Source organism: Lepus europaeus, chromosome 5 (assembly GCF_033115175.1).
Source record: "Lepus europaeus isolate LE1 chromosome 5, mLepTim1.pri, whole genome shotgun sequence".
Lineage (NCBI taxonomy): Eukaryota > Metazoa > Chordata > Mammalia > Lagomorpha > Leporidae > Lepus > Lepus europaeus.
In genome coordinates this window covers 124,447,503-124,519,591 of record NC_084831.1, presented here as the reverse complement: position 1 = coordinate 124,519,591, position 72,089 = coordinate 124,447,503, and the positions used below count along the sequence as shown (strand labels likewise).

Sequence of the window (72,089 nt, the reverse complement as noted above, 5' to 3'; positions counted from 1 at the left end):
GGAATGACTTGATTTCCTCCTTTCCAATTTGTATTGCTTTGATTTCCTTTTCTTGCCTAATGGCTCTGGCTAAAACGTCCAGAACTGTATTTTCTTCAAATATTTAAAAGTGTAAATATGGACTCATAAGCCATAGTTGCTTACCCATGCTATGTATAAAAAATTATAAGGACAATTAAGATTCTAGGTTATATTATCTTCTTGTTGAGAAATTTTTGTTTTGTTTCCTGGTAGATGATGACAAGGTCCAAGACTACATTAATTTCATTGGGAGTTAAGTTAATTTAAAACCAATATCTGTCTTTGTAAAGGTTAATTTATTTCCACTGTACCCTTTCACATAAAGTATAGCTCTTAAGTACATGGAGATTGCCAAATGTTCTGCTAAAGTTGATAGTTCTTTTGATCATAGATTATATGAATCAAAAAAAAAATCACAGTTGCTCAAGAAAACTATAAAAATGAGTGTTAATGCTCAACTTTCTGGGTATCCCTTACAGAATCTTAGCTCCTCAACTATTAACTACTTTAGTAAGCAAATCCACACCATATAGTTATTACAGAATCATTCCAGGGATGTAGTAGAACTAATTCTATCCTTAAATTTTTTTAAGATTTATTTTATTTATTTGAAAGACAGAGTTATAGAGAGAGGTCAAGACAGAGAGGGAGGTCTTCTATCAGCTGGGTCACTCCCCAGATGGCCGCAATGGCCAGAGCTGTGCTGATCTGAAGCCAAGAGCCAGGAGCTTCTTCCAGGTCTCCCACATGGGTGCAGTGGCCCAAGGACTTGGGCCATCTTCCACTGCTTTCTCAGGCCACAGCAGAGAGCTGGATCGGAAGAGAAACAGCCAGGACTGGAACAGGTGCCCTTATGATATGCCAGCACTTCAGGCCAGGGCTTTAACCTGCTGTGCCACAGCACCGGCCCCTTATCCTTCAGTTTTATAAGGATATGAAGAGTAGCAGGGTACTGAGAATATTGGGAAGCAGTTACATACTCCAAGTTTCTTTCTTGGTCTCGGGGTCTTCATTTGTAAAATGAGGACAACAGTCTTTACAAATACATATATTTTAGGTTCTTATGAAATTACATTACATAACATGAAGAATATTGGGTAGGAGGTAACATCTGATATTTTTCATCATAATCATCATAGTCATCCTCCTCACCCTATTATTATCACATCATCACTCACAGAAGGCTAACCAAAGAACAGATGATTGTCAATCTAAATCTTCACAAAGTAGGTAGCAAATATGGAATTAAACATCAGTAAGCAAATCACTAGTCTATTGCTTTACTCACCATTACCAAGTTAACTTCTTAATAGCTGTCTCTTGCCGTACCATCATAGAACACAATTTTAAATTAAACTCAATCTAATCAGTATAAAAATCTTATTAGAATAAATTTCTTATATTTAAGTACTGGTTTCACATTTATCAACTTAGTGTACTAGTGAAAATAAACAACAATTATTTGGCCATTTTACCTCTTGAAAATATATAAGTATTTAATAATGCTATATGATAGGTTTAATGTTAGAATTAAATGAGTTAGGGGCTGGCGGCACACTAGGTTAATCCTCCACCTGAGGTGCCGGCATCCCATATGGGCACCTGTTCTAGTCCCAGCTGCCCCTCTTCCTGTCCAGCTCTGTGCTATGGCCTGGGAAAGCAGTGGAGGATGGCCCAAGTGCCTAGGCCCCTGCACCCTCATGGGAGACCAGGAAGAAGCACCTGGCTCCTGACTTCGGATCGGACGTTGAGGCCATTTGGGGAGTAAGCCAACAGAAGGAAGACCTTTCTCTCTGTCTCTCTCTTACTATCTGTAACACTACCTGTCAAATAAATAAATAAAAATCTTTAAAAAAAAAGATTAAATGAGTTAACATTAATATGTTTCTTAATTTTGTTCCAAAAATATAATAAAAATACTTAAGCATTGTCAGTTATTTTAAATGAAGCTATAGATACACTGAGACCAAAAGATGAAAGAGAAAGAATCTATCTTTATGAAGGTATTCACAATTGAATTTATAATATAGGATCAAGACAAAAAATGATAAAAGACTAAAAGATGTATGATAATATAGTTTTAACATGAAATTTATGACTACAGACACTGATTAACATAAATAAAAGCTTTAGATAATGAATGGATTCAATATATGGAAGAAGACCTTGCAAGGCTGAAGCCTTATGCTAAACTAAAGTAAAGACCCCAAAATGAGGGCCGGCGCCATGGCCCAACAGGCTAATCCTCCGCCCAGCGGCGCTGGCACACCAGGTTCTAGTCCCAGTCGGGGTGCCATATTCTATCCGGGTTACCCCTCTTCCAGGCCAGCTCTCTGCTATGGCCCAGGAGTGCAGTGGAGGATGGCCCAAGTGCTTGGGCCCTGCACCCCATGGGAGACCAGGAGAAGCACCTGGCTCCTGCCTTCGGATCAGTGCGGTGCACCGGCCGCAGCGGCCATTGGAGGGTGAACCAACGGCAAAAAGGAAGACCTTTCTCTCTCTCTCTCTCTCTCACTGTCCACTCTGCCTGTCAAAAAAAAAAAAAAAAAAGTATAAAAAAGACCCCAAAATGAATGTAGAGTATGTGGTGAGCAGATCACAGGTGAACAAGATCAGTTTAAAAGTCAAAACTTCATAAAACAGAATTGAAGATCAAGATAGATGAATCAATGCCAAGACTTTGGCTTCAAGTGTCAGAGGAACTGAAGGTTAGCCCTTTGTATGCCAGGCAGCAGGTTCCATGCTTAAATCCTACTTGACAATTGTTGCTTCTACCCTTTCACATATGAAGAATTATTGTATAAGGTCTCTAGCTCCCTGCCCTTGGCACCAGAGAAATGAGCAAAATACCAAACATGGATCTTAGCAAGACCATGGCCCACCCAACAAGGAATATAAGCCATTACCCCAGAGGTTGACTCTAATAGCCAAGACAGCTCTATTCTCCAAAGTGTGATGCTCAGGATTAGGAAACGAGCTGCCTCAGTAATGAGGTCTCTAGGCATTCTGCTGTTGGGATTGTGTGTTCTGTCATTGATCATTTGGGAGTAGTAAGTGCTGTTTTGAGCAGAGAGACCCAGCACTTAGGAGATACTTTGGTAACTTGTTAAAAGCCCCCAAGCCAGAGTTACTGTTTTGTGACCCGAAGATTAGATTTTTCCAGTGGGTGGGACTGTGTTAATCTAAAGGAAATTAAGTGTGACCTTTTTTGTCTTTCATTCTATTGACTAGACATTGAAAGACTGTGATAAACATTATTTCCTTCCTCTCTAAATAGTTTTACTTGGGTATGGCCTTCTGAGTGATGTCTAAAGATTCCTGGCAAAGGGGAAATTCTGTTAAATCATAGGTAAGTTCAGAATGACATTAGTTACGCTCTGATAAGAAACTCGGACTGGATAAAATTGCATAACTCTATAAAGTGACATAAAGTTAAATAACATGAGTTTTAAGTAATCTTAGTAGTTGAACTGACAGAAATCCAGGAAACATTTTATTGCTATTAGTAAAAATGCATAATCTATCTTTGCAGACAGTTGAATTTTCAAAGGAGTAGCACAAGCACAACTCTCTAGAAGACCCAAGAAGTATCCTACTCTGTAAGTTTTGTTTCTGTATATACTAGTATGCAAAATGTTTATCACAGCATGTACTAAAGTATCACACAGCCAAGGACAGCTTATAAAAGAGACTGGAAGGTGGTCTTTCAAGGAAATAATGTGAATTTAACATTTTAGAAATGTAGATTAATTGATGAAGGTAGAAAAGAGGAATGTAAACTACTTAAATAGTCTTTAAATAAGTCTGATATGAATGGCTGCTCATTATTTCATACTCCATTAAAGCAAAGACTATGTTGATTGCCTTTTTTTTGAATCCTAGCACTAGCATTCCTTACAATATGGGATTACTCAACATATTGGCTAGTGAATAAACAATTTTATCTGGTAAAATAAGAAAATACTTTAAGCCAAGCAAAATGCACATTAGATAATACAAAATCAAGAAACAAGAATATAAAGGAATTCCCTTTTTCTGGGGAAGAATATAAACTGTAGATCCATGTAGGATTGGGTCAGAGACAGATTTCTTTCAATTTTTGTCATTTATTTGAAGGAAAGAAAAGATGATAAAATTCCAAAATCAAAATCATTCTCTGCATTTTGAAGTTGTTGTGGGTTTTTTTTGTTTTTCTTTTTCTTTTTTTTTTTTTTTTTTGACAGGCAGAGTAGACAGGAGAGGAGAGAGAGACAGAGAGAAAGGTCTTCCTTTGCCTGGTTGTTCACCCTCCAATGGCCACTGCGGCCGGCACACTGCAGCCGGCGCACTGTGCTGATCTGATGGCAGGAGCCAAGTGCTTCTCCTGGTCTCCCATGGGGTGCAGGACCCAAACACTTGGGCCATCCTCCACTGCACTCCCTGGCCACAGCAGAGAGCTGGTCTGGAAGAGGGGCAACCGGGACAGAATCCGGCGCCCTGACCAGGACTAGAACCCAGTGTGCTGGCGCCGCTAGGTGGAGGATTAGCCTGTTGAGCCACGGCGCCAGCCAAAGAAAACTTCTTAATAAGTGATATCATGTGATAGATCAACTCTTCAAAATATTAGCCTATTTAATCCTTGAAGCAACTCTATTGAATATTGCTGTACTAGATTTATAAATGAATTAGGTTAGTATGCTTAAAATTTTGAGGAGTTATTGAAAGAATTTATGCAAGAGAGTTCTGTGAGCCAATTTTTAAAAAGAGAGTAATTGCACCAGTCAGAAGAAAGACAAGACTAAGGACTTCTAAAATGAGGGTGATCCTTTAGGAAATCACTGAATTCACTATTGGAAATGATGATATCATCAGAAGTTGGGTATAGTTAGAAAACATTGAGAGGAAAAAATTCATCTTATCTTCAGAGAGGAGAAGGAAAGTGAAATAATCTGAGTGATTTTCAGCTTTCTGAATAGAAGTAAGGTTGGAATGTTGTTTTATCAGAAATAGATATGAACTTAAGGGGTAAGCTTAAGTATGCCCAGAGTAGTCTTCCATGCTGAATTTGCTTAGGGTAAAACAAAAAGGCTGTGAGCTGGGGCATTTCTATTCCCAGCACAGCTTAGAATATGCAGAACTAAAGTAAAAAATAGGACCTCTGATCCCTCTCTAATGAAATGAATTTTGTCTTTGATCTCATACTGTAAAAACCATTTCCTACTTGAAGGGGGTTCCTGGCTTCCTTCTGTCCTCTTTCCTTCCTTGGCCAGAATTCAAGGAGATAAACTAAATGCTTGCAGTGTCCTGATAAATCATGTTTCATGATCTTAGCAGACATTTGTTGCAGGGTCCCTAGGAATAATAGCCAGGAGAAGTACACCTTTTTATAGAATCCCATGACCACAGAGGATGTCTGGTATAGTGCTTGGGATTCTAGGGAGAAGTCATTTTAGGAACTCTTACAAGGCATTTTGTATCAAATGTTACTGATAGTATTGAGAAGATGTTAATCTCAAAACTCTCTTATCTTCCACTAGATCACTGTTCCTTATTAGATCTTCTGACATTCATTTGAGAGTGTGTTGAGGAGGAGCTATAGAGCTAGGCATTCTTGCTGTATCATTGGCTTACTTCTCTACTAGACCCATCTCCTAGATAGCCAGGTAGTTGTTTCTTTCTTTCTGCATATATTATTGAAATATAAGGGATATACAATAAACTGCATATGTTTAAGGTATACCATTTGTTGAGTTTGGATATTTGCATACCCCCGTGAAACCAGTCCTACCTTCAAGGAAGTGGACATATCTGTTATCTTCGATGATTTCCTTTGGTACTATTGTTTTTTTTTTTTATTTTTGTTTGTTTCATGGTAAGCATTTTAAAAAGATAAATCCACTTAACAAAATTTTAAGTGCATAGTACAGAATTTTATGATAGCCACTATGCTGTATGTAGATCTCCAGAACTAATTCAATTTTCATAATTGAAACTCTTGAATCACTTAACAATTTCTCCTCATTTCCACTTCCTTGGCTTCTTGTAAGTACAATGCTATTCTCTTATTCTATGAATTTGACTGTATTACCTACCTCATGTATGTGGAATAAAGGAATATTTGACTTTCTGTAACTGGCTTATATCACTTAACATAATGTCCCTTAGGTCCTCCAATATTGCTGAAAATAGCAGGATTTTCTCCTTTTGAAAGCATGAATAACATTACCTTCTATGTATATTCCACATTCTCTTTACTCCTTCATCTTTCTGTGGACATTTGTGCTATTCATAGTTTAGCAGTGTGAATAGTGCTGGAGTGAACATGGGCTTACAAATATTATTTTGAAATCTTGATTTCAATTCATGTATATGAATAGACACTCAATAATCATTAGTGAATTACAAAACGAAATCACAATGTAATATCACTGCAGAACAGTTAGGATAGGTATTACAAAAATAATTATCCAAAGATAATAAATCTGAAAAAGATGTAGAGAATTTTAAAACCAAATACACATTTTGTGAGAAGGTAAATTGTTAAAGCCACTGTGGAAAAAAGTATACATGTCCCTCAAATTAAAACTTAATAAAATTACTATAGGACCCAGGGATCCTATTTCTGGGCACATAGAAACTGAGGGACAGACATTTGGTGCAGTGATTAGGATGCACTCCATATCAGAGTGACTGGCTTTGAGTCTAGATCCATTTCCAATTCCAGCCAATTGTTAATGCACCCCATGGGAGGCAGCAGTGGAGCCTCCCACCCATATGGGAGGCCCAGATTAGGATCTCGGATCCTGGCTTTGAACTGGCCAACCCACAGCTGTTTTGAGAATTTGTTGAGTGAACCAGATAATGAAAGATTTCTCTCGGTCTTCCTCTCTGTCTCTCCATCTCTCTGTCTCTGTCTCTGTCTCTGTGTGTGTGAGTGTGTCTGTCTTCCATTAAAGTGAATAAAATACATAAATAAGTAAAACTGATTAAGAAAGAAACTGAAAACAAGGAGCTGTTTCTACAAATCTCTTAATTTGTTCTTACTTTCCCAATCATCTCTATCTCTGTCTTAAATTTCAGGGTGCTAGAGCAATATTTTTAGAGTATGAAAGAAGAGGGAGAGCAAAGGTGGTGATTTTGAACATCTCCACAACGGCTGAATACTGATCACTCTTCAGAGATAGACATTGCTGGAGGGTGGACACACACTTGACTAAAGCCATGGTCCAACATATTCTGTTTCATGGTTGATTCATCACACAATTCTTTCCTTTGCCCAGCCTAAAAAAAAAAAAAAAAAAAAAAAAAAAAACTACATTTACATTAATGCCTAAGTCAAACTATACTGTGACTGAATTCCTCTTTGAAGGTTTTTCCAGCTTTGGCTGGCAGCACAGGCTTATCTTTTTTGCTGTCTTTCTAACTTTATACCTACTGACTCTCTCTGGCAATGTGATTATCGTGACATTATTCACCTGGATCGTCACCTGCACACTCCCATGTACTTCTTTCTGAGCATGCTCTCTGTCTCGGAGACCTGCTACACTGTGGCCATCATTCCCCGGATGCTTTCTGGACTCCTGAGTCCTCATCAGACTATTGATATCCAAAGCTGTGCGTCTCAGCTCTTCTTTCTCACCTTTGGCATCAACAACTGCTTCCTGCTCACAGCCATGGGTTATGATCGCTATGTAGCCATCTGCAATCCCCTGCGTTATTCAGTTATCATGGGTAAGAGGACCTGTACCCAACTGTTATGTGGTTCACTGGGAATCGGTCTGGGCATGGCCATTGTCCAGGTAACATCTGTGTTTGGTCTGCCCTTCTGTGATGCCTTTGTTATCTCCCATTTCTTCTGTGATATAAGACCCTTGCTGAAGCTAGCCTGCACAGATACCACTGTGAATGAGATTATCAACTTTATTGTCAGTGTGTGTGTCCTTGTCCTACCTATGGGCCTGGTCTTCATTTCCTATGTCCTCATTATCTCCACTATTCTTAAGATCACTTCAGCTGAGGGTCGGAAGAAGGCCTTTGCCACCTGTGCCTCTCACCTCACAGTGGTCATCATTCACTATGGCTGTGCTTCAATCATCTACCTCAAGCCTAAGTCCCAGAGTTCCCTGGGGCAGGACAGACTCATCTCTGTGACCTACACTGTCATCACTCCCCTGCTGAACCCTCTTGTATACAGCCTGAGGAACAAGGAGGTCAAAGATGCTCTCCGTAGGGCTATGGGGAAAAAGTCACACTCCACATAATGAAGAGCTATTGTGATGTATATACAGATACATAATGTGTTAATGCTGTTTCGATCACTCCCTTAGATATGCATTCAAGAAAACTAGATTAAATTGTGCTTGATGCTAAAGCCATGTGTTTTCTTTTATGGTTTGCTGAATCCCTCAGAGCAGGCAGAAAAGGACTTATCATACACTTAGAAATGCAAGAGACAGTGTTATGGGCCTGGGTTGCCCATATCCAGGAGGACTCACTCACACACATATTGAGATGATTTGTTATTTATACCAATCCATTAAGAGACTTAGTCCAGGAGATAGACATATTCACCCTCGTTTGCATATTACATGCTATATTAATATTATATGTATATATGTATGTACTGAAACATCACATGATCTCCCATAAAAGTGTACAAATTTTATGTGTCAGTTAAAAGAATCCTAGAAAGCTGATATTAAGTGATTTGGAAACAATTTCAGAAATATTTTGTTGTTAAGAGTGTCAGGAGAGTGTTCAGCCTTTTAAACAAGTAAGGCATACAATGTACCTAGATTTCTTCTGACATTGGAGACTTTCTTGTAATTGGTTTTTGCTGCTTGCTGATATCACAAAATAGCCTGAGAAATCTTCAAAAGTCTAGAAACCCACTTTCCAGGATGGAGCTGCCTATATGTGTTGTTTAAAGGTAGGAATTAAAAAAAAAGAGTCAGCTGCAGAGAACACTAAAGAGAGCGGCCCACATGCTTGAGATGTCCAGATGAGAAATCTCTTCAGAAAAGGAGAGCATGCTGAAAAGGTCAACATTTTGCATATGTTCAGCACAACAGTAAAGAGGAAGGAGGTTGAAGGAGCCAAGGAAGAGAATAGTTCATTTTGCAAGTATCTCTAAACTCCCTGAAATAGTGTTATCAACACAAGTACTTTAATTACAGATTCTGAAAATAGTAATGAACAGAAGAATAAGGTATGATATAAGTTTTTCCAGTAAGCTCCTAATTTTCAGTAGTTTCTTCTTGAATATTCCCAAATTAAAACCTGAGTTAAAGCAACATATCATGTCTGAGCATTGCAGAAGTGGAAGTATACGCTCTGGTGCAAGGGAGAATGCTCTCTCTAAGCCTTCTGCTCCATTCTAGACTACTAGACTGCAGACAGAAGCACATACTGAGTTTCAGACACCCCCCTTCCAGGAACGGGAATCTATGTCATCAAATGTGGTGACCTGTTGAGGAAAGATATCACTTGTGAGATGTCATGAAATCTGCTGGATGCTGAGAGTGGGCAGTTTAGGGGAAATGACAAGATCTATTAACACGTCTCATGTTGCAAAAAGCAATGATTGTGAAGCCTGATGGTGGATAAAGTGTATGTTTGTTTAGCATCCAGATTTCTAGAAACCATAGAGCTTGTTCATATCTGATATTGATCAAAAATAACTTAAAAGCGTTTTGCTTAGTAGTTACTTTTTTAAGATTTTATTTATTTATTTGAGAGGTAGAGTTACAGACAGTGAGAAGGAGAGAGAGAAAGGTCTTCCTTCTGTTGGTTCACTCCCCAAATGGCCGCAATGGCCAGAGCTGCACCTATCCAGAGCCAGGTGCTTCTTCCAGTTCTCCCACGTGGGTGCAGGGGCCCAAGGACTTGGACCATCTTGTACAGCTTTTCCAGGCTATAGCAGAGAGCTGGATCAGAAGAGGAGCAGCTGGGACTAGAACAGGTGCCCATATGGGATGCCGACACCGCAGGTGGAGGATTAACCTACGGTGCCATGGCGCTGGCCCCAGCAGTTAAATTTAATTAGGTAAAATCTGTTGGATAAAGGTCAGATGGACAATGTCACACTGTCTCCCACCTGAAGTTGAATTTGTTGACCAGAAGTGGAGCAGCCGGGTCTCGAATTGGCGCCCATATGGGATGCCGGCACTTCAGGCCAGAACGTTAACCCACTCTGCCACAGCACCGCCCCCTCCCCCACCATTTGCTTTCAAAAGCTGCCTTCAGCTCCCTCTGCTTCAGGATATTGTCTCAGTTTAAAACAATTCTGAGAGGCTCTCCCAGCTCCAGAGCTCTCATCTCTGAGGTTCTTGCCGTGAGTACATCACATTTCAACTCTGTTGGCAGTCCTTCTTCCTTCCCTTCCTCACGGATGTAGAGGCTGACAGCAAACCTAATAAACGTTTCACATTCAGATCTCTGCACCAGAGTCTGTTTCCTTAGGATCTCAATCTGCAACATTTTCAGATCCCATTTCCAGAATAGCAAGTAGCATAAGTGGAGAACTCAAATTTTCAAGCTTTTAATATTCTAGTGAGGCAGAACATCAGTGGTTCCTATATTTTAATTAAAATCTTCCTGGATGTGGTTAAGAAGATAAAAATCTGAATTTTTCTCAGAGTGCACAGAAGTTATTCTTTTGACTTCAAAGAGTAATTTCAGTTCTGCTATATTCTGGTGCCACCACCTTCCCATGAGACTGCTGACTGCTGTCATTGATACTTGAAAAATAAAAAATAATGGGAAATACTTGTAGTGGGTTTATTTCCAGTTTTTAAGAAAGTGAAAGAGTGTGGGTTCCATAGTTGAGGAATTGATGAGTACAAGTGCACTTGATAGGGATCTAGAGCACATTTATAGAATAAAAATTTTGTGGGGAATGTTGTGGAGGATAAAGAAATACAGGATGGAGATATGGGCTTAAAAGTAGCTGCCTGGAACTGGGAAGACAATCTAAGGCAGAAAACCTGCTCTACTTTCTGGGACTATCCATGGACTTATGCCAGCATGTGGCTCTTCCATTCTTAATGATAAACTTCCATCTTGGTGTTCAAGGAACAGAGCCTGTTGTCACCATTTGCCACTTAATGAGAGGGAAAGAGTAGAGTCTCTCATTAAGTACTCAACTCCTCAACATACTGGTATGGTGGATTTTGTCTCAGTTTCCATTCTGGAGGTGGTCAAAGAATTTTCTTCTTTGGTCACTAGGAGAAAGCTTATGATTTTATTTCAGAAAACCAGTCCTAACTATTGAAAATTCATAATGATTTGTGGTGGTTGATCATGAGAGTGCAAATTTTTCTTGATTTGCTATTTTGCTCAATTTTCTAAGGGTTCAAAAGTGATAGAGGAGAACCCAAGATGAATATTGTGAATTCTTCCTATTTAGGTCATCTATATACATCCATGCTCTTTCTCAGGCATAGATAGAAAGCATTTCATGTATATTAAAGTGAAAATATGAAATATACTTCACTCTCTTACAAGTGTAGAACTTCTAAAAAAGATTTTATTTTATTTATTTGAAAGAGTTACAGAGAGATGTAGAAACAAAGAGGGAGGTCTTCTGTCTGCTAGTTCACTCCCCAGATGGCTGCAATGGCTGGAGCTGCACCCATCCGAAGCCAGGAGCCAGGAACTTATTTCAGGTCTCCCACGTGGATGCAGAGGCCCAAGAACCTGGGCCATCTTCTACTGCTATCCCAGGCCATAGCAGAGAGCTGGATCAGAAGAGGAACAGCTGGGACTAGAACTGGCTCCCATATGGGATACCAGCACTTCAGGCCAGGGCTTTAACCCGCTGCGCCACAGTGCCAGCCCCACAAGTGTAGATCTTAATTATTTGATCTACTTTCATTCTGAATGAGGAGGTATATGACTATCAAGAAGAAACGGGAAGGAGGGGTGGGGATTTGGTACCGTGGTTAAGCCATCACTTGAGACAACACATCCCATGTTAGAGTGCCTAGGTTTGAGTCCCCATTCCATTAATGACTCCATCTTCCTGATAATGCACACTCAGAGAGGCAACATGTGATGATTAAGTAGTTGAGCCTCTGCCACCCATGTGGGAGACCTGGATTGAGTTTCTGGTTCCTAGCTTTGGCCTGGCCCAGACCCATCTGTTACTAATATGAATAGAAATTCAGGATGGTGCTCTTCCTGTCTCTCTGTCTCTCTTCCTCTCTCACTCTCTTTATCTTTCTCCCACCATCTCTCTGCCTCCATTCCTCCCTCTTTATCCCTGTTTCTGACTTTCAAATAAAACAGATAAATATTTTTTTACAGAAGAAAATTAGAAGAAAGGCATGAAAGACATAGGTCTGAAACAAACCTGGGATTTAGATACATAAACACAAAAATGTATTATTTTAAGCTAATCAATAATATGTTGTCTCAAATTTAATAAGTAAAATATTAACAAAAAATTAGATACCTTATAACAAAATGACCATTGTACATGATTTAATGAATAGCATCTACAAATACACAGAGACACACACTCATTTGTAATCATGATGAAACCTGGCTACAGTACAAATGTATAATGGCACAGGGATATTGTACAAAGAGCACAAGCACCCTGATTATTATTGATCTCATTGATGGAATTTCTTGAAAGTAACATTAATTCTTTGTTGTTCTAAAGAGACAAAAAAAAAGTTTGGCTTTCTTTCAATGTATATTGCAGCATCCTATGTGAACAAATTAAAACTTTGAAAAATAAAAAGTAAAAATAAATTTTAAAATTAAAAATGTAAACAAAGAAGACCATGAAAGATGAAATCACTGTGAGGGAATGAAGGGAAAATTCACACTAGCACTTACTGGGAAATGTGTTCAGAGCCTTTGTGCTTGGGGGAGCCCAAGTGATCAATGACACAATGTCTCAGCTCATAAAAACCTCAGGGAATACCTGGTCTAAACCCTATTTTTACAAAGAGATGGAATCTCAGAGATTAGTCAGAAAATTTTTCCAATTCCATGGCTGGTTTACAATGGATTTAATTTCCAGTATTGTGCTTTACTCATAACCTTCCCAACCTAGGAATGAGGATGAACAGACAGAAGTGAGTTGTGATATTCAACATCCTATAAAATCCCTCAGAAGATGTATCTCAAACTGATCAGACCTGAATTTACACTCATTCCATACACTACTCAGTTCTTAACTGAATCATTTGGTTTCAAACATGTCAGAAATAATGGAGTCACTTGTCCTCTAGCCCAAGGCTTACTGTGCTGCTGGATTCTGCAGAACTGTGGATCAAAGTGTCAGCAATGAATATGATGCCAAAACTGATATCTCAAGGCCTTAATCTTACAAAGATCTCAAGGAGGGGGAGGGGCAAATGCCCTGGAATGACACCAAGGAGCCTCCTATGGGGATTTTCCTGACCTGTGCTTTCAGGAGAAAATGCTTCTTCACCCATTAGGTTTATTGACATGAAGCCAAGTAACAAGGAAGTCCACTGGGAACATGGCCTTTTCTTACTTCTAAATAATCAGAAAAACAGGGGTGGGGAACGTGTAAACATTTTTCATACCAAATATTTGCTTTTTAAAAAAAAAACAAAACCTTCATTCCTATTTCTCTCTGCTTTGGAATAAAAAAATATTCTTTGGCAAATATAGGATTTGTAGATCTTCTGGATATTCAACATTTCTCCCTGGGTACACTCCCTCTTGTTATGAATAGTTCAAAAGTACTGGTAGACTCCAGACACTAGCGTCACACTGACTATCGTGAGCTCCTCATCAGCACTGACAATCTGACAATACGCTGCTTGTCTTTCCCTAAGGTCCACAGTATACTTGCCTCCATGGGCAGCAGACATGGGGAGACGCTGGCAAACTCTGGGTTTCATACTGATGCTAAGAATTCCTATCTTTCTATAAATCTTCACAATTTAAAAGTAACTTCCAGATACAGCTTCATACTTGATTCTCAGAAGAGCCCCAAGGAGGTAGACAGGAAGCATTGTCATTCTTATTTTGCAACTAAACATTGAGGCCCATGAAGGCATAAGACTTTCCAAATCACAAAACCAGAAAGTAGTAGATTCAGCTTTGGTCTCTGTGTCTTTTCTTGTATGGTTTAGTCTCTTTCTGATGAATAGTTTTAAAAGAAGCATAAACTTAATCCTTTTGCATCCATGAGAGAGGCTTTGGCCTCTGATGAATAGTGCAAGGATATAAAATGAAAGGAAAATGAACAAAAACCAAACTATATAACTTCGATGCCCGAGATCTCACTCAGTCCCAGTCTATTTTCAGAGCTGATGTTTCTGATTATTATTTTTTGTTGGAATATCTCAAAGATGCTTAGGTCAGGTGCCAAGAGAGATACAAAATATAAGCTCAAGAAATAACTTAGGAGTATATGTTTCCTTTTTATATGATAGTTTCCCTGAATATAGATTTCTATTTTTTTTTTCTTTAAGCACTTTGCATATGTCTTTCCATTGAGTTCTGTTTCCCATTATTGCTAGTAAAAGATCAGTTGGAGCCTTGTTTTTATTTTTTGAAAATAATGTGTGGGGCCGGCCCTCTGGTTCAATAGGTTACTCCTCAGCCTGTGGCACCAGCATCCCATATGGGTGCCAGTTCTAGTCCTGGCTTCTCCTCTTCAGATCCAGCTCTCTGCTATGGCCTGGGAAAGCAGAAGAAGATCCGTGCACCAGTGTAGGAGACCTGGAAGAAGCTCCTGGCTCCTGGCTCCAGATCAGCACAGATCTGGCTCTCGCAGCCATGGGAGTGAACTAGAGGATGTAAGACCGTTCTTTCTGTCTCTCCATCTCACTGTCTTTAACTCTCTCAAATAAATAAATAAAATCTTAAAAAAGGAAAATAAGCTGTCTTTTCTTTCTAACTACCTTTAAGACTGCTTCTTTTTGTCTTTATTTTTTAACCTGTTTACAATATGTATCTATATGAATCTTGTGTGAGGGCATATGTGTATTTATCCTGCTTATAACTCAGGACGATTCTGGAATCTGTATTGGGTTTTCTTCATGTTTGGAAAATTCATGGATATTACTTCTCCATGTATTGTGTTTTATACACTATATTTCTCCATCAACATTATACTCCAATTATGCACATGTTAAGCTTTTTGCAGGGTTATATGTTCTTCCTATGCTCTTTTAAGTATATATCATTTTTTCTCCCCTCTGTAGTCCAGATTAAATATTTCTATTGAGGTGTCTTCTAATTTCCTCACTTTTATCTCCAATTATTCCTTTGTTTGGAGGTGGGGGAAGAAAGAGATAGAGACATACAGATAGCCACAGAGAAAGGGAGCTCCCATCTACTAGCTTACTCCTCAGGTACATCAGTGGCCAAGGCTGAACTGGGTTGAAGCCAGGGCCCAGAAACTTAATCCAGGTCTTCTACATGGATGGCAGAGACCAGAATACTTGAATCACCACTTGGAGCAAAACCGTGTAACAAATTGAGGCACTCCAGCTTGGGATGTGAGAATCTTCATCTATGTCTTAACAACCAGACAAGACATCAACGTTTCCACTTATTTCTTAAGTGCTGTCAAAACATTCTATTAAAGATCTCGTGCATCAGTAGGTTAAGCCGCTGCTTGGAACATCTGCATGCCATATTGGAGCTCTGATTTGAGACCTACTTTGTTTCCCATCTTGCTCCCTGCTAATGTTCCTGGGAAGCAATCAGTGATGGCTCAAGTACTTGAATTCCTGCCATCCAAATGGAGTTCCTGGTTCCTGGCTTCAACCTGGCCCAATGGAAATTTGAGGAGTGAACTAGAAATAGACACCCCCACTTCTCTCTCTATTTTACTCTGCCTTTTACAGAAATAAATAAAATAAATCTTTAAAAACATTCTATTAAGTTCTTTGTTTCAGTTACTGTATTTTCTGCTTATAGTGTTTTCACTCCATCTGTATATTTTTAACATTTTCAATTCTATACTATAATTCCATAGCTTTCCATCTATCTTCATCAACATTATAATGATTATAGTAGTTTCTACCACTATATAAAAAATAACTATTACTTTAGTAACTTAAAACAATACACATTATTATTTGATAATTTCCATTGACCAATTGTTGAGACAGACTTAGCTGGATCCTCTGCTTAGGGTCTCCCAAACCTGCAATCCGTGTGTCAGCTGCACTATATTTCTTCCTGGAACTTTTGGCATCCTATTCCAAACTCATATGATTGTTGACAGAATTGGCTTGTGGAGCCAATTTCTTTCTGGCTGTCAACTGAGACTGCTCTCAGTTCCTAGAGTTTGTCTACACTCCTTTTCACCCAGCCCTCTCACAAGCCCTCATAGGACAAAGCAGCTTGATTCTTTAAAGGAAGAATGGAAGCCTCTCTTGCACCAGTCTGCTAAGGTGAATTTTTACTTCATGCAATGCAAGCATAGGAGTGACACCAACCATCGCTGTCATATTCTGTTAGATAGAGGCAAATCACATTTCTGCCCATACTCAAAGGAAACGGATTACACATGTGACTCATTGTGCAGCACCTTAGGATGGATCTGCCACAATTATATTTATTCTAGAGATATACCTTACATCTTTAATATAGCTATTTTTTATGAACCTGTTTCTGCTGAGTGCTTTTTTCCTTCTTGATTTTTAGCCCTGTGGTTTCTCTCCTGGTACGACTGGTGCATTTTTATTGCATCCTGAACAGTATATCAAGGGCTCTCAATTTTTTCCTGAAAATGGCCAGATAATAAATAATTTAGAATTTATGGACCATAAGCCTCTGTTGCAACTATTAAATTCTCCCATGGTAGCACAAAAGCAGCCATAGATAATACATAAGTGAATGAGTGGGTTGTGGTTCAAAAATGCGTGGTAATTACTGAAATTTGAATTTCATATAACTCTCATGTGTCAGAAAATGTTTTTCTTGTTTTGATTTGTTTTCCAATGTTTGGAACTGTAAAAACTACTGTACAGCTTAGTGTCTGTACAAAAATAAGAGTTGAGCTCATAAGTGGGTAGGCCATATTTGGCTACCCCTGCTCTGTATCAAAAGATCATAAAGACAAATTGAAGCTCTGTATTATATTATCTTCATGTACGAAAGATTTTATTTTGCTTCTGGCAAGTAGTTACACTTATGGTAAGATTGCTTCCTTGCAAGTAGTTACATTAAGGGTAAGATCAAACCAGTTTTAACTAGAGGTTAAGCTAATTTGAAAATGGTTGAAGTCATTGTGAAGATTAATTATTTCCATTTTACCCTTTCAGGTAGTGTGTAGCCTTTAAGTACATGGAGACTGCTAGGCACTCTGTTCAATTTGTTAGTTCTTTTGACCAGAGATTACAAACCACAAATCATAGTTCCTAAAGGAAACTGCAAAGAAAGGAGTGTCAAACTAATGTTTCTGCTTATTGCTTCTTTTTTCCTTCAGAAATCTTTTATTTAAGATATGCAAACTTCATTCATTTCATAAATACAACTTTAGGAACATAGTGATAGTGATTCTTCACACCATACCTGCTCTTTGATCCCAACTTTCACCCTTCTTCCTCTTCCATCTCCTATCCCCATTCTTATTTTTTACTAAGATCTATTTTCAATTAACTTTATACATGGAAGATTAACTCTATAATAAGTAAACCGTTCAACAAATAGTATGAAAAAAATCCTTCCTCAACAGTTTGTTTATTAGTCTTGGTTTCTTCCATGACCCACTGTTCATTCAGAAGCACGTTGTTCAGTCTGCGTGTTTCCATATGCTCTAGAGATTCTCGAGTTGTTGACTTCCAAGTGCATTCCATTGTGGTCAGAGAAGATGCACGGTACCATTTTGATTTGTTTGAATTTGCCAAGACTTGCTTTATGGCCTAGTATGTGGTCTATTCTAAAGAAAGTTCAATGCACTAGTGAGAATGTGTATTCTGCAATCGTAGGATGAAAAGTTCTATAGATATTCATTAGGTCAATTTGGTCTATAGTGTTGATTAAATCTACTATTTCCTTGCTGATTTTCTGTCTGGTTGATCTGTCCATTACTGAAAGTGGGGTATTGAAGTCCCCCATTACTATTGTATTGGAGTCTATATCTCCCTTTTGATCCATTAACATTTCTTTTAAATAGCCAGGTGACATGTAGTTAGGAGTGTATACATTTATTTTAGTCACATCTTCCTGTTGAATTGATCTCTTAATCATTCCATAGTGCCCTTCTCTGGCTCTTTTAACAGTTTTGTGTTAAAATCTAGTTTGTCTGATATTAGGATAGCTACCCCAGCACTATTTTGGTTTCTGTTGGCATGGAATATCTTTTTTTATCCTTTCACTTCTGGTCTGCATGCACTTTTGTTGGTGAGATGTGTTTCTTGTAGGCAGCAAATAGATGGATTTTTTTTTCCATGCAGCCAGATGTTATCTGTTAATTGGAGAGTTGAGGCCATTTACATTCAAGGTGACTATTGATAAGTAATGACTTGGCCCTGTCATTTTTCCATAAATATTCCTATTGTTTACTTCGGATTTCCTTAGTACATTTACTGCCTTCACCTTCGTTCATAGTGGTGACCATGATTCTGTATTTATGTATGTAGCACATCCTTAAGTATCTGTTGTAAGGCTGGACAAGTGGTGACAAATTCTTTCTATTTCTGTTTGTTATGGAAGGTCTTTATTTCACCTTCATTCATAAATGTTAGCTTTGCAGGGTACAGTGTTCTGAGTTGACAGTTTTTTTCTCTTAATACTTGGAATATATCTCCTAGTCTGTAAGGGTTCTGATGATATGACAGTTATGATTCTAATTAGAGATCCTCTGAAAGTAATCTGGCATTTCTCTCATGTTCATTTTAGAATCTTTTTCTTTCTCTTTTATTGTGGAGAGTTTGACTACAATGTGTTGTGGTGAAAATATTTTCTGGTCATGTCTATTAGGAGTTCTATGTGCTTCCAAATTAGGTAGGTTTACTATTGCTAAAGTAATTATTTCACTAAAAAGGCCTTCTAAACCATTCTCTCTTTCCATGCCTTCAGGAACTCCTAAAACCCATATGTCGGGTCATTGATATTATCTCATAGATCTCCAACACTGTACTTTTAGTCTAATTCCCCCTTCTTCTCCTCTCCTTCTTCTTTTGTCTGACTATAAAATTGCCAAAGATTTGCCTTTTAACTCAAATATTCTTTCTTCTGCCTCACCAATTCTGTTGTTAAGGCTTCCCACCACATTTTTTATTTGTTCTATTGAATTCTTCATTTCCAACATTTCATTTTGCTTTCTCTTTTAAAATCTCAATTTCATGAGAAAAAAATTCTTTCATGTCATATATGGATTTCTTTAGTTCATGGATTTGCTTCTGAATATTTCTAACTATTCCTGCGATCAATATTTTGAATTCCATTTCTGGCTCTTCTTCAATGTCTTTATTTTCACATTCTAGTATTGAAGTGCTGTTGTGTTCCTTTGGGGAGGTGTCTTGTTGTCTTCCTTATTCTTGTTTCTTGAATTGCTGCATTATTTTTAGGCATTTGTGGAAATATTTGTTGGTGTTTTTTTCCCAGTGATGGCTTTTATCTTTGGACTATGCCTCTGTAGACTAGTGGACTGTCCACTCTTTAGGTGAATACTCTGAGGCATGTGCTTGGTGTGGTCTGAGAGCTCTATTCAGGTTTCAGGGTGAGAGAAGTGTCCAAGCTGACTTACAAATTGGGCATGGTAAATCTTATTTTTTTAAATCAGAGGGGAGGTTTGTTCAACTCTGTTGGTTTAGTCTCATGCCCACCTTCTTTCATCTAAGGAGATCATTGCCAGAGCACTAGCCCTAGTGGATACAATATTCACCCATGCTGCCATAGGAACCATACAAAAGATCCATGCAGTCTTTGGTATGATCACAGATCCCTCAGCAATGCCCCTCCTCAGGGAATTAAGGCGTCCTGAGCATGTAAAGCCACTCATAGTGACTTCCCCAAAACCCTGCCACACCCTGCGCCCTTATGCACAGCCACAGTGTTTTCACAGTCCCAGCACACAAGGCTCCCAGTTAAAAGCACCCAGTCACCTGTCAATTCCCCCCGCCAGACTCGGGCATCTCCTCTCAGCTAGTTGCTGGGCACATGGACATGAGCTGGTGCAACTGTTACATGTGTCAAAAATGGCACCTGTCTGCTCTGGGCTAGTCACAGGACACCAGTGCCATTTGGTTGGGGAGATAGAAATATGCCCCCGTTTTTAACCTTGTAGGTTGGTAGGTATACTGTCCCCTATAGGGCTCCAAGCCAGATTCACACCAAGCTCTTCCCGCAGCTTTATCACCAGTGGCATGGACTGCTGCAGTCTGGTCTCATCTTACTCTCCAAATCTGAAGATTTTGGCTGCTAGGGTCCTGAGTTGTGTGCATCCACACCCTCAACATTGGTCAACAGTGTCCCTCTAATAGGCGTGGAGTTTCAGGCCTGTGCTGTGGCGCAGTGGTTTAATGCCCTGGCCTGAAGCGCCGGCATCCCATATGGGCACTGGTTCTAATCCTGGCTGCTCCTCTTCCAATCCAACTCTCTACTATGGCCTGGGAAAGCAGAAGATGATGGCCCAAGTTCGTGGGCCCCTATACCCATGTGGAAGACCTGGAAGAAGCTCCCAGCTCCTGGCTTTGGATCGGCACTGCTCTGGCCATTGTGGTCAATTGGGGAGTGCACCATTGGATGGAAGACCTCTCTCTCTCTCTCTTTCTCTCTCTGCCTCTCTTCTCTCTGTGTAACTCATTCAAGTAAATAAATAAATCTTTAAAAAATATGCATGGAGTTTCCTCTGCCATTTTTTCCCTAACTCTTCCCTGAGATTGCACCCTCTCCAGCGTTGTTTAACTATCTTTCCCTAGACTAATGCAGTAAGCTCCCTCCCTATTCTGCTATCTTGATGCCTCTTCTGCTTATCCCTTCTTTCAGGTTTCATGCCTGTTCATATATTCACTGCCTTAGTAGCTATAATCACATTGTGTTTTCATTTCAGCACCTCTAGAGACATAGGAGAGCTAACTATACTTCAGTTTTATAAAGACACGAGGAGTAGCAACTGGAAAGAACCCTTGGAGGTGGCCATTTACTTCACTTCTCTCAATTGGCCTCAATTTCTTCATTTTCAAAATGGAGTTCTTAATATTTACATATATGTGGGTACTTCCAAAGGTTCATGAAAAGAATGGAATTAAAAATTAGTGCACATTTTATTGGACTATGTGAAGTGCCCTTGTGTATCCACTTCCTCATGATATTGGGAAATACACAAAATAGTGTGAGGGACTCAGAGCAGTGGGCATCATATGATGGATTATCATGATCATCATCTTCATCGCCACATCATTGTATCAGCACTGATAAATAACTACGCAGAGTCCTGGACAAGTGTCAGTCTAAACTTCAGTCAAGTTAGTGGCAAATATGGAACTGAAATATGTGCAAACTACTCACAGGTCTAATTCCTTATTCATCCTTAATCAGATGTCTTCTTAGGTTGATAGATCTAGTAGTACCACAACTGAACCAGTTTCAAATTAAGTTCAATTGGATCAATATAAACATTTTTATGAGGCCTGATTTCCTGTTGTTAAGGCCTGGCTTTCCATTCATCATCACAATAGTCCAGGAAACATCTCTGTTCTTATTTTTTTTCTTATGAAAAACAAGTATAATCATGTGATTGTATAGGTTTACTGTTAACATTGAGTGAATAAATATATGTATTTTGTTTAGCTTAGTGTCTAGCATATAGTAAGAAATTATTACAAATCTTAGCAATTATTTTTTAGAAGTAGCAACTGTGAGTACACAGAGGTAACAAAAGGTGAATGAGAAAGAGTCCATATCTAAATGCACTCACAATTCAGTTTGGAAAATGAGACAATGAATGAATAATTAAGGAATAAAATATATGTGACATCTGAGTGCCAAGATTTACATATTTTAAGACTATAGACACTAATTAACATCTATTTTTGTTAAAACAGTAGATTTAGTCTATGGTGGATTTGGCAAGGTGAAGTCTTGGGCTTAACTGCCCTGGGGCTTTGAAATGAATGTAGAGTATTATATAGTAATAATAACATAGAGTAATAATGTTGTAGTGATAATGTAGAGCAGGGATGAGAAATATCAGTTTAAAAGTATAAATGTTTGGGGCTGGTGCCATGGCACAGTGGGTTAATCCTCCACCTGCAGTGCTGGCATCCCATATGGACGCCAGTTCTAGTCCTGGCTGCTCCTCTTCTAATCCAGCTCTCTGCTGTAGCCTGGGAAAGCAGTGGAAGATGGCCCAAGCCCTTGGGCTCCTGTACTGGCATGGGAGACTAGGAAGAGGCACCTGGCTCCTGGCTTTGGATCGGTGCAGCTCCAGCCATTGTGGCCATTGGAGAGTGAACCAACAGGTGGAAGAATTTTCTCTCTGTCTCTCCCTCTCATTGTCTGTAACTCTACCACTCAAACAAATAAATAAATCTTTTTTAAAAAGTATAAAAGTTTATAGAGCAAAACAAAAGGTCAGGATAGGTGATTCAATGCAGAGACATTAGATTAGCTTCAAGCTTTAGTGGCCCTCTGTGTGTCCATAAGCAGGATCTATACTTAAATACTGCTTGACAATTGTTGCTCCCATCCTCTCACATATGAAGAGTCATTCTGTAAGACCTCTAGCTCCCTTCCTTTGGCACCAAAGAAACAAAAAGAATATAGGACATGGATCTTAGCAGGATCATGGCCCACCCAACAGGGAACATCCGGAGTGCTCCTTACCCTAGAGATCATCTCTAATAGGCAACACAGTCTATTCTCCAAAGTGTAATTATCAGGATTAGGAAACGAGCTGCTCAGTAATGAGGCCTCCAGGCACTCTGTTGTTGGGATTGTGTTCTGCCATTGCTAATTTGGGAGTAGTAAGTGCTGTTGGGGTAGAGAGATCAGCATTTGGAAGACAATCTGATTCTTTATTAAGAACCCCTAAGCCAGAGTTACTACTTTATGAGTCAAAGATAAGTTTCTTCAGGGGATGGGGCTATGCAAATCTAGAGAAAATCAATGTGACTTTTTCTGTCCTTTGCCTCCCAGGACTGGACACTGAAAGACTGAGGTAGGCATTATTTCCTTCCTCTCTAGATAGTATTACTTAGGCATTGCCCTGTAAGTGATGTCTAAAGATTTCCAGTAAAGAAGGAATTCTTATTAAAGTATAGGTATGTTCAGAACGACATTAGTGACTCTCTGATAAGAAATTCAGACTACTTGGTAAAATAGCATACTTCCACAAAATGATATAAAGTTAAATAACTGGTGGACTTTAAATAATTTTAGTAGTTGACAGAAATAAAGGAAGCATTCTAAACTATGAATAAAAATCTATAATCTATTATTGCATGGATGTATTGATAGGTGTATCTCAGGCACAGAAACCACTCTCTAAAAGACCTCAGATCCAGGCTACTTGGTGACTTTCTCTTCTTTAAATGTTAGGATGGGGAGTTTTTTCATAGCACATAGTCAAGTACCATATGGCCAATGAAAGCCTGGAGAGTGGAACGAGAGTCTCATCTAGAGACATGTGATTCAGAGATTTTGAATATGTGTCTGAGTTGACCAAAGTTGAGAAAAGGAATATAAACCACTTGACTAGCCTTTCACTACGTACTGTACCAAACGGTGTATGAGAGTCTAAGCTCCATGACAGCAAAGGCCACTTCAGTATCCTTTGTTTTTCTGGGTTTTTTTTTTAGATTTATTTTATTTATTTGAAAGATAGAGTTACAGAGAGAGGTAGAGACGCTGAAGTTATTGTAGGGAGTGATGATGGTCATCAGAAGGTGGGCATAGATAGAAAACATGGGGAAGAGAAAAGTTCTCTTCTCCTCAGAGCTGGGGAAACAAAGGGAGGTAATTTGAGTGACTGTCAACTTTCTTTTTTAAAAGGCAACTTTCTTTTTTAAAAGACAAAGAGACAGAGGTCTACCATCCACTAGTTCACTTCCCAAATGTCCACAACAGCTGGAGCTGGGCTGATCCAAAGCCAGGAGCCAGGAGCTTCTTCTGGGTCTCCCATATGGGTGCAGGGACCCAAGGACTTGGGCTATTCTCCACTTCTTTCCCAGGCCATAGCAGAGAGCTTGATTGGAACTGGAACAGCTAGGACATGAACCAGTGCCCATATGGGATGCATGTGCTGCAGGCCAGAGCTTCAACCCACTGCACCCCAGCACTGGCCCCTCTTTGTTTTTCTAGAACTCATAGAGTACCTATACCTTGTGACTACTCAACATATTGAAATATGGAGGAAATATTCATACTTTGACTTGGTAAAGCTAAGCAAATTTTTTTGCTTATGCAAACTCAAAATCTTAGGAGGTAAATAAAAATTCAGGAAATGAGGAAAACCAGGGTTTGGCCTCCAAGGAAAAATGTATATGGGGCTTCATTTAGAATTGGGACAGGGACAGGTCTTGTTTCACTTTTTAAAAATCATTTATTTGGGCCGCCGCTGTGGCTTAACAGGCTAATCCTCCGCCTTGCGGCGCCAGCACACAGGGTTCTAGTCCCGGTTGGGGCGCCAGATTCTATCCCGGTTGCCCCTCTTCCAGGCCAGCTCTCTGCTATGGCCCGGGAAGGCAGTGGAGGATGGCCCAAGTCCTTGGGCCCTGCACCCGCATGGGAGACCAGGAGAAGCACCTGGCTCCTGGCTTCGGATCAGCGCGATGCGCCGGCTGCAGCGGCCATTGGAGGGTGAACCAATGGCAAAAAGGAAGACCTTTCTCTCTGTCTCTCTCTCTCTCTCTCACTATCCACTCTGCCTGTCAAAAAAAAAAAATCATTTATTTGAAAGAAATTGGAAGCACTAAAAAGCAAAGTCAAAGCCAAATCTTTCCCTCCTCACTTATAATCATTAGACCCTAGAATAGTTGTCTTGCCTTTCCCAGTGTTGTAAATTTCCTTATTCCACATTTCATCCTTTACTGATTATTCTGTCTGTCACAGTCTTGCATATAATGACAAAAGAAAAAAGTGTTTGGGTGTTAGAAATTTAGAGCCAACTAATGATCTGGAGAATGGAGAAAATAGAAACACTCCAGGCCACAGGCATCAATAAGGTCTTCTTATTGAAATAATGAAAGTTATAAGAATAATATTAATAAATCTCTGTGTATACATGAGCACTGGAAACTGATTTAACAATGGTGGACTCCGAACTACATAACCCAGGCAAAGGGTCTGAAGTCACTGCAGATTGTCCCTAGCTAATTTAGTTGGATAAGCTATTATGAAGTGAGGAAGATGTAAAGGGTGAGCATATTCAGGAAGGGAATTTGAGGCAAAACTGAAAATTGCCCTCTAGTTAATCAACCCAGTATTAAGAAAGAACACACAGCAAACATCAATCTGGTCAATGCATTCAAGAAATACTAAAAGAGAATGAAAATATTCATATGAGAAATAGGAAGGGAAATTATAAAATGTTTAAAGTCAATGCTGGGGTAATCAAAGGCTTATTTACAAAACCAGAAATACTAGACTGAAGTCTCAACACCCCAACCTACTCATACTCTTTCCTCCTACAAATTTAAATTGGCCCATTTGAGGAAAATATAAAGGAATAAGTACTAATGAAACTAATATTTATGAATTACTTTCTATGTATCATGTGATAGGCTGATTTTTTAAAACATTAACCTGTTCTACCCTCATGGCAACTCTATGGAACATTACCATATAAGAGTTATAGGGATGTTAGAATGTTGTGCTTAAAATTTTGAGAAGTTAATGAAGAAATTTTTGTAAGAGAGCTCTGTGAGTCAATTTCTTAAAGGAGAGTAATAACAACAGCAGGGGAAAGACAAGATTAAGTTCATGTGAAATGGGGAAGATAAGTTAGATCACTGAAGTTATTGTAGGGAGTGATGATGGTTGTCAGAAGGTGGGCATAGACAGAAAACACAGAGAATAGAACATTTCTGTTATCTTCAGAGAGGGAGAAACAAAGGGAGGTAATTTGAGTGATTATCAACTTTCTTTTTTTAAAGGCAGAGTGACAGGGAGACAGAGGGAGAGAAAAAGAAACACACACACATACTCAGAATGGGAGAGGGAGTGTGGGTAGAAAAAGAGAGAATCTTCCATTCTCTGATTCACTCTCCCAAATGGCCACAATATCCTGGGCTGGACCAGGCCGAAACCAGGAGCCTGGAATTCTATCAGGGCTCCTACATGGGTGGCAGAGGCCCAATTATTTGGGTCATCTTCTGCTACTTTCTGAGGTGCACTAGCGGGGAGCTAGATCAGAAATGGAGCAGCTGGGACTCAAACCTGCACTCCAGTATGGTATGCTGGCATTGCAAGTGGTGGCTTAACACAGTGTGCCACAATACTGACCCCCATTCTTAACTTCCTGAATAGAGATATTGGTGAAACCTAGTTAGTTGTATCAGTAATAGGAATGGGTTTAAGTGGTAAGGTTAAGTCTTCAGAGACCAATCTCCCATGCTGAGTTTGCTTGGGATAAGACAAAAAGACTGTGGGTCAGGGCATTTCTATTCCCAGAACTGCTTGGAATATGCAGAATTGGAGTAAAAAATAGGACCTATGATCCCCCTCTAATGAAATGAATTTTGTCTTTGATCTCACTGGTAAAACCCATTTCCTACTTGAAGGGAATTCTCAGATTCATTCTATCCTCTTTCTTTCCTTTGGCTAGAATTCAAGGAAATAAGCTAAATGCCTGCAGTGCCCTGACAAACCATGTTTCATGATCTTATAGAGAATTTCTTGCAGTGCCTCCAGAAAGTGTACCCAGCAGAAGTGCTCCCTTTTTGTCAGTTTCACAATCACACTGGGGATGTTAGATATAAGCCTTAGGGTTTTAGTGGGGGGAGTCATTTTAGAGACTTTTGCAGGGTATTTTGTATTGAACACTGATGACTATGTTGAAAGAATGCCAGTCTCAATATCTCTTATCTTTCTTTAGGCCACCTCATTGGATCTTGGAGCACTAATTTGAGAGTATGTTGAAGAGGAGCTATAAAGCTGGGTGCATTCGACATATTACTGCTTCTTCCTTGACCTAGACCCACATCTTCAATGGCCATGTAATTGTGTCTTCCATTCTTTAAATAATTTTATAGAAGTATAATTGATATACAATAAACCACATATGTTTAAGGTACACAATTTGGTGAGTCCATCCTAACAAACATATCTTTTATCTTCAAGTTTCCTTTTGTTCCTTTCTTTTTTTTTTTTTTTTTGAAATTTGCTTTGTTTCATGGTAGGACATTAACATAAGCCCAACTCTCTTAACAAATGTTTACATACATAGTATAGAATTTTTGATGATGGACATTTACTGCACCATAGATCTTTAGAACTAATTTATCATATATAAATGCAACTTTACACCAACTGAACTACTCCCAATGTCTTCCCTGACCATCTGCAGATAACAGCCATTCTATTCTCTGCTTTTGTGAGTTTAACTATTTTAGTTATCTCATACAAGTGGAATCATGTGCCAGTCCTTCTGAGAATGGCTTTTTTCAGTTAGCATACTGTCCTCTAGAGTGATCCATGTTACTGTGACAGGCAGGCTTTCCTTCCTTGTTAAGGCTGAATAATGTTCCATTCAGTAATATACTCTATTTTGTTGATTCATTCATCTGTCATTGGACATCTGGGTTTCTGTAATTTGACTATGGTGAATAGTGCTGCAATGAACACAATAGTGCAAAGAGAAATGTAAATCAAAACCACCTCACAAGATAGGATGGCTAAAATAAGGAACAAATATTGCTATCAAGAGATAACAAGTGCTGGCAAGGTTGTAGAGAAATTTAAGCCCTTGAAAATTTTTGATGGGAATGTGAAACGGTATAACCCCTATGGAAAACAGTATGGGAATTCTTCAAAAACTTAAACTTATAGTTGTCATATGATCAAGCAATTTCACTACTGATACCAATCTCTTATTTGGTTTCTACATTCCTTCTCATCCCTGTCTCTGCCCTTAACCTCAATGTCCTAGAATAACACTTCCTATAGTACCAGGGAAGTGAGTGGGGAAAGGTGATGATTATGAGCAGCTGCCCAGTAGCGGGGCACTAGTGCCCCCTCACATCTGGGGTATCGCTCAGAAACAGGCCACACTCTTGACTGAAGGCTTTGGTCTAGCATATTCTACCTCATGATTGACTCATCACATCTTCTTTCTTTTGCCCAACTTTTTAAAACCTAGACCAAACTGCACTTTTGTGACTGAGTTCATCTTTGAAGGTTTTTCCAGCTTTGGGTGGCAGCACAGACTGATCTACTTTGCTGTCTTTCTCACTCTGTACCTGCTGACTCTCTCTGGAAATGTGATTATTGTGACCATTATTCACTTGGACCGTCATCTTCATACTCCCATGTACTTCTTCCTGTGTGTACTGTCCATCTCTGACACCTGCTACACAGTGGCTATCATCCCACGTATGCTTTCTGGCCTCCTGAGTCCACATCAGACCATTGCCTTTCAAGAATGTGCCACTCAGCTCTTCTTCTATCTCACCTTTGGCATCAACAACTGCTTCCTGCTCATGGCTATGGGTTATGACCGCTATGTAGCCATCTGTAACCCCCTACGTTATTCGGTCATCATGGGTAAGAGGACCTGTACCCAACTGGCATGTGGTTCACTGGGAATCGGTCTGGGCATGGCCATTACCCAGGTAACATCTGTGTTTGCTCTGCCCTTCTGTGGTGCCTTTGTCATCCCCCACTTCTTCTGTGATGTAAGACCTCTGCTGAAGCTGGCTTGCACAGACACCACTGTGAATGAGATCATCAACTTCATTGTCAGTGTCTTTGTACTTATATTGCCAATGGGTGTGGTTTTCATTTCCTATGTCCTCATTATCTCCACCATTCTTAAAATTGCTTCAGCTGAGGGTCGGAAGAAGGCCTTTGCCACCTGTGCCTCTCACCTCACAGTGGTCATCATTCACTACGGCTGCACCTCTATCATTTACCTTAAACCTAAATCCCAGAGTTCCCTGGGGCAGGACAGACTCATCTCTGTGATCTACACTGTCATCACCCCTCTGCTGAACCCTCTCGTGTACAGCCTGAGGAACAAGGAGGTCAAAGATGCTCTCTGCAGAGCCATGGGTAGAAAGCCACTCTCATAACAGAGATTGGGAATGCCTTTTGTGTTTATAAATGGATGTCAATTTAAAATGTATGAGTACTTTTAATAGTTCATGGAAATGAAATTTTAAAATAAATTTATTTTGGCCGGCACCGTGGCTTAACAGGCTAATCCTCCGCCTTGTGGCGCCAGCACACAGGGTTCTAGTCCCGGTTGGGGCACCGGATTCTATCCCGGTTGCAACCTCTTCCAGCCCAGCTCTCTGCTATGGCCCGGGAAGGCAGTGGAGGATGGCCCAAGTGCTTGGGCCCTGCACCCCATGGGAGACCAGGAGAAGCACCTGGTTCCTGGCTTTGGATCAGCGCGATGAGCCGGCCGCAGCGGCCATTGGAGGGTGAACCAACGGCAAAAAGGAAGACCTTTCTCTCTATCTCTCTCTCTCACTATCCACTCTGCCTGTCAAAATAAAATAAAATAAAAATTATTTTGATCCAAACAAATCCTGTAATTCAAGCAATGTTTTCATGTATGCATTTTCCATGCACTTTATTAACAGCCACTATACATTTGGGATCAGGAAGACTAGACTAAATTCAATTTTGTCCTGAAACTAAAGGCTTCCCTTTGAGTTAGTTGTGGGCCTCTATGAACTTTTCAAGAGCATTTAGAAAATTACTTGACATATACCTAAGTGCATAATGGAAAGATTTACATGCCGAATCACTCATAACTATGTACACTCATGCATACAATCTTAGAATATTTTGAATTACAGTCACAGGCTGCCTAAGGACATTTCAGTCAATGAAGTGATTCATACAGAACAATATATACTGTATAGCCTAGATATGTGGTAGAATATTTCATCTATGTTTATGGAGGTACACTGTGATGTTTGCACAATAATTAAATCAACTAATGACTTATTTCTCAGAATATATCCTCACCATTAATTAATTAACAATTGATTGGATACAACTCCATAGAGATACCAAATCCAACAGAATCCTAAAATGACAATGAAAAGATAAATGGTTTGGAAAGACTATTTTGTTGTCATTAAGCATGTCAGAGAAATTTGTGCAGCCTTTTTAACAAATACCTGAGGAGACACATGTGCATATACAATTCTTTTGGCATTGAAAATTCTCTTATAATTTATTTTTGCTACTTGCTGATAGTGCATCATAGCCAGGGTAATCTTCAAAAGGCTAGAGGCATACCGTTCAAGTAGACAGAACCCCCTTAACTTACCTGGGAAGAAGGAGTGCAAATGGGTGAATGTGAACAAGCAGGGCTACAGAGAAAAATGGCTTGACTATGATTCTGAAATGCCAGATGCAAAATCTCCTCAGAAAAGGAGAGCATTATGAAAAGGTCAACATTTTGCATACTTTCAGCATGAAAGTAAAGAAAAGGGTGGTTGGAGGAGCAAAGGAAGAGAATAGTTTCTATTATAAGTGGCTCTATCGTCTGAAATAATATTTTTTTCATTTTCAATTATCTTTATATACAGAAGATCAATTTAGTATATATTAAGTAAAAATTTCATCAATTTGCTCCCACACAGAACATAAAGTGTAAAATACTGTTTCAGTACTAGTTACAGCATTAATTCACATTGAACAACACATTAAGAAACAGAGGTGCTATATGAGGAGTAAATACACAGTGACTCCTGTTGTCTGAAATAATATTATTAACACAAGTATTTAATTACAGATTCTGAAAATACTCTCTCATCAACAGAAGTATGAAACATGACTTAAAATTTTCTCTGTAAGCTTCTTATCTTGCAAGGGTTAATTTTCAGAATGTCCCAAATTGAAACCTGAGTTAAAGCGGAATATCATGATATGCTCTGGTGGTGCAAGGGAGAATGTTCTCTCTGAGAATTCTTTTTTTAAGCTTTATTTATTTATTTTAAAGAGTTACACAGAGACAGAAGAGGCAGGGAGAGAGAGAGAGAGAGAGAGAGAGAGAGAGAGAGAGAGAGAGAGAGAGAGGTCTTCCATCCACTGGTTCACTCCCCAATTGGCTGCAATAGCCGGAGCTGCGCCTATCTGAAGCCAGGAGCCAGGAGCTTCTTCTGGGTCTCCCACATGGGCGCAGGGGCCCAAAGACTTGAGTCATCTTCTACTGCTTTCCCAGGCTTTAGCAGAGAGCTGGATCGTAAGTGGGGCAGCTGGGTCTTGAACCCTGATACTGGTGCTTCAGGGCATTAGTGTGCTGCGCCACAGCGCTGGCCCCTCTCTGAGCCTTCTAATACATTTTAGCCTTCTAGACTGCAGAACAAAAGCACATACTGAGCTACAGACGGCCCCCTTCCAGGAACCAGAATATATGTGATTAAATGTGGTGATCTGTTGAGGAAAGATATCACTTGTGAGATGTCATGCAATCTGCAGAATGCTGAGAATGGGGTAATTTAAGGGAAATGTGAGGATCTATTAACATGTCTCACATTGCAAAAAGCAATGAGTGTGATGTCTGATGGTGGATAAAATATATGTTGGCTGTAGTGTCCAGATTTCTAGAAACTAGTGAATCTGTTCACATGTGTTAATTTAATCAAAAATTGTTTAGAACAGTTTTGTCTAGTAGCTCCATATAATTTAGGTAAAATCTGTTGGATAACAGTCAGATGGCCAACATCACACTGTTTCCCACCTGAAGTTGAATTTGGTCATGAGGTGGTATATACCTTATAGCAGCATTTTGGGACCCAAACATACCTTCCCAAGCTGTTGAGAGTGCTTTGTGAGATGACAAAATTCAGTTGAGTTGCTCCTCAGGAATTGTCCTCCCCAGTGCCTATTTCCTCCAAGGTTTCATGTGCTCTCCAAGGTTGTCCTCCACCGCTTCCTTTGTTTCCTCTATTTCAGGGGATTGCCTCAGTTTCAGAAACTTCTGAAAGGCTCTTCCAGCTCCAGATTTCTCACCTCTGAGATGATTTGAGGTTTATGTCATCTATTCCCTCTTGCCAATTCTATTGCCTTTGCTCTCCCACAAGTGTAGATTCTAAGAGCAAATGAAAAAAGTTTCTGCATTCAAATCTCTGCCTCATAGTCTGTTTTCTAAGGATACTAACCTGCAACATTTAAGGATTCCATTTCCAGAATAGCAAGTAGCAAAAGTGGAGAGCTCAAACTTTCAAGATTCAAATATTCCAGTGAGGCAGGCAGTGGCTCCTGTATTTTAATTTCTAAAACAGTTTTATGTTATTTATTTAGTTGTATGTACTGTGACTCATCTTAGTCGACACTAATGTTATCTTCCTGGAACTTGCTTAAAAAATAAAATCTTAATTTTTCTCAGAATACACAAGAAATCATTCTTTTGACTTCTAAACTTTCTCTGTGAGCAATTTCTGTTTCATTGCATTCTGGTGCTACCACCTTACAATAAAACTCATCAGCTTTTTAAATAGCAGACAAATCTGAATGTGGATATGATAATTCCGATTCTTAAGAAGGGAAAGGTGTTGTAAGTGTTCTATGTTAGTGAACCTGTTACTGTTCCTGAGTATTACAGAGAAAAATGTTTGTAATGGGAATATCTAGAGGTTAATAAGTACCAACTGGGGGCAAGAACCTGGTAAGTAGCTATCCAGAGCTGGACAGATAATCTAAGGCTGAAAGAAAGATCTACTCTCTGAAGTTATCTCATAAACATAGGTTGCCAGGTGTCTATGCCATGCCCAATAATAAGCTTCCACCTCTGTAGTCAAGGAGCGGGTCCTATGGTCACCATTTGTCCCTCAGCAAGTGAGAAAGAGCAGAGTCTGCCTTCAAGTTCTCAGTTTCTAAGATGTTGAAAAGCTAGATCTTTTGTCTGAATCTCCATTATAGAAGTAGCCAAAGTAATTTATCTATTTTTGGTTACCAGAACAAAGTTAGTGGTTTAATTTTCAGAACACCAATCTTTTACTATTATGAGTTTACTATAACTTGTTGTAGCCAATTATGCCCTATGGACTCGCTTAGATCAATTTGGATCAATTAGAAGTGACGGGGGCGGCCCAAGATGGCGGTATAGCAGGGGAAAGTTCCGAGTTGTGTGGGGAAAAATGAAATCGTTAGCAGAGGGGATACAAACCAGAAGTGGAATCAAGAGAAGTTTGCGCAGAGTGGCCCAGGAGTCCACCAGAGACTGCTCAGGTGCACCCTGGGGGAGCAAAGAGGAGGGATAGTTGGCAGAAGCACAGTGAAGTAGCTATGTAGGGACCTAAGGAGGAGATTGGTGCCACTGCCCCCAGCGAACCAGGTGAGAGGTTGGGAGTTCATGGAGCTGCAGACAGTGGCAGGCGGGGACGCTTGGCGAACTGCATTTGAAGCTCCGAGCAGGAAGAAGGAGAAATTGTAGGTAACTGGGTGGAGAGATTGGACACACCACAGTCCTGTGTCTCTCCCGCTCCCCCGAACCAGACCTACAGCCAGTGGGGAGAAGCCATAGTGATTGTTTACATTTTCGTGTAAGCAGTGGGGCCGCCATATCTGCCTCCAGAGCACACACCCATCAGTTGCGGGGGCCACCTCACAGCATGCCCCACCTGGGAACAAGGATCACATTTCAGAGTGATTTCCTCCCCACCACACAAGCTGTCAACAAGGAGCAGTCCTAAACAGTGAAAAACCGAGCTTGTTTCATGCACCAGTGAGAAGCAGGCCCGGTGCCAGTAGGTGGGGCTTAGTGCACCAAAGCCCTGGTACCTGCCTCCATCACTATCCAGAAATACACAGAGCTCCAGGAGGCGGGGCTGCATGCTTCCACTTTCAACACACAGACGCATAGCGGCTCATAGCAGAGGGAAATCAATTAGAAATAAAAGCAACCAGAAATTCTGAACAAAGGAAAAATCCTGATAAGGAAGAATTTATGAACTCACCAGAGGAGCAATACAAATCCTCAATAGTGTAGGCTGAAGAAAAGGTCGAGGATATGCCAAAAAAAGGAATTCAGAAAATTAATAGATTACTTAGAAGCAGTCAGAAACAAATGCATGATCTAAAGGAAAAGCACTCCCAAGAAACTGAGATTTTGAAGAGGAGCCAGAATAAAAATAATGGAAATTAAGAATTCAATGGACCAAATGAAAAAATGCAGTGGAAAGTCTTAGCAATAGAACGGATGAAACAGAAGAAAGAATGTCAGAACTAAAAGACAACATCTGGATATAATACAGTCAGACCAAATAGAAGAAGAAGAAATTAGAAAATTAAAAATCACAGTTGGAGAGTTACATTATTCTATCAAATGACCAAACTTATGTATCTGAGGAATTCTGGAAGGTGTAGAAAGAAAGACGAGATTAGAAGGCCTTCTTAATGCAATAATAACAGAGAATTTCCATAATTTGGCGAAAGAAAAAGACATCCAAGTACAAGAAATACACAGAACTCCCAATAGACACATCAGAAAAGAACTTCACCATGACACATAGTAGCAGAACTCACCTCAGTGCAGTACAAAGAACAGACCTTAATATGTGCATGAGAGAAACAACAAATCACATTCAAAGGAAACCCAACTAGACTCACCCCAGATTTCTCATCACAAACCCTAAAGGCAAGGAGACAATGGTGAGACATATTTCAAGTCCAAAGAGAAAGAAAAACTGCCAACCCAGAATACTGTGCCCTGTAAAACTCTCATTTATGAAGGAGAAACAAGGATCTTCTACAACAAGCAGAAATTGAAAGAATTTGTAACTACTCACCCACACAGAAAATGACCCAGTAAAAGTACAAATGAAATCCAAAATACATCAGCAGGATTATTTAAGGAAACATGGCAGGGCAAAAATAGTCACATTGAATGTTTAAAAATAGTCACATTGAATGTAAATGATCTCAATTGCTCAGTTAAAAGACACAGACTGGTGGAATGAATTAAAAAAGTAAACCCATCTGTTTGCTGCCTACAAGAAGTACACCTTACCAACAAAGACACATGCAGACAGAAAGTGAAAGGATGGAAAAAGGTAATCCATGCTAACAGAAACCTAAAAAGAGCTGGTGTGGCCATCCTAATAGACAAAATAGACTTTAACACAAAAACCATTGAAAGAGACAAAGAAGGTCACCATATAATGATCAAAGGATCAATTCAACAGGAAGATGCAACTATTATAAATGTATATGCACCTAATTACAGGGTATCTGGCTATTTAAAAGAATTATTAAGAGATTTAAAGGGAGATATAGGCTCAAATACAATAGTAATGGGGGACATCAATGCCATGCTTTCAGCAATGGACTAATCAACAAGACAGAAAATCAACAAGGAAAAAACAGAGCTAATTGACACCATAGACCAAATAGACCTAGCAGCTATCTACAGAGCCTTCCAATCTACAGCCATAGAGTACACATTTTTTTTCTCCAGTGCATGGAACTTTCTCTAGGATAAACCACATGCTAGGCTATAAAGTGAGTCTCAGCAAATTAAAAAAAATCTAAATCATACCATGCTTCTTCTCAGACCACAATGCAATGAAGCTGGAAATCAACAACTCAAGAATCTCTACATCATTTTTAAACACATGGAGAATGAAAAACATGTTTCTGAATGAACAATGTGTCATAGAAATCAAAAGAGGAAATAAAATTTCTGGTAACAAGTGAAGATGGCAATTAAACATACCAAAATTTGTGGGATACAGCAAAAGCAGTGGTAAGAGGAATATTTATGCCAGTTGGTGCCTACATCAAGAAACTAGAAAGGCACCAAATAAATGAACCATCTATGCACTTCAAGGATCTAGGAAAACAACAGCAAAACAAACCCAAAACTAATAGAAGAAAAGAAATAATTAAAATTAGAGAAGAAATCAACAATATTGAAACAACAACAACAAAAAAAAAAACAATACAAAAGATCAGCAAAATGAAAAGATGGTATTTGGAAAAAATAAATAAAATTGACATACCATTGTCCCAACTACCAAAAAAAAAAAAAAAGATAGAGAGGACCCAAATCAATAAAATTAGAGATGAAAAAGGAAATGTAACAACAAACACCACAGAAATAAAAAGAGTCATCAGAAACCTCTACAAAGAGCTGTATGCCTAAAAACTGGGAAACCTAGAATAAATGGATAGATTCCTGGTCACATACAACCTACTTAAATTGAGCCATGAAAACATAGGAAACCTAAACAGACCCATAACCAAGATGGAAATTGAATCAGTAATAAAGACCCTGCAGCAAAGAAAAGCCCAGGACTGGATGGCTTCACTGCTGAATTCTACCACACATTTAAAAAAGAACTAAGTCCAATTCTTCTTAAATTATTCAAAACAATAGAAAGAGAGGGAATCTTCCCAAATTCTTTCTTTGAAGCCAGCATCACCTTAGTTCCTAAACCTGGAGAAGATGCAACTGAGAAAGAGAACTACACAAATTTTCCTGATGAATATAGATGCAAAAGTCCTCAATAAAATTCTGGCCAACTGAATCCAACTATACGCATCAGAAAGATCATTAACCCGGACCAAGAGGTGTATGCAGGGTATGGTTCAACATTATCCTGGTATGCAGGGATGGTTCAACATTTGCAAATCAATGTGTTATACCACATTAACAAATTGAAGAACAAAAAACATATGATTATCTCAATAGAAGCAAAGAAAGCATTTGAGAAAATGCAACACCCTTTTATGATGAAAACTCTAAGCAAATGGGGTTTAGAAGGAATATTCCTCAATACAATCAAGAAAATTTATGAAAAATCCATGGCCAGCATCCTATTGAATGAGAGAAAAGTTGGAAGCATTTCCACTAAGATCCAGTACCAGAGAGGGATGCCAACTCTCACTATTGCTATTTAATATTGGCCTGAAAGTCTTAGTCAGAGCCATTAGGAAAAAAAAAAAGATACAAATTGGGAAAAAGTTAGACAAATTATCTTTCTTTGCAGACAACATGATTCTATGTATAAGGGATCCAAAAGATTCCACTAAGAAACTACTGGAACTTAGAAAAGAGTTTGGTAAAGTAGCAGGATATAAAGTTAATACACAAAAATCAACAGCCTTTGTATACACAGACAATGCCATGGCTGAGAAAAAACTTCTAAGATCAATTTCATTCACAATAGCTACAAAAAAATCAAATACCTTGGAATAAATGTAACCAAGGGTGCCAAAGATCTCTATGATGAGAATTACAAAACATCAAAGAAGGAATAGAAGAAGATACCAAAAAAAAATGGAAAATTCTTCCATGTTCCTGGGTTGGAAGAATCAATATCATCAAAATGTCCATTCTTCCAAAAGGAATTTGCATATTCAATGTGATACCAATAAAAAAAAAATCAGGCATTCTTCTCAGATCTAGAAAAAATGATGTTGAAGTTTATATAGAAACACAGGAGACCCCAAATAGCTAAAGCAATCTTATACAACACAAACAAAGCCAGAGGCATCATAACAATATCAGATTTCAAGTCATACTACAGGACAGTTATAATCAAAACAGCCTGGTACTGATACAAAAATAGATGGATGGGGCCAACACTGTGTGTAGTGGGTAAAGCCACTGCCTGCAATTCTGGCATCCCATATGGGAGCTGGTTTGAGTCCGGCTGCTCCACTTCTGATCCAGCTCTCTGCTTTGGCTTAGGAAAGCAGTGAAGCTGTCTCCTGCACCTGCAGGAAGCTCCTGGCTTCGGATTGGCACAGCTCCAGCCATTGCGGTCGTCTGGGGAGTGAGCCAGTGGATCTTTCCTTCTCTCTCTGTGTAACTCTGATTTTCAAGCAAATAAATAAATCTTTAAAAAAAAATGGGATTACTTCAAATTCAGAAGCTTATGTACTGCAAAAGAAACAGGAAAGTGAAGAGGCAACTGGCAGAATGGGAGAAAATATTTGCAAAGGATTAATAACCAGAATCTACAAAGAGATAAAGAATCTCTACAACAACAAAACAAACAGCCCTTTTAAGAGATGGGCAAAGGATTTAAACAGACATTTTTCTTTTTTATTTTTTTTATTTTTATTTTTTTGACAGGCAGAGTGGACAGTGAGAGAAAGAGACAGAGAGAAAGGTCTTCCTTTTGCCATTGGTTCACCCTCCAATGGCCGCCACAGCCGGCGCACTGTGGCGGGCGCACTGCGCTGATCCGAAGGCAGGAACCAGGTGCTTCTCCTGGTCTCCTATGCGGGTGCAGGGCCCAAGCACTTGGGCCATCCTCCACTGCACTCCCGGGCCACAGCAGAGAGCTGGCCTGGAAGCGGGGCAACCGGGATAGAATCCGGCTACTCGACCAGGACTAGAACTCAGGGTGCCGGCGCCGCAGGTGGAGGATTAGCCTAGTGAGCCGCGGCGCCGGCCTAAACAGACATTTTTCATAAGAGGAAATCTAAGTGGCCAACAGATACATACACTAAAAATGTTCAGGATCACTAGCTGTCAGGGAAATGCAAATTGAAACCACAATGAGTCTTCAGCTCACTCCAGTTTGAATGGCTCTCATACAGAAATCAACAAACAACAAATGCTGGTGAGGATGTGGGGAAAAAGTTACCCTAATCCACTTTTGGTGGGAATGTAAACTAGTAAAGCCACTATGGAATTCAATATGAAGATACCTCAAAAATCTGAATATAGACCTACCATATGACCCAGCCATCCTACTCCTGGGAATTTACCAAAGGGAAATGAGATCAGTAAACAAAAGAGTTATCTGCACCACCATGTTTATTGCAGCTCAATTCATAATAGCTAAGACATGGAATCAACTTAAATGCCCATTAACCAAAGACTGGATAAATAAATTATGGGATATGTACACTATGGAATACTACACAGCAGTAAAAAAAAATGAAATATGGTCACTTGCAACAAAATGGATCAAGCTGGAAAACTTTATACTTACTGAAATAAGCCAGTCCCAAAGGGAGAAATACTATAAGTTCTCCCTGATCTGTAAGAACTAATAATGCACCTAAAATGAAAGCTATAGAAGTGAAATTGACATTTTGAGAAACAGTGACTTGAACAGCCCTCATCTTGACTATTGAGGAAGTTTTTAATTTTAATTTTTTTAATTTTTAATTTTTTCTTTTCTCTTCTTCATACTATATATTGAACTCTTTACTTAACATAGAGTTAATCATGTTAATAAAGTCAATTGAAAATAGATCTCAGGCATTTAAGGCGTGGAAAGCCAAGACACTGTGGCAAAAAAAAAAAAAATCCTAAATGAAGGACTTCTGTGAGAGAGACCCCGGTGGAAATAAGGGGCCATCAAAGAAGGATGCACTTTTCACTGAAGGGAGGAGAGAACTTCCACATTGCTTATGGCCTTGTCCAACTATTGATGGAGTCTGCAGTCACAAAAAGCTTCCATAGCCTTGGTAGCTCATGGCAAGAGCCTCAGGTGATCACTGACATCATAAATAAGCATGTTAATTGTTAAATTAACAACAAAAGGCGCTGTGCACTTACTTCCCATGTAGGACCTATGTCCTTAATGAGTTGTACTATGAAAATTAACTGCAAAACTTGTTCTCAAACAGTACTTTTTAGATTGTGTGTGTTTGTATGTGCAGACTGTTGAAATCTTTACTTAGTATAGAGTTGGTCTTCTGTATATAAAGTTAGATAAAAATGAATCTTAATGAAAAATGGGATGGGAGATGGAGTAGGGGTGGGATGGGAGTGGGGGTGGGAGGGTGAGTATAAGGGGAAAACCACTATATCCCTAAAGTCATACTTATGAAAATTGCATTCATTAAATAAAAGCTTTAAAAAAAAAAAGAAGAGACAGAGGAGACCTCAAGGGTGAACATGGGTGGATTATTCCTTTCCAGTCATCTGTATTATAAGCATATACCTTCTATGACACAGACACAAAAAATGTTGTGTGTATTAAAGTAAAAAGACACCTTTACAATTACCATATTTTGGGGTCCCACAAAATATTTTAGGTCTAACTATAAACCTTCTCCTCTTGGAAAAGGAGATATAATTGTATCAAGAAATAAACTTGGAGGAAATCTGAGATGTAAGTTTGAAGCAAACCTGGAATTTAGACAAAGAAGAACACAAAAAATATAAAGTTGCTACATGCTAATAATTTTTAAATGAAAGAAAAATTTTAAAAAGAAGAAGGGAGATACCTGCACATGGGAAATAAAAGCAAAGTTCAAACCATTGCTTCTTGAGAATGTGTTCTGGGCCTTCATGCTTTAATAATGATTGATGAATTGGAAGTCCAATAATGAATGACACAATTTCACCTATGGAATCTCATGGAATAGACAGTAACTTGACCTAATTCCACAGCTAGTTAGTGCAGCTTTTATTTTCAGATATGTGCTCTATCCATTGCCCTCCTTTCTGTAGCAAGGATGGCAGGGAGATAAAAATGAATTATAATACTCAATAACCCTAGAAAATCCCTCAAAAGATACATGTCACACTCTCTGGACTTTCCACACATGCCACACAATTAGCTCTGAGCTCTGAATCATTGGTCTCAGACCTAGTCTGAAATAATGGAGCAAGCTATTCTCTAGCCCAGTGCCCACAATGCTGATGCACTGTGTGGAATACTGTGGAGATGAATTAAAGAAATCCATATATGACGTGAATGAAAACTTTTTTCCCATGAAATTGAGATTTAAAAGAGAAATCAAAATGAAATGTTAGAAATGAAGAATTCAATAAATGAAATAAAAAATGTGGTGGAATACCTTAATAACAGACTCAGTGAGACACAAGAAAGAAGATCTGAGTTAGAAGACAAATATCTGGAAATTTTAGTCAGATCAAAGAAGAAGAAGAAGGAGGAGGAGGAGGAGGAAGAGGAGGAGAAGGAGAGGAAGAAGAAGGAGGAGGAGGAGGAGGAGGAGGAGAAGGAGGAGGAGAAGAAGAAGAAGAAATTATAAAAATAAAACTAAAAAAACAGTGTTAGAGATCTATGGGATAGCATCAAGTGACCAAACATATGGGTCTTAGGAGTTCCTGAAGGCATGGAAAAAGAGAATGGATTAGAAGGCATTTTTAGTGAAATAATTACAGAAAAATTCCCTAATTTGGAGAAAGAAGATGTTCAAGTACAGGAAGCACATAGAACTCCTAATAGACATGACCAGAAAAGATCTTCACTATGACACATAGTAGTCAAACTCTCCACCGTAAAACATAAAGAAAAGAACACTAAACTACATTCAGAAGGTCTCGAATTAGACTCACAAGTGACTTCTCAACAGAAACCCTAAAGGTTAGAAAAGAAAGTCGAGATATTTTCCAAGTCTGAAGAGAAAAAAAAAAAAACTGTCAACCCAGAATACTGTACCCTGCAAAATTCTCATTTATGAATGAAAGTGAAATAAAGACCTTCCATAAGAAACAGAAATGGAAAGAATTTGTTACCACTCATTCAGCATTACAAAAGATGCTTAAGGATGTGCTACTCACAGAAACACAGAAACATGGTCATCACTAAGTAAGAAAGTGAAGGCAGAAAATCTCTTAGTAAAAATACAAAGGAAATCCAAAGTAAACAATAAGAATATTTATGGAAAAATGGCAGGGCCAAGTGGTTACTTATCAATAGTCACCTTCAATGGAAATGGCTTCAACACTCCAATTAAAAAATACAGAGTTGCTGAATGGATTAAAAACCAAAACCCACCTATTTTCTGCCTACAAGAAATACATCTCAGCAACAAAGATACATGCAGAGTGAATGTGAAATGATGGAAAAAGATACCCCATGCTAAGAGAAACCAAAAAAAGAACTGATGTAGCCATCCTAATATCAGACAAAAGAGACTTTAACATAAAAACTGTTAAAAGAGACAAAGAAGGGCACTATGTAATGATTAAGGGTTCAATTCAATAGAATGATGTGAATTAATAAACATATATGTATCCAATTATAGGTTACCTGGCTATTTAAAAGAAATGCTAATGATTCAAAAGGAAGACATAGATTCCAATACAGTAGTAATGGGGAATGTCAATACCCCATTTTCATCAGTGGACAGATCACCCAGACAGAAAATCAGAAAAAAAAAGAGTTAATCAACACTATACACCAAATGGACCTAATGAATATCTTCAGAACTTTTCATCTTACAGTTGCAGAATACACATTCTTCTTATCAGTGCATGGAACGGACTTTCTCCAGAATAGACCACATGCTAGGCCATAAAGAAAATCTCAGCAAATTAAAAAAAAAATCAAAATCATACAGTGTATTTTGTCTAACCACAGTGGAATGAATCTGGAAATCAACAACTCAAGAATCTCTAGAACATATGCAGACACATGGAGACTGAACAACATATTCCTGAATGAACAGTGGGTCATAGAAGAAATCAAAAGAGAAATTGAAAAATTACTGGAAACAAATCAAGACAATACAACATAGCAAAACTTATGGGAGGGGCCAGTGCTGTGGTGCAGAAGGTTAATCCTCTGCCTGTGGCGTCAGCATTCCATATGGGTGCTGATTCTGGTCCCGGCTACTCCACTTCTGATCCAACTCACTGCTAATAGCCTAGGAAAGCAGTAGAAATTGGCCCAAATCCTTGAACCTCTGCACCCGTGTAGGAGACCTGGAAGAAGCCCAGCTCTAGCCATCTCCACCATTTGGGGAATGAATCAGCAGATGGAATACCTTTCTCTCTGTCTTTCCCTTTTACTGTCTGTAACACTACCTCTCAAATAAATAGAATAAAATCTTTTTAAATAAATATGTGATACAATAAATGCAGTGTTAAGAGGGAATTTATAGCAACTGGAACCTACATCAAGTAATTAAAAAGGTCCCAAATAAATGAACTATCAATGCATCTCAAGGACCCAAAACAACAACAGCAAACCAAACCCAAAATTAGTAGCAGAAAAGTAATAATTAAAATTAGAGAAGAAATAAACAAAATTGAAAAAAAAATACAAAAGATCAGCAAAATGAAGAGCACACATGAAGACACACCATTGGCTCAATTAACAAAAAAAGGGAGAAGATGCAAATCAATAAAATTAGAGATGGAAAAGGAAATATACAACAAATACCACAGAAATAAAAAGAGTCATCAGGAATGACTACTAAGAACTGTATGCCAACAAACCAGGAAATCTAGAAGAAACAGATAGATTCCAGGACACATGCAACCTACCAAAATTGAGCCATGAAGAGACAGAAAGCCTAAATATACCTATAACCATGACAGAAATTGAATCAGTAATAAAAATGCTCCCAAAAAAAGTCGAGGAGTGGATGGCTTCACTTCTGAATTCTACCAGACATTTAAAGAAGAACTAATTTCAATTCTTCTCAAGCTATTCAAAACAACTAAAAGGAAGGGAATCATCCCAAACTCCTTCTATGAATCCAGCATCACCTTAATTCCTAAACCCAAAAAAGATACAACAGAGAAAGAAATCTACAGACCAATTTCCCTGATGAACATAGATATAAAAATTCTCAACAAAATACTAGCAAATTGAATTTGACAACACATCAGAAAGGTCATTTACCCAGACTACATGGGATTTATCGCTGGTATTCAAGGATGGTTCAACATTTGCAAATCAATCAACATGAAACATCACATTATGAAACTGAAGAACAAAAACCATATGATTATCTCAATAGATGCAGAGAAAGCATTCGATAAAATACAACATCCATTCATGCTAAAAACCTTAAGCAAATTGGGAACAGAAGCAACATTCCTTAACACAGTGAAGGCAATAAATGATAAACCCATGGCCAGCATCCTATTTAATGGGGAAAAATAGGAAACATTTCCACTAAGATCTGGAACAAGACCTGTAAGAAGCTCCTGGCTCCTGGTTTCGGATCAGCACAGCTCCAGCAGTTGCAGCCATCTGGGACTTGAACCAGCAGATGAAAGACCCACCCCCGCCTCTCCTTCTCTCTCTTTGTAACTCTGACTTTCAAGTAAAATAAATAAATCTTTACAGAAAAAAAAAAGGATGAAAATAGGAGAAGGAGGAGGAAGAAAGGTGGGAATGCAAGAAGGAGGGAGGGTTGAGTGGGAAGAATCACTATGGTCCTAAATTTGTATTTATGAAATGCATGGAGTTTGTATACCTTAAATAAAAGTTTTCTGGGGCAAATATAAAAATAATGAAAATTTCCAATGAAAAGAACACTGTGGAAAAAAGTGTCATTAAGTGCATGTGGTGCAAAGACTATTATCTCAAGGCCCTAAACTGAAATAGGACTTGATGAGGTGACAGGACAAGTGCTTTCTAATACCAAGGAGCCTCCTATGAGGAATTTTTCTGATCTTTTGTTTTGGAAAAAATTGCTTCACTCATTGGGTTTATGTAATAAAGCAAAATGACAAGAAACTGCACTGGAAATATTGTCACTTCTTATCTCCACTAAATTGTTTAAAAAATAGTGGAGGAGAGTGTGAGTATGGTTCATGCCAGAAATTTGTTGAAAGAAAGATGAAGGAGAGAGAGAGAGAAAGAAAGAAGAAAGGAAAGACCATATAGCTTCACCAGTTTCTCTCTGTATTGGGACCAAACACATTCTTTAGAGAATATTCTGTCAGTCAGATTATGAGATGTGAGCAACTGGGGAGGGCCAGAAGATCCTCCTCTAGGGGATGAGACCAAGGACCCTGCCCTCTACTGGGACCCACCCAAGACTGCCTAGTTTAACTTGTGGCTAAAGTAGCCTGAGAAAATGGGAGCTCAGCCAAACCAGAATAGTTTTTACACACATGTGTAGAGAGCCCAAAAGTGTGCAACTGCCAGATGTCAATCAAGAGTGTCATGACATCGTCAGTCAACACTTCTCACACTTTAGGGATAAAAGCCCCGAGCCAGGAAGAAAAAGTGCCATGTGCTCTCTTGAGTGGCCCATTCCTCCCTTGGAACTTATGTATCAACTCTGCTTTACTGTCCTTACTGGTGTCTCCCTGATTCAGTGAAAAAAATTGAGGCAAGCCTGCCACCACCAGTGACAGACTCACAGATCTCATAGTTATTGACAAATTTTTTTGCAGGTACACTGCCTCCTGTTTTTAATTGTTCTAAAACAGAGGTAAACTGTAGGGTCTGTGTCTCACTGACTGAACTCATGGTCAGCACTGACAATAGACTGCTTGTTTTTCTTAATGGCTTCCTTAAAGCCCTAGTATACCTGTCTCCACAGAAAAATGATGGCAAAGACTAGGTTTCATGCTGGCTCTGAAAGTTCCCACATTTCTATAAAGTTTTTGAGGTTTACAAAGAATTTCTATGCACAGCCTCCTACCTGATTCTCAAAAGAGCACTAGGACATAGACAGGGAGTATTATCATTTTTAAATACTGAGGCACATGGACATGGAAGAAGTTTTTCCCAAATCACAAAGTCAGAAAGTAATAGAGTCCAGCTTTGGAACAGTGTCTTTTCCTGTATGACTTAGTCTCTTTCTAATGGATAGCTTTAGAAGAAGCAGAAAATCAACCCATTCAATCCCTAAGAGAGGCCTTGATCTCCAATGAACATCGTGAAGACATAAAATAAAAGAGAAAACAAATTAAACCAAACTGGTTGTTTCCTTTGTCTGAGATCATACTCAGATCTGTATTGTTTTCAGATATGAGAGTTTTGATTTGTATTAGTTGCTTGGATTTCTCCCAGAGGCTTAGTTTAGATACCTCCTGAAGATCATAAGATATAAACTAAACATTCAGGTTTGGGGGATACCAAAGGAATCAACTAAGCTTAAGGGAACCATAGACTTACTTCGCCTCCAGAATCCCATGACTCAAGACTGTTCTAGATTCTTTCAAGAATCAGAAACTCACAGACTGTAAAGTGAAGAGAGAGCATAACCTCCCCAGTACACTACAGTGTTTTCTCACTCCTGGATAATACTTAAAATGGTTAAGAAAGGGCATTTTTAATCTGAACCTTCATGGTTCTTGCCTCTAGAAAGAAACAGAGCAAGAAGCAAGATTTGCACACCTAGAAACATGTTACATGATTTCACATTGATTTTATTTAAATTGTGCTTCTCTTTTACAAGTGATAAGAAATGAGTCTACTCCTTTCACTTATTCGACCAATGTTTATCAAGCACTTACTATTATATGCTACTTAACACTTATAGCTAGTTCAATGAAGTAGTTCTGTAAATTTTAGAGCACAGACTTTACTATGTGTGGTGCAAGCTCTATCTGACATTTGAGAAACAATTGTTGGTGCTAGGAAAAAAATGCTGTTACAAAATTTCTTGAACAATGCCATCAGTTCTTTTGGAGTCTGGCTTAAGATGTGGCTTTAGAGTTTGGTGCCCCTCTTGGTCTTCTTAATCTTCAAGATAAATTTGAACTGCTTCTGAGTTGAGATGAATAACCCTGTATCCACAGCAAACAGAATCACCACCAACGATGGGATAAAAAGTGGTATCCAGTGCTTGCTTTGGTGAGCTACAATTGAATATAACAACAACAGAAAATATGATTTGTATTAGTAACCAGAGCAAAGTTCAGAACTTCGTCCTCCCTAGAAGAAGCATGAACCTTCATTCATGATGTGATATGGCACACAGAGGATTGGGTTTCTTGGTCTGTGCTCCCTGAAGCTCTAAATTGTAAGGCTTGAGTATTTGCCCACAATCACTTCCTAACAGTTCCTCTAGCCAGTATACTCAAGAGGAAAGGTCATAGGAAACATGGCTCCTTTTTTGGAGCTGACAAGACCAGTATCCCTATACAATTTTGATGTGGAAAAAAAAAAAAAACAGTGAGGCTGGAGGGTTATCATTACCCTATTTATCAATCATTTAATTGTCATTTTTTGTATGACTGTTGGATGAAATGAAGTTATTGGACTAGTTAAGCTACTTTCCAGTTGTACAATTTTGTGATTCTGTTATTCTAGTTACAGAGTACTGATTTTTGTGATTATTCTAGAATCATAGAACTCCAGAGCATTATATCCAGAAATCACTCAGTGATCACCTAGACCATCAATTTTCAACATTGGTTATACTTTATCTTTATTACTGATGCCCAGTCCTTGCTCCAAACCAACATAATCAGGATCTTAAAAGATAAAACATGGACATCAATAACTTTTTTTTATATTCCTCAAAGGAGTCTAGTGCTGTCTAAACCAAGCATTGTATTTTACACATTAAAATATTGAAAAATCATAGACAATTAAGCAGCACTTTGTTCTCTAATTAACACAGACCTCCCTTTAAAACTTAATTCTGACTTTTAGAATATGCTTTTTTATATACATTAGTATGAAAAAAATGTTCCCAGAGAAAAGTCCAGTTTCCTCCTTGCAAGACAAATATTTCAAAGGCTCCTTCTTTTATACAAACTTTGGAAATAGCAGTTTTTCTTATAGGCTATAGAGGCACCTATGTGCCTGTCCTCTCATTAAACCCATTCACCAGTTTTCCAGTACAAAGGCACACGGTTTACTGACTTCTTGGCTTCCTTTCCCAGACCTTCTATTCTAGAATGGATTCTTCAATCTTTTAATATCCTTTGTTCCTTCAATTTTGAAGCTCCCTTTCAATTTGATGAATATAAGAGTTCTTAGGAGCAATAGATGACTTTGAGATCAAAAGAGTAATCATAATCTGTTATGCTCAGGTAGTGTTTAACTGTACTCAAATTCACTTCAGAAATATTGCCCCATTAATCTTCATTAAAATTCCGTAATATGAGTAGGTATTATATCACTATTTACCCAAGAAGAAATTTAAGGCAGAGATTGAGATACAGACCACAACCTAGGTCTCCTGGTTATAAGTCTAGTAGACTTCCCAAGGTATCAAAGCTGTCTACACTCTACAAGCTGCAACTGCTTCAGGCTTGGATATCCTCTGTTCCTTCTCGCCCTTTCCTTTATCAACTCACCTCTGATTACAGTAATGTTGATGGGACCAGAAACATAATGTAGTGGCTTAAGGTCACCTTCACAGTGGTAGGTGCCACTGTCTTCAAGTGTGGCTTTTGTGATGGAGATGTTGTGATTCTCATACCAGTACTTGAGACCTTTGCCATTCTTGTAGTAGATTACCTTGTAGGCATCCCAATTCTTCCAAACATGGCACCTGATGAAGAAGGGCTTACCCTCTGTCACCACATTAGGAGAGACCTGTAGGAGCAGCCAATCTGAAGAGCATGCAATATGTTATTTATTCAGTAATGAATGGAAAGAGGTAGGAGAGGGTGGATAGGTAAAGTAAAATGGGGTCATTCATAAAGCATGTGTCTGTACATGTGGGTTATAAACAAGTCATTCCTTGGCTCATCAGGTTAATAAAAAGGAAACACAAAATAAAGTTTAGAGCCTATCTCCTATATTGAAAATTTATTTCTCCTAAAAAAAAAGTCAGTCTGGAGCCATGAAGCCTCTGGACCTTGCTGCTGAGCTCATCAATGGAAATCCTGAAATCCAAAATTCTCTTCAGAGCTGTTATTGCTAGGTCTACTCACTAATGTGGTATAAACATACTCTGCCAAAGCAGTTTCTGCTTAAGTGAGTTTCCATTCAGTTCTCTTTTGCCTCCTAGGGAATTCCTAGTTCTATTATTGATCATAGTTGACTCCAAAACTTTCTCAAAACACATATCACAATTTAAATTAATTGTTTGTGTAATTCTTCATTTAATTTTCTATAAGTGAAGAGTCATGTCTGGTTCTACCTTATATCCCCAAGGATTAGCCTAGGAATTGGTGGGTACTCAACAAATATTTGTCAATAATGAATCAGTGAAAGACAAAAATTATGTTCTATGGCTAAAGTCATTGTAAAAACAGAATTTTAAAAGGAAATATGGCTGGTTTGTGCAAGTGTATTTTATTAAGGAGCAATCCTTTAGGACTTCTATATAATCTAAGGAAGGAAAAAAGTTATTCTACATTGTTTTAGTTTGAATTTGGAATTTGGATATCAATGCTGAAATATCTCCTTTTCACGCAAGAGAAAAATATACAGTATAACAGTGACTTACCCAGCCAAATGAAATTAATAGTTTGTTCATTCAACATTGACTGATAACCCACATATATCAAAGTATGTTATGCTAATTGTTGACACTAGGAGGATGGAAAAGAAAATATAAAAAGAGTTCTTAACTAACAGAGTGGACATGAGGAACGTATCCACATATATTTCATAATGAAGAGTATAACCTAATATTCAGGACATGGCATATGGATTGTGGAAAGCAGATCTTTAAATTAAATCTTTTGATTCTGTTCTGGATACTTAACTCTTTGCAATGCTCACATATCTATCCATAATCTCATTTGACAATATACATCTGTGTCAGGGCAGAAAAGATAGAGGAAAACAGAACAGAAGAATAATATTGATCATAATATTTAAAGGAGGCATAAGGATAGGCAGCAGGACTTGGCGGGTAGGATAAAAGAGATGGTAGGACTTGAATGAGAGGCTCTGGGTCCCACCCCAGTGAACTAAGCCATGAAATAATCTGCTTTCTCCCCATCTTCAGATAGGCCATTCCTCATATAGGAGAATATATATGTCACTGGAACTTACCACTGAAGACTTCCAGGTACACAGGATCACTCTGGTTAAAACTGGGGCTTTGACATTGGTATTGCCCACTGTGCTGGAAGGTGGCATTCAAGATTTCCAAATGTGAAGTTGTCTCTGCTAAAGTGATGCCATCACGGGTCCACTTAGTGGAGTTGTCATCAAGAGACTTGTCCCCATTACATGTAAGAGTTACAGCCTCTCCTCTGAATATTCTATTCCATGGTGGGTACAAAGACACCACAGATTTCAGAATTACTTCATGAAGATAAAATTATGAAAAGAGGAAAAAAAGGGGAAAAATCATTGAAAACTGTTTAGATTCAAAAATACAAGCAAACTAACAGTCAGACAGTCAATGATGCGTCTACCCAGGTGCTGCTCATGAGAACCCTGTCCTGATTCCCAGGGGATGTATTAAAGATGGAGGAAACGGGCTGGCACCGTGGCATAAAAGGCTGAGCCTCTGCCTGTGGTGCTGGCATCCCAAAAGGGTGCCCAAATGTCACTTTGTTTCTCCCTCTGTCTGTCTGTAACTCTACCTCTCAAATAAATAAATAAATCTTAAAAAAAATAAAGATGGAGGAAACAGTGTTGTGGTCCGAAGGAGCACCCAACATACGCAAGAGATTTATAAACAAACAAACCAATTTCTATGTGCCTGGGATAACTTACTCTTATTCTCTTAATTTCAATAACAATAAATGAGAACCACAATTTCTTTTCAGCCAGAGACAATATCTGCCTTCTTAACTATTTCTTAGCACAGTGCCTGACTCATAGTAAGTGTTCAGTAAATATTGAGAGAATGAATGAGTAACTAATTGATAAAGTCCTTAGACTGGATGAAGTACAAGGTTTTTTCATGCTTTGTGTGTGTGTGTGTGTTTGGACAGGCAAAGAGAGACAGTGAGAGAGAGAGACAGAGAAAGGTTTTCCTTCCGTTGGTTCACCCCCATAATGGCCACTACTGCCGGCGCACTGCACTGATCCGAAGCCAGGAGCCAGGTGCTTCCTCCTGATCTCCCATGCGGGTGCAGGGCTCAAGGAATTGGGCCATCCTTCACTGCCTTCCCGGGCCACAGCAGAGAGCTGGCCTGAAAGAGGAGTAGCTGGGACAGAACCAGCACCCCAACTGGGACTAGAAACCGGGTGCAGGCGCCAAAGGCAGAGGATTAGCCTAGTGAGCCACGGCGCCAGCCTGCTTTGTGTTTTAATGACTATTTAACTATAAGTGTACATGGAGTACAAAACATATGTCAATTCTGGAAGTAGAAAAATTGAGCCCATGTATGGTGTCTCAAATTGAGTTGTTAGTCCTAAGATGCAGGTCCTAGTCTCCCATATTTTCCTAACATCCTGCCTTTGCCTTGAAGTTTCCTTCTCGTGCTTTTATAATGGAAAATCAACCACTTACAAAAGTTAACTTGGTGAATTGATGAAGTGATGCTGCTGGTCCTGTAAGGTCCCTAAACAATAGCCCTGTGAGATTCTTTTTTTTTTTTTTTGTAGTTTTGTTAGAAATTTTTATTAGTATTTATTGTAATATTTTACATGCATGAGTCTGTTAAAAAGAATTTGGAAAGGTCATGTTTATTATATAACAACATTAATCTAAACTTTTAATTAGGTTTTGTTCTTATTAGTGTCCTTAACTATTTAAAGTATTAAAAACCATATATTTTAATTGATTAGAATACCATTATACATTTTAAAATAGAAACAGAATTATCCATTCTTTTTTCATAATACATACAATGCATCAGCTATAGAATCAGGTAATGATAATATAAACATGAATTAGACATAATTAAAATACGATGAATATATCCACCTAAATTTCTAAATTTTGCATGAAGACTTTCTTTCTTTTTTTTTTATTATTAAACTTTGAGGTCATTTGTCTCCACCTGATAACATCTTGATATTTGGTCTTGTTTTGAGGAGTCTTTTTTCCAGAAACTCCAGGCCCAACAAAGAAGGTAACTGCATGTGGCCCCTAGAGTGATGAAGGCCTACTTTTCCATCATCAAGATTCTATAAAGGACATCATATCACTAACCAAAGGAGGATCACAAGCACTGCAGACCAAACAGTAACTTGCTGCGCATGCACCTCCCAGCCCCACGCCAATCTATGAGAAGTTTCTACCCTAACCCCTCAGCAATTGAGTGACAGTTGCAGAGCTCTTGTTCTGCACTTTACAATAAATGGTTCAATTCTTCCACTGTCCTGATGCTGGTGATTGGCTGGCTTCTAAGAATAAAGGACTGTTCCACAAATTTGAACAAGAGTTAAGGAAGCAGCTAAAGAGTGATGATAAAAGAGTGATAGATTCAGAAGAAAACTAAGCCTGGGTTCAAGGAGACATATGTTGAAATCCAGTTCTTTGTTAGTGGTGTAACTTCAGGGAAAACATTTGACCTGAGTTTCATCACCCTCAATTTCAAGACAACAACAATAATAATAATAATAATAATAATAATGTGAGAATTGAATGAGATTGTGTGAAGCTGGCTGTGAGAGAGACTGAGACATGTAGATGTTCAATGACATGGTTGTTGACTCAAAGAGAGGAGGTATTGAGAGAATGAAATAGGGCCGGCGCCGTGGCTCAACAGGCTAATCCTCCGCCTTGCGGCGCCGGCACACCGGGTTCTAGTCCTGGTTGGGGCACTGATCCTGTCCCGGTTGCCCCTCTTCCAGGCCAGCTCTCTGCTGTGGCTAGGGAGTGCAGTGGAGGATGGCCCAAGTCCTTGGGTCCTGCACCCCATGGGAGACCAGGAGAAGCACCTGGCTACCGCGGCGGCCATTGGAGGGTGAACCAATGGCAAAAGGAAGACCTTTCTCTCTGTCTCTCTCTCTCACTGTCCACTCTGCCTGTCAAAAAAAAAAAAAAAAAGAAATAGTATGTAAGAAGTTTTTGAAGAAGAGGTGAGGAAAGCCACAGCAAGACGGAGATGGGATGTAGCCTGACAAAGGAGGGGTATATTCCTACTCCTTAGAAAACAAATTGACGTGGAGCTAGCATTGTGGTGCAGTGGTTAAGCTGCTGTTTGCACCAGCATCCCATATTGAAGAGCCAGTTTGGAAACACAGCTTCTCCACTTCCAAACCAGCTCCCTGATAATGAGCCTGGGAAAACGGCAGGTAGTGGCCCAAGTACTTGGGTCCCTGACACCTAAATGGGAGACCCAGATGGAGTTCCTAGTTTTTGGCTTCAGCCTAGTCCAGCCCTGATTGTTGCCACCATCTGAGGGTTGAACCAGCAAGTCAAAAACTTCTCTCTCTTTCTCTCTCAAATAAATAAATAAAGCTATTAAAATAATAAATAAATGTGCAAAGAAATTTCAAGTCTATAACAAAAAAATAAACAAAAATGACAAGATGAAGACAAACAGTGAGAGAAGAACAATGTCTAGACACATTGAAATGTTGAGAAAACAGATAGTACTCACCTGCTAGTGCCCCATCTGGAGCTGCAAAAGTCCAGAGAATGTAAGTTAGCATGGCTCCCCAGTCTGTAGGGATTGCAGAGGACTGGGATCTGGATATGGGGATGAAGTCTACATTTAAGGAGGTTTAAGGTCAAATGTCTCAGAAGTCTGACCCAGTAGGAGAGGAAACTACTCTTTCCTCTATCCTCCTTCCCTTGTCGAAATCTTGCTTTCCAAAAAGATGCCAGGGCAATTGCAAAAAGAATCAGCTTATCAGTTTGGATTCCTTCTTAGGTGTTGCTCAGCCTATTTTCTTCTGCTCTGCAGCTTGCCACCCTCTAGGGAATCTAGAATATGTCCCATGTCCTAGAGAAAGTCTCCACCCAAACAATCAAAATTCCCATCCCAGATGCTCCTCCAGATCCAATTTGGCCCCTTAGGGAGGAATAACCCAACCACTTACTTACAGAAGAGCAGAAAAGCTATGCACAGCAGAATGGGTCCTCCCATGCCTGTAGGCATCTCCTCTGCTGCGTCTGGGAGCCAACTGTCCTGGAGAGATCTGTGGTTTCGCAAATAGGCTTGAAAAAGGAGAAGGAAATGGGGTTTTTTTTTTTTTTTTTTTTGGTATCATATCTGGTTAACTCAGTTGTGCCTGTACTTGCCTCTTTCTGCAGAGATAATATTCAGGTTTGTACCAAATGAGTCAATTTTATATTTATCCCCTTACTCTACTCCCCATCCTACCCACCAGTTGCACCTCTGGAATCATAAGACAGAGGCATAGTTTTGGGTACAATCCCAGAGTTTTCTTTTTTTTTTTTTCTTTTTGATAGGCAGAGTGGATAGTGAGAGAGAGAGAGAGACAGAGAGAAAGGTCTTCCTTTTTGCCGTTGGTTCACCCTCCAATGGCCGCTGTGGCTGGCACATCTCGCTGATCCGAAGCCAGGAGCCAGATGCTCATCCTGGTCTCCCACGCAGGTGCAGGGCCCAAGCACTTGGGCCATCCTCCACTGCCTTCCCGGGCCATAGCAGAGAGCTGGCCTGGAAGAGAGGCAACTGGGATAGAATCCAGCGCCCCAACCGGTACTAGAACCCGGTGTGCCTGCGCCGCAAGGCGGAGGATTCACCTGTTAAGCCACGGCGCCGGCCTAATCCCAGAGTTTTCTTAAACTGTCACTTAATGAATCACTATTGAGTTTGCAACTTGCAAAAGCGGGGCATAGGAGAGAAAAGAATAAAGCAGCAACAATTAATTAATTACTCAACATCTGATAGTTTTATGTCCCAGGGACTATGCTAAATATACTTGATATTTCATTCATTTCCCACAAGAATCTTATGAAGTAAAGATCATCATTATCTACCTTGGCAAAACTGGATCTTACAGAGGTTAAGCAGCTTGTTGTAAGGTAATACCTAGTACATGGCTAATTTGGAGTTCAAACATAAAACCTAACCCCAGAATGGAATTCTTTTTTTTTATTTAATAAATGTGAATTTACAAAGTGCAACTTTTGTATTATTGTGCCCCCCCCAACCTCCCTCCCTCTCGCGGCCCTCCCCTTTCCTACTTCCTCTCCCATCCTGCCTTCCATCAAGTTTCATTTTCAATTATCTTCATATACAGAAGATCAACTTAGTATATACTAAGCAAAGATTTCAACAGGCTGCACTCACACAACCGCACAAGATATAGGGTATTGTTCGACTAGTAGTGTTGTCTTTAAGTTTCATAGTAAAACACATTAAGGACAGAGATCCTACGTGAGGAGCATGTATCCAGTGACTCCCATTGTTGATTTAACAATTGGCACTCTTATTTGTGACGTCAGCCATCACCCGAGGCTCTTGCCATGAGCTGTCTAGGCTATGGAAGCCCCTTGAGTTCACCAGCTCTAAACTTGTTTAGTCAAGGCCATATCACAGTGCAGGTTCCTTCCTCCCTTCAGAGAAAGGCGCCTCTCTCCTTGATGGTCTGTTCCTTCTGCTGGGGTCTTGTTCACCAGAATCTTTCATTTAGGTTGTTTTTGCCACCGTGTCATGGCTTTCCATGCCTGTGAGACTCTCATGGGCCTTTTAGCCAGATCCGAATGCCCCAAGGGCTGATTCTGAGGCCGGAGTGCTGTCTGCTTCCCCCGCAGTATCATAGAATGAAATTCTTACTTATTATGATAGTGTCGGTACACATTCAGGAGCATGGCCAGCAATTGTTGAAATAGTTTCCAGTTTCTCCTGAGACCCACCCTCTTGTTACTTAATTTCCTGCTGATAAATTAGCACATAAATCCACAGACTTTCATCTGATTCACTGATAATCTACCACCAAAACAACCAGATTAGAGATCTTCAGAGACTTCTCTACCAGGCCTTAATCTGACTCAGAATATAAAATAGCAGAGACCATGTAATTTATTTTATTTTATTTCCCAACTTTTGTCAGTTTGTGATTTACAAATCCTTCAGAATATTTACCTTTCCTCCTTTAAATACATATTAATTATCTCCCTCTCCAGGATCCTTTTAATTTTTCTGTTTTTCAACTCTAGGTCATGGTTGCTCATCTTCTAGGACCTGATATTATGAAGATTCTGGAGATTATGACTTCAGAAATATCTAAAATGGCCATTTTAAAAATTTGTCTTCTTACATGCAGCATTATATTTGATCTTTGCCAAAACACTGAAGTTGGCGGGAGAAGTGTGTTTAAATCCATTTCACAACTGAAGTCATTGAGGTCCCATTATCTCAAGTCCTGTTCTTCCTCACAGACTGTTAAGTCTCCTTAATTAAACACAAAGTCACTCTGTATAAACATCTAACCAAATCTTCCAGCTCCCTATGAAGCTGGAGAATATCAGGCTAAAAATACTCATGAATAGAAAGTTTCAAACAAGAAAGATTAGTGAATGGTCCCATGACATAGGATGTTCTAGTGACAGATTTAAAGACAGCAGTAAGCTATTTTGAAAAGTCCAAATTGTTAGTGCTTAGAAATCTTAATTCAAATACTCCTAACGTTTATGTGGTTGGGGTTTATCTGTAAAATAAGGACAATAATGCTATATATATCATGGATTATTATGAGATTTAATCATATAATAAATGTGCAAAATGCATTGCACAGCATCTGTCAAGTAAAAGATGTTCAAATAATATATCTTGTTCCTCACTTATTACCATTATTTATTAAGTATTCTTTGGAGAAATATGAATTTAAAGTGGGCTAAGACAATCAGAAATCCATGAATGATATTTTATTTTATAACAAATGTTTTATAGTTTATCTAGGAAATCTCAATCCTCTTCAAAATTACAAAGAAGAAGAGATCATGATCTGGACAGAATAGAACACACACAAGTTTGTTGGGGGTGGGGGAGGACAAAGGAGGAACTGGGAAAGATGTGGGTTGAAGGTACTGTCAGAAGATGAAGAGAAAGATTCTGGCTTACCACTTTGCTCAGAGTCTGTCCAAGGGTTCTTTGATTCCCTTTTCCCTAGCACTATAATCCTATCATCAACCTGTCTATCAGAGACAATTTTTTGTAATGCTTAAAATGGTCAATTTAAAATCTTCCTCTGAAGTCTCCACAATATCTAAGTAGCTCCTACTTAGGTGGGAGTTGAAGTAGGGCACATTAAGAGGTACTATTTCTAGGTTGTAGAATATAAACTTTGGAATTAGAGAGACCACTCTCATTTGCTTCAACATTCCACAGCTTTCACTTAAGTGTGCAACATTTAATAAAAATGTCTTCATTAAAACAAAGGAAGTGGTTTGGTAACAGTAATAGTAAAGGTTTAGAAAGTTCAACAAAAAAAGTTAATTAAAGCTTAAGAAACAAAGCATCCTTGGCCAGCGCCGTGGCTCAACAGGCTAATCCTCTGCCTAGCGGTGCCGGCACCCCGGGTTCTAGTCCTGGTCGGGGCGCCAGATTCTGTCCCTGTTGCCCCTCTTCCAAGCCAGCTCTCTGCTATGGCCCAAGAGTGCAGTGTAGGATGGCCCAAGTGCTTGGGCCCTGCACCCCATGGGAGACCAGGATAAATACCTGGCTCCTGCTGGCTTCAGCGGCCATTGGAGGGTGAACCAACCAACGGCAAAGGAAGACCTTTTTCTCTGTCTCTCTCTCTCTCACACTATCCACTCTGCCTGTCAAAAAAAAAAAAAAAAAAAAAAAAAAGCATCCTCCTATCTTCCCAACTCTAAAAACAACAAGCAATAATACCAAAGAAAGAATAAGCTTTACTCTAATTGGTTATCTGTAAATAACTACAGATAACCAAAGAAACAAAACAAGAATTCAGAAGGAACATAAAACTAAGATTAAACAGATTAAACAAGAGCCCTATCCTACCCTGATAGAACTGGCTGATGTACCAGTAGAATTTCATACATTTTTAAATATTATTTTTAAAATATCTTCGAAATTTTATATCTACTATCTAAGTACAATGTGCTGGTAATTTCTTGTACCCAGACTGTCTACATAAATCAGTATAGTGTATCTTTTTTTATAGAAAACTTTTATTTAATAAAGATAAATTTCGAAAGTACAACTTTTGGATTATAGTGGTTTTTCCGCCATAACCTCCCTCCCACCCGCAAACTATCCCATCTCCTACTCCCTCTCCCATCCCATTCTTCATTAAGATTCATTTTAATTATCTTTTTTTCTTTAAAATTTCTAATTTGTTTTGTCTTCTAAACTCACACAATTACAATAATTGGAAAAATTATGAAATGAGACAATAAACTTTTTTTAACTTTTATTTAATGAATATAAATTTCCAAAGTACAGCTTCTGGATTACAATTCCTTTTTTCCCTCCATAACTTCCCTCCAACCCACAACCCTCCCCTCTCCCATTCCCTCTCCCCTTCTATTCACATCAAGATTCATTTTCAATTCTCTTTATGTACAGAAGATCAATTTAGCATATATTAAGTAAAGCTTTCAACAGTTTGCACCCACACAGAAACACAAAGTGTAAAATGCTGTTTGAGTACTAGTTATAGCGTTAAATCACAATGTACAGCACATTTAGGACAGAGATCCTACATGAGGAATAAGTGCACAGTGACTCCTGTTGTTGACTTAACAAATTTACACTCTTGTTTATGGCATCAGTGATCACCCGAGGCTCTTGTCATGAGCTGCCAAGGCTATGGAAGCCTTTTGAGTTTGCCAACTCTGATCATATTTAGACAAGGTCATAGTCAAAGTGGAAGTTCTCTCCTCCCTTCAGAGAAAGGTACCTCCTTCTTTGATGACCTGTTCTTTCCACTGGGATCTCACTCACAGAGATCTTTCATTTAGTTTTTTTTGTTGTTGTGTTTCTTTTTTTTTTTTTTTTTTTTTTTTTTGCCAGAGTGTCTTGGCTTTCCATGCCTGAATACAGAAGATCAACTCTAATATAGTATATCTTAATCTCACTTCTCTATGCAGGCTTTTGCATCTGTGTACACATGTGTTCAGTATGTAAACAGCATTGCTTTATGTCCCAATTACGACTTCTTGTTGGTTCTCAAAAGCCATAAGAAACTCAACTGGCCATGCATGAACTGTAAGGTCTGTGGAATGTGAAGTGTCCCTGCAGCTGGATCCAAAAACGAGAGGCTGTTGAAGAGAAGGTTTGTGTTTGGGGGCAGAGTGAAGAGGGGATGGGGGCTCAGCCTACATGGTGTCTTGTCCTTTGTGCATCTCTCCACAACTGGGAATCAGAAAGAAAGACACATTTCCCAGCTTCTTCCTATTCAAGTTCTATAAAACCAAATGAAGTTCATTTAAAAAGTGGATATATGCTAATGAAAGAGCAAAATATCTGTCTGCTCATGGAGTTGTTACCTAGTAAATACTGACACTTTGCTGAGGACCAGTATGAAGACCAAGCATGCAACATGTCTTATCTTAAGTGCTGGTGCTATTGCATATCAGGAAATGCCTCCACTTGCAGCACTGGCATCCCATATGGCACCTGTTCAAGTCCTCACTGCTCCACTCCTGATCCAGCTCTCTGCTATGGCCTGCAAAAGCAGTAGAAGATGGCCCAAGTCTTTGAATACTTTTATCCACGTTGGAGACCCAGAAGAAGCTCTTGGCTCTGGCTTCAGATCAGCTCATTTCCTGCAGCTGTGGCCATTTGGGGAGTGAACCAGGGCATGGAAGAGCTTTCTCTCTGTCTCTCCCTCTCACTGTCTGTAACTCTACCTCTCAAATAAATAAAATAAAAAAGAAAATGCATATCCTCTATATAAACCAGGAATAATAGTAGTGCCTATTTAAAGTATCATCGAGAGGATTTAAAGATATTTAAAAAAAAAAAAAGAGGTTAAGTGCTTTGTCCAAGGACCTACCTTTGCTGTGTAGTTAAAATTTAAAACCAGCGAATTTGGCCAAAAATCCCACCACATTCATGACCACTTTGATAGATGATAGGTAGATAGACAGACAGACAGACAAATACGCAAACACATATATTGTGATTAAAGTGCAAATGGATTCATAGTTCCTATGCCAAAATTCCTTAAGTACCAAGGAGTCCATAACTCACAAACAGGAAACCATTGTTCTTGTCCAACCTCCTAGTCTACAAATTCCTTGATTCACTGAATGATTATTTAATCCAAGACCACCTACTGTGGTTGGCACTCTTGGCAGATTACTTGTTCACTTCATAAAAATACCTAAAGAGAAGAGAGAAGAAAGGTAAATTCTCAGATCATGAGGAACAGTAGGACATCAGCTGTATCTTCTTCTCTTGTCACCTTAATAAGCATCTGCTCAGGAAAGAGCACTCAGCAGCAGGTGATGCCTGCTTGTGGTTTTTCACAATAGTCAGTGGCCGTAATACTTTTTACTTCTTTTCTTGAGCTTAACAGTTGCCTACTTTGGGTCCAAAAGAAGTAAATCCAAAAGAAATAAATGGAAATTCCCAGGACACCCAAAGCAAATGCCGCTCAGAGAGAGAGGGAGAGAGAGAAGGAGAGAGAGATGGAAATTATACAAGCTGCAGCTTTGGACACAGGCAGAAATTCTTTCCCCAGGAAAAGAAAAATGAGACTTCAGGAAATAATGCCAAGGATGATCCTTTCCCTTTCATTTTTAGGGAGCAATTTCTCTCTTACATGGAAGGGAGTATCAGGTAGAAATTTTCACAGAAATAGGATTTCATTGAAAATTAGCTGCAAAATATGTATTTTCAGTACCTGATTTTAATAACTAAAATGTTATTGGTTAAATCTAAAGATTATTATGCTGTTTGGCTATTACGTAGTTGTATAACTAGAGACCATAGCTAGAAACTGTTTACTTATCTATCAATCAAATGTTGTCAGCAGGAGCCAAGAAATTAAACAGTCAGGTACATGGTCATTTTCTGAGTAGACATAAGAATTGAACAGAGTGGAAAAAAATTTTCCAACTAATGTTACAATTCTTGGGTATCCCCTTAAAGTACAAAATATAGAGAAAATCTTTTTATAGGCTCCCTGGTATTTCTCAGGGATGGTGTGTGACTGCGCATAATCGAAACATCTAAACTGTTTCATAGCCTGTAGATGTGGGCAACTGGGTATCCAGCTGACTGTCTTTAAGGTGTGTAATCAGCCAGTCACACTTGCCACACGATGCCCTTTGTGACGTCTTGGTAGCAAGTTGACCATGGTCTTTGTCTTACAAGCATCATGTTCCAGCTAAGACACCCAATGCTTTTCAGACTTGCCTGCAGCTCTTCTAGTAGCTACAGACATTCAGAGAATCAACCAGTTTGGGGAGAGCAGTATTCTAAATCTACTGAAGAAGATTCCCTGGGGACATGGTGATGGAAAACAAGTTTTTAAAAATGCTACAACACTTTATTAAATTTTAAAAATTGAAAGGATTAAAACAAGTGACTATCTATGCATATGCTAAAGAAATTAAGTGCAAGATTAACTGAGAGTCCAGATTGTGAACAAGCTCTGAAATTCGGTTCCCAGTTCAGTCCTCTCAGTGGCTGTGTGGCTCTCTCTTTCTCCCTCTGCCTCAGCCTCCTCATGGGTGAAATTGAGACAGAATTAGCACCTGCCTTAAGGAGACTGTGAGTATTAAATGAGTTGATACAGAGAAGCTCTTAGAACAGAGCATGGCAGATAGAACATGCTGTGCATGTCGGTTATTGTTGTTAGGATTGTTGTTTTGTAAAGAGCCTCTGGTTAGACTTCACTAGCAGAGAAAGGACCACCCTCCCCCCCATCTTCCCTGTCTAACCTCACACACACAAGCCTGTGGGAGGGTGGATGAGGAGCTGCAAGATCATTTCCAGGTGTGGATCTAGACAGAGAAATTTCAGTTTGCAGAATCAGCCCTGAAGCCAAGTGTAGAATAGGCCAGGTTTATTTTATGCTTCCTTACAGAATTACACAGTTAAAAAATGGAAACAGACTTCTCTTAAAGGAATCCCTTTAGGCTGTTAGCAGATAAGGACAAGAGGTCTTAGCCCAGCTGGGAACATTTGCATTTTAATAGGTAACTTTTGAAGCCCTAATCTTTCAGGACCCTGGCTAAACAGTACTGTGACCAGTGTGTTTCTACAAAGTAAGAGTGGGCTTCAGTGGGGGTTGGGGAATTGGGAGGGGCACGAGTCATTCTGAATCTTTCCAATCATTCAGGCTGAGTATGATGCCTGAGTGCTAATGCCTGCAAAATGCCTGTAGGAAATGGAAGTGTGTGTGTGTGTGTGTGTGTGTGTGTGTGTGGAGGGTTTGCTTGCCTCAGTGATGGGTGTAACAGGAAACAGTTTTAGCATTAGTGAGTAACCAAACACCCTACAATGACCATGGCAGCCTTATAAACCAAAGAGTTGTCCAACTTCTGCTGTACAACTTTGGCAGTGTTCAGTAAACATAAGTATTTGAGCTTTGACTGTGGCTTTGACAAATAAATGCAAAATCATTTTTGTTCTTTTTTACATATACTGGATTTTACAGAAAGGAAACTACAATGTGTATTGAGAGACTATTCTTTGCTTTTCCTAGAACAGTATCCTTGAATTCCTCATTGTTTCAGAAAATCAGATGACAAAGTGCTACACTATTCAAATTTCTGTCACTGACACTTTAGTCTCACTTTAAGTTGCATTTACAGTATTCACATTCATTATAGACATTTTCTTATTGTGAAATTATTCTATGTCCTCTTTATAGTAATGTTGGGAATTATTATTAAAGTCATTTATTATTTGAGAGGCAGAGAGAGAGAGAGAGAGAGAGAGAGGATCTGCCTATCTCCAGGTTCACTCCTCAAATAACTACAATAGCCAGGGGTAGGCCAGTTCAAAGCCTGGAGCCCAGAACTCCATTCAGGTCTCCTATGTGGGTGGCAGGAATCCAAGTACTTGAGCCATCGCCTGCTGCCTCCCTGGATGTGTACTGGCAAGAAACTGGATTAAAAGTAGAGACAGGACTTGAGGAAACAGGCACTTCACTGAGGGATGAAACCATCCCAGGTGGCTTCCTGAGCACTGTGCGTAATGCCCATCTTTGATTTTAAAAACATACACGTGTGCAAGTACCAGAGGGAGATTCAGTTTCATGGACCTGAAACATACAATTTAGTGTACCTTCTTTTAAACATTCAATAGAAAACTGTTAGTTTAATGTGATTTCAGGCATTAGAATGACCATTTTTACAACAAGAAAATAAATCACAGCACATTGCAAAGTATAACAACTGACAGATGTCATAAACGTAATAAAACCCAGAAAAGATAACAATTAATTTGCTGCTAGATACTGTATGGTGATACTTTTCTTTTCCTACATATTGTTGCTTCATACTATTTGATTTCTTTTTCATCAGACAATGACATAGTAATATCATTTTTATAGAGAAACTAGAAATGTAAGTCATTCCTCTGGCATCATTAATCAGCATTTACTTTCTATTATCGATAGTTGGGGGTGCATAGAAAATGCAATTTCACACAGCATCTTCTCATTGTTTGTAGAACTGCCGAGCATTTGTGCCTTACAAACAGAGATTCTGAAAAAGTCTCTGGTGTCTGATTCCCATCACAAAGACAAAAACGTGACGTGTTATAATTTTGCATTCTGTATTGCTGAGTAGATTCCCAAGAGGAGAAAAATTCCATTTTCATTAGACATGGAAATGAATCAGATCCTCTGCTGACAATTTTACACACGTCTGATGCTTGAAAAACGTTTTTCACAAGATCAGTTTTTTGACTCCAGATATTTTTCCTTTACTGCCCGCAAATTTCCAGTGGCAAACACTGGAGGATGTGTTCCTGCTGTGGTGTGACCTTTCTCCATCCTCTTTTGTGCTGTGAGGTCAGGAGTTTTCCTGGAACCATTTCTACAGCAGAACAGTTTGTAGTAGCTCACTATTCCTGGAAATGACTCTGAGCCAAATGTCTTTGTTAAACTAAACCAGAACTAACTTCATCCTCAGTGAAACTAGTTTCTGCTCACTCTCTGTAGCTGGATCCCCAGACCTGCCCGCAGCTGCAAACACATAGCAAAAGAAGTGCGATGGGGGGAGTCTGAACAAGACAGTGATCTTATCCAACGGGGTTAAAATATCTTACTTTTGTACTCATAATTTTGATGGAAACACGTGACTTGTCCCAGACCTTGAAGAGATCATGAAGCTTAACTTGCATGAGCCTCGCCATAATTCCTCCTCAGCTAGGTCTGTTCATAACCTGCAGATTTTCCATCAAGGTAGCAAAGAAAGTGCTATTAGAATGTATACTGGGGCTGGCACTGTGGTGCAGTGGGTAATCCTCCGCCTTGCGGCGCAGGCACACCGGGTTCTAGTCCTGGTTGGGGCGCCGGATTCTATCCCGGTTGCCCCTCTTCCAGGCCAGCTCTCTGCTGTGGCCCAGGAAGGCAGTGTAGGATGGCCCAAGTGCTTGGGCCCTGCACCCCATGGGAGACCAGGAGAAGCACCTGGCTCCAAGCTTCGGATCAGCGAGATGCGCCAGCCGCAGCGGCCATTGGAGGGTGAACCAATGGCAAAAAGGAAGACCTTTCTCTCTGTCTCTCTCTCTCACTATCCACTCTGCCTGTAAAAAAAAAAAAAAAAAAAAAAAAAAAAAAAAAAAAAAAAGCTCTGGCCTGCATTACCTGTATCTCACGTTGGTGCTGGTTCAAGTCCTGGCTGCTCCACTTCCGATGCAGCTCTCTGCTATGACCTGGGAAAGCAGTACAAGATGGCCCAAGTCCTTGGGCCCCTGCACCTGTGTGGGAGACCTGGAGGAAGCTCCTGGCTCCTGCCTTCCAATTGGCCACAGCTCTGGCCAGTGCAGCCATTTGGGGAGTGAACCAGCAGATAGACGACCTCTCTCTTTCTCTGGCTCTACCTCTCTGTGTAACTCTGACTTTCAACTAAATAAAGTAAAAAAAAAAAATAAATAAATAAATAAGAATGTATGCTATCAAATGAGATTTGGCAGGATTAAACAACTGGTATAGACTTTGAAGACTGGAAGGAGGTCAGAGGAAGGTAGAATTGGAATCTGGAGAAGAGGCAGGGCCCTGTGATGCTCACCATAGTTTTTCCTCCCCTCCCCCAAAAGAGGCAACACCTATAGATTATCACAAAGGTTCAAGTAAACAGATGAATATTGAGAGTCAAGATTTATTGGAGCTGGTGCTGTGGCGTAGTGGGTATTGCCACTGCCTGCAAGTGCCGCCATCTCATATGGGAGCCAGTTCAAGACCTGGCTGCTCCACTTCTGATCCAGCTCTCTGCTATGGCCTGGGAAAGCAGTGGAAGATGGCCCAAGTCCTTGGGCCCCTGCACCAGTGTGGGAGACCCAGAAGAAGCTCCTGGCTTCGGATCAGCTCAGCTCTGGCTGTTGTGGAGTGAACCAGCGGATGAAAGACCTCTCTCTCTCTCTCTCTCTCTCTCTCTCTGCCTCTCCTTCTCTCTCCATGCAACTCTGACTTTCAAGTAAATAAATAAATCTTTGAAAAAATAAAATAAAAAAGGATTTATTTGTTTGAAAGTCAGAGTTATGGGTCTGTGTTTGCATGGCAGGGAGAGGGAGAGGGTGAGGGAGAGAAAGAGAGACAAATGAATCTTTGATCCACTGCTTCACCCCACGGATGGCTGCATCAGCCAGGACTGGACCAAGTCTTAGCCAGAGGCCAGACAGAAGCCAGGTCTTCCATGTGGGTGCAGGGGACAAGGCACTTGGGCCATCCTCTGCTGCTTTCCCAGGCTCGTTAGCAGAGAGCCAGATGGGAAGTTGAGCAGTCCTTGAACGGGTGTCCATATGGGATTCTGGCATTATGGGTAGCAGCCTAACCTGCTGTGACACAATGCTGTCCTCAAGACATGATTTAAACACTGACCTGAGTATTAGAAATAGATTGTGTAAAAATTCAAGATATTTTAGTGACTATTCCTTCAAGCTAGTGTTTCATAATCTAGGATTTGTAAAACTTTTCCATGAGAAAATACATAAATTTGGCACTAGGGATAAAATTAATGAATGTCCACAAGTACTATGGGTCATTCAGATGACCATTGCATACCCAAAAAATGGTCACTTGGCTTCAGTGCCTACCCTTACATTTTTTGTTTACAATTTACAACCGCATTCATTGACTGCAAATTAAGCTATGTTGTACCTATGAATGTAGGTTTCAAGTTGTTGAAACAGAGAAAAGTTGAGAGAAGAATGATCCAACACAAGACTCACAATTGAAGAAGCTGCCAAGCACAGAACAACCCTCTATGTCTGATACCACCAGCCGTTGCAGGAAGAGATACGAAAAAAATCTTCTCTTCTGTGACCCAAGGAATATATATTAGTAAATATTAAATAAATAATTTTTATATTCTCATTTCCTAGATTGGATTTATACCAATTTACTATTTCAATAATGTCATGATACTAATCTTTAACAGAAAAGGAGAGCTGTAAAGAATTATCAGAGTTACCTCACTAAAGTTAGCATTTGAACATAGCTTGCTGGTAGAGTTTTGGTAAATTATATTCTCTAGCTCCCCAGAAAGAACAAACTAAGTCTTGAAGTTTATTAATACCATCTGGTACAACATGTGTTTTCTAATAAGCAATCTTTGAACTTGGATTATTATAGTCAAAATTGGGATTGGCTTAAATATAGATACAGACCACATACTTGGTCTTTCTACCATTAAACCAAATACAACAATATAGCTTTAGCATCCTAATATGATTCATCATATGTTTTCATTTTCATTTTTTATGTTCAACAAATATTCACCTGCCAAGCACTCTGTTATTTCCTGGTGATACAAAGAGAAACATACATGATCATTACCCTCCTGGAGTAAACTCTTTGTTGGAGAAAATAGGTAATAAATGAGCAAACAAATAAAACCGTAACATCTTGCAGCTAAATTCTACAAGAAGTTAATAATGTTATTCTATGGAAGCAGGATTGTAGCCTATTTTAGAGTAGTGGTTAGGGAAGGCCTTTCAAGGAAAGTAACATTCAAGCAGAGACTTAAAGCATGAGATAAGAAAGATCAATCAAAAGCTGGGACAAGAATATTTCAAACACTGGGAAGTCCAAAGTCCCAATAACAATAAGAGTTGCAGCATTCTAAGGGAACAGTAGGTCTGAAAGAGGGACAATAGAATAAAAGGAGAAGGGGAAAACAGGGGGTGGGAGACATATATGGGGGTAGGGTAGATCATGAGGATCAGTAAAATGTCAGATTTTATTTGAAGGGTAATGAAATAGGAACATGATAAAATGTCAGGATTTTATTTGAAGGGTAATGAAAAGCCAGCAAACTGTTTTAAGCTAAGAATATACATGCACACACACATTCACTGATGGATAGACAGATGGATGGATGGATAGGTAGGCAGTGGATATAGATCTATAGATACAGATATGGATATTTATGCAGTCATATTGAAAATAGATTTTTAATTTTTTTATTTTTACTTATTTGAGAGGTAGGAAGAGACAAAGACAGTGAAATGACCATCTATCCATTTGTCCATTCCTCAAATGCCTAGACTATAGTCATGGTTGGTCCAGGCTAAGGGTGGGAACTAAAAAGTCAGTGCTGGTCTCCCACATGGGTAGCAGGGACACAGCTACCTGAGCCATCACTTGTGGCCTCCCAGGGTAAGCATCACTAGGAAGTTGGAATTAGGAGCAATAGAAATTGAATGTTTGTATTCATACTCCAATATGGAATGAAACCTTCCAAAGCAGTCTCTTAACCACAAGGTCAAGTGCCACCTGCCCCCCTGATATAGATGTTTTGAGTAGACATTAGGGGATGGTTAGAAAGCAATAAAAAATGATAGAGGGCTCCAGTGCTGTGGCACAGAGGTTTAAAGCTCTAGCCTGCAGCACTGGCATCCCATATGAGAGCAGGTTCCAGTCTCGGCTGCTCCACTTCTGATCCAGCTCCCTGCTAATGCACTTGGGAAAGCAGTGGAAGTTGGCCCACATGCTTGGGCCCCTGCACCCACATGGGAGATCCGGAAGAAGCTCCTGGCTCCTGGCTTTGGATAGGCCCAGCTCCATCTGTTGCAGCCATCTGGAGAGTGAACCAGCGGATGGAAGACCTCTCTCTCTCTCTCTGCCTCTGTAACTCTGCCTTTCAAATAAATAAATAAATCTTTTAAAAAAGGAATAATTCAGTAAAAAGATGTTATAAGGTAACAAAAAATTAAATAATTGATGGAATTAAATCATTGCATAGTGAGAAGAAAGACACGATTTTCACCTTTTCAATTCAATTACTATTTCCTGAGGGTAACACAGATGCTTCTGTCTTAACATGTAACACACATTTATTTAAAAAGAAAGCCCTTAGCCGGCGCCGCGGCTCACTAGGCTAATCCTCCATCTCGTGGCGCCGGCACACCGGGTTCTAGTCCCGGTTGGGGCGCCGGTTCTGTCCCGGCTGCCCCTCTTCCAGGCCAGCTCTCTGCTGTGGCCCGGGAAGGCAGTGGAGGATGGCTCAAGTGCTTGGGCCCTGCACCCCATGGGAGACCAGGAGAAGCACCTGGCTCCTGCCATCGGATCAGCGCGGTGCACCGGCTGCAGCGGCCATTGGAGGGTGAACCAATGGCAAAGGAAGACCTTTCTCTCTGTCTCTCTCTCTCACTGTCCACTCTGCCTGTCAAAAATAAAAAAATTAAAACAAAAAAAGAACAAAAAAGAAAGCCCTTAAATTCTGCAAAGACAAACACTGAAAACAAGTGCTTCATAAATCTATGTAGTGACGGATCATACAGAACTTATGCCCAGAACATCAACACCAACATTAGCATTGTTACTAAATAAACCACTTAAAAAGACATCAAATTTCTAATAAATCCATAAAATCAACAGTAGATATAAACAATCTTTTTCAAAGTTGATAAAGAGTGATGAGGAGGAAATGCACACAAGCTCTGGGAAAACAATACAACAAACACTCTCCAGACACACTTGTAGTAAAACTCGGTCAACAGAAAACATCCTACAGGAAATGGCTACGTGCCACTGTGCTGGTAAGATCTGTGTTCATCTGCTGTTCCTTAGTAGCAGAAAATATCGACTGGCTAGGAATAGTCTTGTTTGAACCAACTTCCACATCATATTGACGTTATTTCTTAGTTTTCCAGTAAAATCTGGACTAAGTGCACTTCAGAAGCATACATTGCATCAGAGAAACTGTAGTGCATTTCTGGACTTGCTAAGCAGTTGTTATTTTCTTTTACTGAGTACTATACAGCACACAAAACAGTACAAAAAAGGGGTTTCTTCTAACCACATTAATTTTATCTAAAGCTTGATTTGCATAGGCAAAAATAATAATGGAGGAACTTGGATTTATTTCTCAAAAATAATAAATATAGAACAGTAACAAAAAATTAATTTCATCCACATCAGGCTTTGGTCTTTATCCCATTTCACATCACAGGAATTCTATAAAGGAGGTACTGTTGGTGTCCTTCCTAAGGTAGTGCTAATAACCATTCAGCTAGTGAACAGCAGAGCTAGGATTGGAGGCTTAGAGCTCTGTATGAAGGACCAGAGTCATAAACAAGAGTGAAGACAGGCATCCAGCACAGTGACCCAACACTTTTGCCACAACATTTGGCATAATGGAACCACTCCCTCCACTTCCAATAAACTGAAAACTGAAGGTCACCTTATAATTGTGTGACAATTGTAATTGCCTTACAATTATAGCTGCTATACAAGAAGAGCACCTAACATTGTTAGGAAAAAAGCAAACAGCCTGGGAGAGGCGTGCTAGTGGTTAGCCTATGTTGTGACTATCTTTTTCTGTGGAATTTACCTAGGTATACAAGGGCTTAGGTGAGCATAGCAGAAAGTCATCCCACTTATACCACTCAAAAGATCACACTTTGGATGGTCAGAATTCTGATACCAAGAAGCTGTGGAAGGAGCAGCCTGCAATGAGAGCTGAGAGAAGCGGAATGAATCTTAAATGACTGGATCATTCTTGCAGCTGTGCTGAGGGATGGGCCAGAGGAGCCTTTGAATAACCTAGCCAGGTGCTTCCGTGAAACACCTATATTTAAATGACTGACAAATGAGAAAGGACAACCAATAATGTGAGAGAAATGGTGACAACTAGCAACAAGAGAACACTATCACAATGTCACCTCTCTTCATGAGGTGGTATCCATATTTAGGAAGAGTGGTTAAAACAAAACAAAGAACTGACACTAATACACCAAGGAGCATAGTTTTATTCTTTCTCTTTTTTCTCTTCTCAACAAGGAAGAGTCTGACATTGGGAAGAGAAACAGGAGTGAGTGATGTGGTCACCACCCTTCACCTCTCCATGTGTATCAAGCCATTGGGGCCATAGACCTATTCTTTGGTGGCAAGTAGAAGGGTAAGGATGTTGGACACTGGAGAAAATTGTGAATAGAACATAAAATTAAGTTTTGGAAGAATGGGATTGTGTTTAATAATGCCAAAGAAACTGTTTTACAAACACAAAGTGATTAAAAGAGTATGGAACTGGTCTAACATGGCATAAAAGGAAACTGCTAATCGACAAGAATAGAACCATAGTGATTCAAAAACTGAATGAGTTCATACTACACCTCACAAGCTGAGACTCCTATTAAAACAGTTGTGTCAATGAAATGAAAAGGTTGAACTATGGGTACTTTGAAATCCTCTGTAGATTCAACAGCTGAGTGCTCTCTGGCAATTAGAAGTATAGTGGCCTAACAGGTTCTGGTTCCCAAAGGGCAGTGACCCCAGCTCCTGGTTAATGGTCCCTCATGCTCCTACTAGGCCTTCCAGAGTGACAGTTCAGAATCTGTAGTAATCTGGCCTTCTGAGATTCTTTCAAAGCCGGCACAGATGCAAATTAAAAAAGCAGTGGAGGGGAGGTGGTGATGGATTCGAAAGTAGAAGTCAAAGAAATAAAGGAATTGAAAGCAGAATAGAGAAAGGGTAGTAGAGTTGGTGATGACTGCGGAATATTTGTTGGAAGTGACTTGAAGGAGACATGCTACAACCAGTTTTTATCATAAGTGCCAAAGTACATAAAGTATCATAATTTTTTAAAAATAGAAATGGTCATAGATACAATTCATCTAAATCCCTTCATTTCAGGGATTATGAAACTTGAACCCTGCAAAATGGTTGGTGTGTTACATATGTAAGTGATGAATAAGTAGCAAATATAGAGCTAAATTATGAGAGTGCTGAAGGAAAAGTATGGGAGAACAAGTTCTCTTAAGGACTTTATAATCTGATGCACACTAGGGAAAAACCTATTACATATTTTATAAAAGAACCAGAAAAGAGGGGCCAGTGCTATGGCACAGGAGGTTAAACTGCTGCCTACAATGCCAACATCTCATATGGGCTCCACTTCAGATCCAGCTCACTGCTAACATACCTGGAAAAGCAACAGAAGTGTGTCAAAGTGCTTGGGCCCCTGCCACAAATGTAGGAGACCCAAAAGAAGCTCCTGGTTTCAGCCTGGCCCAGCCCCAGCTGTTGAGGCCATTCAGGGAGTGAAACAGCAGATGGAAGATCTCACATTCTCTCTCTCTCTCTCTCTCTCTCTCTAACTCTGCCTTTGAAACAAACAAATCTTTCAAAAAAAGAACTAGAATAGAAGAGCTCACAGGTGAAATATAAAGAACTTTTAGTATAGAGTTGGTCTTCTGTGTATAAAGTTAATTGAAAATGGATCTTAGTGGAGAATGGGACTTGGAATGGGAAAGGGAGGAGGAGGAGGGTTGGAAAAATGGTTGGGGGGGTAGGTATGGTGGGAAGAATCACTGTATTCCTAAAGCTGTACTTATGAAATGCAGGAATAAATAAATAAAATGTTTCTTTGGGAAAAAACGACATACCAGGAATATATTATTTTCAACTGACACTTAAAATTGCACATATGTGTGGGATAGTGCATGATGTTTCAAAGCATGTATACATTGTATAATATCCAACCAGTTTATACTTAATTATCTCTTCAAACATTTATAATTTCTTTATAGTGAAAATATTAAAAATTATTTTTCCAGCTTAAAAAAAAGTGGTAAATGAGATGGAGATGCTAATTACTCTGACTTGATCAGTACACTCTGTGTATAAGTTTCCAGACACCACATTGTGCCCGTGAATATGTGCAACTTTCTGTATTAATTAAAAAGAAAAGTTAAAATAAGGGGAAGTAATGTGACACAATAGGCAAGTTGCTACTTGGGATGTACACATCCCATATCTGAGAGCCTGCTTCAAGTCTCAGCTACTCCATTTCTTTTTTTTTAACTTTTATTTAATGAAAATAAATTTCCAAAGTACAGCATATGGATTACAATGGCTTCTCCCCCCCATAACTTCCCTCCTACCCACAACCCTCCCCTTTCCCGCTCCCTCTCCCCTTCCATCCACATCAAGATTCATTTTCAATTCTCTTTATATACAGAAGATCAGTTTAGTATATATTAAGTAAAGATTTCATCAGTTTGC

The 72,089-nt window shown here is 39.4% G+C and overlaps 3 protein-coding genes across 3 annotated transcripts; 2 read left to right on the top strand and 1 right to left on the bottom strand.

Moving 5' to 3' along the window:
* The first annotated feature begins 7,326 nt into the window (after positions 1 to 7,326).
* Positions 7,327 to 8,261, top strand: LOC133761046 (olfactory receptor 10J3-like). Its single transcript, XM_062193694.1, is given in 2 exon segments — positions 7,327 to 7,462; positions 7,465 to 8,261. Coding segments are annotated over 2 exon segments (933 nt in total).
* A 19,523-nt stretch (positions 8,262 to 27,784) lies between these two features.
* On the top strand, positions 27,785 to 29,183 carry LOC133759237 (olfactory receptor 10J3-like). The gene is made up of 2 exons (XM_062190182.1): positions 27,785 to 27,909; positions 28,253 to 29,183. The coding sequence occupies exons 1-2, from the start codon at positions 27,785 to 27,787 to the stop codon at positions 29,181 to 29,183; spliced, it is 1,056 nt and encodes a 351-aa protein (XP_062046166.1).
* A 17,037-nt stretch (positions 29,184 to 46,220) lies between these two features.
* On the bottom strand, positions 46,221 to 55,665 carry FCER1A (Fc epsilon receptor Ia). Its single transcript, XM_062190181.1, is given in 7 exon segments — positions 46,221 to 46,427; positions 46,430 to 46,564; positions 48,014 to 48,271; positions 49,668 to 49,922; positions 53,123 to 53,143; positions 53,569 to 53,663; positions 55,577 to 55,665. Coding segments are annotated over 7 exon segments (924 nt in total). The 3' UTR covers positions 46,221 to 46,356.
* Positions 55,666 to 72,089: the final 16,424 nt, after the last annotated feature.

What these genes read in the sequence shown, in the direction of transcription:
- LOC133759237 (XM_062190182.1), top strand. Translation starts at nt 27,785, where the DNA reads ATGGCTAAAATAAGGAACAAATATTGCTATCAAGAGATAACAAGTGCT. An exon ending in TATAACCCCTATGGAAAACA is followed by an intron (nt 27,910 to 28,252) that starts GTATGGGAATTC and finishes TTTAAAACCTAG; the next exon opens with ACCAAACTGCACTTTTGTGA.